Source organism: Musa acuminata, chromosome BXJ3-4 (assembly GCF_036884655.1).
Source record: "Musa acuminata AAA Group cultivar baxijiao chromosome BXJ3-4, Cavendish_Baxijiao_AAA, whole genome shotgun sequence".
Lineage (NCBI taxonomy): Eukaryota > Viridiplantae > Streptophyta > Magnoliopsida > Zingiberales > Musaceae > Musa > Musa acuminata.
The window spans coordinates 5721695-5774559 of record NC_088352.1 but is presented as its reverse complement, the minus strand read 5'-3'; the positions used below and the strand labels follow the sequence as shown (position 1 = coordinate 5774559).

The 52865-nt window shown below is 40.8% G+C and overlaps 5 protein-coding genes and 2 long non-coding RNA genes across 8 annotated transcripts; 3 read left to right on the top strand and 4 right to left on the bottom strand.

The window, feature by feature from the left end:
* Nucleotides 1–4313: 4313 nt before the first annotated feature.
* LOC135635132 (monoterpene synthase 7, chloroplastic-like) lies at nt 4314–12150 on the bottom strand. Its single transcript, XM_065146004.1, has 6 exons — nt 11891–12150; nt 11273–11648; nt 10958–11176; nt 10730–10868; nt 10355–10644; nt 4314–4553 (listed from the first exon to the last, which is right to left on the bottom strand). The coding sequence occupies exons 1-6, from the start codon at nt 12135–12137 to the stop codon at nt 4364–4366; spliced, it is 1461 nt and encodes a 486-aa protein (XP_065002076.1). The 5' UTR covers nt 12138–12150; the 3' UTR covers nt 4314–4363.
* A 1744-nt stretch (nt 12151–13894) lies between these two features.
* Nucleotides 13895–23778, bottom strand: LOC135635990 (protein NETWORKED 1A-like). The gene is made up of 7 exons (XM_065147482.1): nt 23546–23778; nt 22743–22935; nt 22613–22666; nt 22250–22521; nt 17948–21345; nt 15621–17801; nt 13895–15242 (listed from the first exon to the last, which is right to left on the bottom strand). Exons 4-7 carry the CDS (start codon nt 22362–22364, stop codon nt 14151–14153), a joined length of 6786 nt encoding a protein of 2261 aa, XP_065003554.1. The 5' UTR covers nt 22365–22521; nt 22613–22666; nt 22743–22935; nt 23546–23778; the 3' UTR covers nt 13895–14150.
* Nucleotides 23779–25686: 1908 nt separating this feature from the next.
* On the top strand, nt 25687–26738 carry LOC135634664 (non-specific lipid transfer protein GPI-anchored 5-like). Its single transcript, XM_065145131.1, has 3 exons — nt 25687–26093; nt 26182–26229; nt 26310–26738. The coding sequence occupies exons 1-3, from the start codon at nt 25763–25765 to the stop codon at nt 26441–26443; spliced, it is 513 nt and encodes a 170-aa protein (XP_065001203.1). The 5' UTR covers nt 25687–25762; the 3' UTR covers nt 26444–26738.
* Nucleotides 26739–29585: 2847 nt separating this feature from the next.
* On the top strand, nt 29586–33388 carry LOC135636237 (putative receptor-like protein kinase At3g47110). Its single transcript, XM_065147873.1, has 3 exons — nt 29586–30899; nt 31281–32741; nt 32863–33388. The coding sequence occupies exons 1-3, from the start codon at nt 29630–29632 to the stop codon at nt 33249–33251; spliced, it is 3120 nt and encodes a 1039-aa protein (XP_065003945.1). The 5' UTR covers nt 29586–29629; the 3' UTR covers nt 33252–33388.
* A 2534-nt stretch (nt 33389–35922) lies between these two features.
* LOC103980873 (receptor kinase-like protein Xa21) lies at nt 35923–39147 on the top strand. The gene is made up of 2 exons (XM_009397398.3): nt 35923–37257; nt 38135–39147. Exons 1-2 carry the CDS (start codon nt 35982–35984, stop codon nt 39025–39027), a joined length of 2169 nt encoding a protein of 722 aa, XP_009395673.2. The 5' UTR covers nt 35923–35981; the 3' UTR covers nt 39028–39147.
* A 1714-nt stretch (nt 39148–40861) lies between these two features.
* On the bottom strand, nt 40862–43877 carry LOC135636279 (uncharacterized). Its single transcript, XR_010495855.1, has 2 exons — nt 43749–43877; nt 40862–43499 (listed from the first exon to the last, which is right to left on the bottom strand). It is a non-coding gene; the product is annotated as an uncharacterized LOC135636279 (long non-coding RNA).
* A 2512-nt stretch (nt 43878–46389) lies between these two features.
* LOC135634980 (uncharacterized) lies at nt 46390–50384 on the bottom strand. 2 transcript variants are annotated; one of them, XR_010495516.1, is made up of 3 exons: nt 50223–50384; nt 48882–49010; nt 46390–46472 (listed from the first exon to the last, which is right to left on the bottom strand). It is a non-coding gene; the product is annotated as an uncharacterized LOC135634980 (long non-coding RNA). The 2 variants fall into 2 exon arrangements; XR_010495517.1 differs by having other exon boundaries at nt 46390–49010.
* Nucleotides 50385–52865: the final 2481 nt, after the last annotated feature.

Sequence of the window (52865 nt, the reverse complement as noted above, 5' to 3'; positions counted from 1 at the left end):
CGTTCAAGGTGTCGTCACTTTCATTCCCACAAAAGACATCAGTGTGATAAACATACACCAGCTATCGTGAATCATTAATGTGGCCTTTCATGTCCATATTATGATGATGGGTTCACATCAGAGCTACGGCACAAATGCCTAATAGATTTCCTTCACTAGAATAAGCGAGTCTGACCAAAAAGGCCAATACGTACGTTCTCAATGTGAAAATGAAGGATCAAATCTGACAATATTAAAGGATAAAAGATAAAGAAAGTCCACCTGTATGATCACCAACATGTGAAGCTTAAGCTATTGTACTACAATCTATTATTAATCTCACATTCATAAAATGGTTTTGGAAATAATATAGGGCGAATTTAAAAAAAAAACTCTAAGTTTCATAATTTCCCAAATAGTACCCCAAGTTTGAAAAAAAAAAGTCACCAAGCATCCTTTGTTTTTAAATGACCACCTTGCCCTAATCGACCACCGCCCTCCACCCAACCCGTTGTCGTTGTTAGGATCGAGAGCACTAAGAGGGGGGGGTGAATTAGTGCAGCGGATATCTTTCAGCGATTTAAAAATGAAAGCTGCGTTCGTCCGATAAAAACGATTTCGATGTAAAAGCCAATTCTAGGATTGCTTAAGATTAAGCGCAGTTTACGTCTAAGCACAGTTTACGTCTAAACACAGTCTGCGTCTAAATGCAGTTTGCGTCTAAACGCAGTTTTGCGTCTAAACACAGTTTTACGTCTAAACGCAGTTTTGCGTCTAAACTCAGTTTACGTCCAAACGCAGTTTTACGTCTAAACGCAGTTTGCGTCTAAAAGTAGTTTACGTCTAAAACACAGTTTTATGTCTAAACACAGTTTGCGCAGTTTACGTCTAAACACAGTTTTGCGTCTAAACTCAGTTTATGTCTAAACGCAGTTTTACGTCTAAACGCAGTTTGCGTCTAAACGCAGTTTTACATCTAAACGTAGTTTTACGCTTAAAAGAAGTTTACGTCTAAAACACAGTTTTATGTTTAAACACAGTTTGCGCAGTTTACGTTTAACCGCAGTTTTACGTCTAAACGCAGTTTTACGTCTAAATGTAGTTTGCGTCTAAAACAGTTTCAAAGGGATCTAAACTTAGAAACTAGTTCGTAAAAACGCAGAAGACAGTTTTGCAGAATCAAAACGCAAAAGTAAGCTGATCGTACGAAAAACACAGATTTACGTCTGAATGCAAATTCGAAAAGATCAGCACTTAGAACTTGTTCGTAAAGGCACAGAGAGTAGTAGTTATGTAGGAGGTTTGCAGTAATGATAAGGTACTCGAAATAAACGCAAACCAGAGATTTAGAGTGGTTCGGTCAGTCTTGACCTACTCCACTTTTGACTTCCTCCTCCAACGAGGTCACCGACGTCAACTAGCTGCCTTCCTTCAATGGGCGAAGGCCAACTGTCCTTTTACAGTTTCACTCCTTTTGACGGGCTCGGGAGACAACCCTTACAGATCCTTTCTCTCCTCTCTTTACAACTCAAGACTTGAAGAACATAAAGAGGAGAACTTTTGGACTTTACACAAATTTGAGCTCTTAGAATCACAGAAAAGATCAGGAATTCATTGTGGATCTGTATCTTTTCTGTGCTGAATGGGTGGGGTATTTATAGGCCCTAACCCAGTTCAAATTTGGAGCTCAAAACGATCAAATCCCGGAATTCCGGGATCAGGCGGTTGCACCTCTTGACTGGAGAGGTTGCACCGCCTGGCAGAGCTCGAAGACTGAGCTCAGGCGGTTGCACCTCTCTGCCAGAGCTCGAAGACTGAGCTCGGTGGTTGCACCGCCTGGCAGAGCTCGAAGACTGAGCTCGGTGGTTGCACCGCCTGGCAGAGCTCAAAATCTGAGCTCGGTGGTTGCACCTCTCTGTCAGGGGTGGCTGCACCTCTCTGCCAGAGCTCGAAGACCGAGCTCAGGCGGTGCATCTCCTGACCAGAGAGGTTGCACCTCTCTGCCAGAGCTCGAAGACCGAGCTCAGGTGGTTGCACCTCTTGACTGGAGAGGTTGCACCACCTGGCAGAGCTCGAAACTTGAGCTCTAGCGGTGCTACCTCTTGACAGAGGAGGTTGCACCGCCCAGCTTCGTTGGGAGATCCTCTCCTGGGCGGTTCCACCTCCTGGCTGGGGCGGTTGCACATCTTTCACTATTTCAGTTCACTTGATTTGGCTCCAAACTTGGCCCAAACCAGTCCGAACTTGAGCCTAATTGGCCCCTACTTGGGTTATAGAATTAACACCTAATCCTAACCCTAATTAACGTGCTAACTATGATTTTAAAGACATTTTCTAAGCTATTACAAAGTCCGCAAGTCAAGACTTCTTCTGGTGAGCTTCCGGCAAACTTCCGGCGGTCTTCCGATGAACTCTCGGAAACCATTCTGCGGACTCCCGGCAAGCTCCTAGACTTCACGATTTGATCTTAGTGAGTTCCAACGAGCTTCTTCGGTAAGCTCCGATCTTTCTCGGCGAGCTCCGCGAACTTCCAACGAACCTTCCGGCGAGCTTCCGAAAAACCCTTCGGCAAGCTCCCAACTCATTCTCGGCTAGTTCCGGTAGCATTCCCGACGAACCTTCGGACTTCCGTCGAACTCTCGAACTCGCAACAAATCCTTCGCGCTTGACTCCGACACTTTGTTTCGCTTTATGTCTTCATCGTTATCATAGTTAATCATGCACAATAAAATAAAACTTCGATCGAGACAATTAATCCTAAGCAATTAACCAAGTTGTCCGACATGTCATTGGTCCCTCGACGCTTCGTCCGATTCTTCGGCGCATCGTCCTCTCCTGCAGCCTATTGCCTAATCGGCCAGTTGACTCCGCAACTCCGATATCCTTGGCACAATACCCGCTCTTCTTGGCCTGATGCCCGATTCCACGGCCCAAAGCCTTCTGTCGATACGTCGACCGATCCACCGGCCCGACGTCCAATCTTCTGACATGTTCCTTCGGCACAACATGATTTTCTTGCTTTAATTGTCTCAACCTTATCGAAGCTTCCTGTGTCACTCAACCCGCAGATTAAATCATAAACATATATCAAGTAGTTTCATCATCAAAATACGAGATTCAACAGTCGTATCATCACCCCACCGGTTGCCCTATCCATCGGACCAATCTAGTGATGGAGGCATAGTGGCTCTCACCACATCTTGTTGGACTAGTAACAGAACGACCCTTGCCACCCTCACGCAAGCAAGGGCGCAAGCAACTTTGCATTGCACATCCACAACCAACAATGACGATAAGGGTTGAGGGTCCAAGGGGTCTGACGTAGATCGCATAGCCTCCTCATGCCCCTTCTTTGCTGATGTGCTATGCTCATGCCCCCTTCCCGCCATCAACCACAGGCAAAGAAGCGAGGGCAACTTACCCTTGTGACTAACGATGTTTATAAAGGTGGGCGGGCAGTTGGAATGACTATGCACAACGCGAAGGGGGGCCACTAATAGGGCATAGGCGCTAACAGGGTTAGCATAGGTGGAGGTATGGTTAGGGCTATAATAATTGTTTTTCAAAATAATAAGAGTAAAATTATCTTTTTACGTTATTAGAAGTGCTTTGAGAGAAATTATGAAACTCTTATATTTTTTCTAAGAATTTATCTAATAATATATTGTTTTATTCTTAATTAGGCCATACCACGTGTGATTGTAGACGGTTGATTCATTAAATCAGCCTTTTTAGGTGTTTGTCCACAATAAAGTTGAGAGAAATTATACCATTAAGGGTCCAAGGGGTCCGACGAAAGTTGAGGGGGGGGGGGGGGGGCACAATTAGTGTGACCATGCACGATGCGGAGGGAGAGACCCGGTTATAGGGTATAGGTGCCAGCAAGGTTGGCATAGGTAGAGGCATGGCTAGGGCTATAATAAATTTTTTTTTAAATAATAAGAGTAAAATTATCTTTACACATTATTAGAGGTGCTTTGAGAGAAATTGTGAAACTTATATATTTTTTCTAAGAATTTATCGAATAATATATCATTTTATTCTTAATTAAGCCATGTTACGTGATTGTAGATAGATGATCCATTAAATCATCCTTTTTAGGTGCCCTGTCCATAGTAAAGTTGAGAGAAATTAAAAATTCAATCTCAGTAGCATAAAATAAAATATACTATAAGCTTTTTTTTCCTTTAATGGTTAATAAAGAAAGTTTTCTACTTTTAAAACGATGATACAGATCAATTATCACAACCAACAAACGAAAATTACACTATCAAATACCTTTTACAGAATAAACAGAGTGATTACACCTAAAGAAACTTGATCAAAGACTAGGACAAATCACGAGGAGAATTATAGCTTCACGATATTATCCTTAATTACATTGTTACAGAAGTATAGGTTCAATCAACAAAGACCCGATGCGATCCTCGATCACTCCATCGGGTTTGCCATATCCATCTCCATATTGGTACATGCAATGGGCCATTCGAGGAATATTGATGGCTATCATTTTTAGGTTTTCCTCGAAACGAGAAGTGAAACTTCGATCTCCGTTTATTGCTCTCCAATTCCCCCTAATTGTTAAAATAAAGAGATAAATGAGTTGTAGAAGAAGAAGTTGAATGTTATTGACATATCCTCCGTCTTTATATACAGGTTAGAAGGAGAAGTTTCCTCAACGGGTTAGAGGATTTCCTCAACAGTTAGGGAAATCTCATCTACTTATCATGCCCCCGCAAGATGGTGCTCCTATCAAGGAGGCCAATCTTGGACTGATGTAATGCAAACAGCTTACGAGCTATAGGCTTCGTAAGTGAGTCGGCCAATTGATCAGTTGTATGAACATGAGAAACACGGAGTTGACGGCGGACAACTTGATCACGTACAAAGTGGAAGTCAATAGCAATATGTTTCATGCGGGAGTGGAATACCGGATTAGCGCACAGATAGGTAGCTCCAATATTATCACAATATATTGTAGGAGTGGAATCGATGTTGAGTTCCTGGAGAAGATTCGTGATCCAATTGAGTTCTGTAGTGGTAGCGGCAATGGCACGGTATTCAGCTTCAGTTGTAGACCGGGCGACTGTCTTTTGCTTCTTAGAACTCCAACTGATTGGATGAGCACCAAGGAAGATAATATACCCCGATGTGGATGTTCTATCATCAAGGTTGCCCGCCCAATCAGCATCGGCAAATGCATGAAGACGAAGTGGAGAGTGTTTACGAAAAAAGAGTCCATGATTTAGAGTCCCTTTAAGATATCGTAGAAGTCTCTTGACCGCAGACCAGTGTAGAGTAGATGGTTGCTGCAGAAACTGTGATAATTTGTTCACAGCAAATGAGATGTCTGGACGCGTGAGAGCTAAGTATTGTAAAGAGCCAACAACTTGGCGGTATTGAGTGGGTTCCGTAGCAGGACTTCCATCTGATAATTTGAGAGAACCGCTAGTAGAGATGGGGGTTGTAACTGCATTTGCATCCTGCATGTTTGTCTTTAATAATAAATCTTGAATGTACTTGCGTTGTGATAAAAGGAGACCGGAAGATGTGAAGGTAGCTTCGACGCCCAAAAAGTAGCTCAAGGGTCCGAGATCCTTAAGCGAGAATCGAGCTGCCAGCTGTTTGACGAACGCTTGGATGCTGGCGGGATTGTTTCCTGTGACAATAATATCATCCACATATACCAGAATATACATTGTGTTTCCATGATGATGTCGCAGAAACAACGAAGTGTCAGATTTGGAGTTAAGAAAGCCGACAGAAGTCAAAAATGAGCTAAGTTGAGTGTACCAAGCTCTCGGAGCCTGACGAAGTCCATAAATGGCTTTCCGAAGTTTGCAAACATGCTGTGGATACTGAGGATGAGTAAAACCGGGGGGTTGTTGCATAAAAACATCTTCAGATAGAGATCCCTGTAGAAAGGCATTATTAACATCCAATTGTCGTAATTGCCAGCCTTTAGTGGTAGCCAGACTCAAGATAAGCCGGATTGTAGTGGGTTTAACAACAGGACTAAACGTCTTAGTGAAATCAACTCCAGGTCGTTGATGGAACCCTTTGGCGACCAGGCGTGCCTTATATCGAGCAACTGAGCCATCTGGGTTCCGCTTAATTCTAAAGACCCACTTACACCCGATGATGTTTTGTGAAGGATGAAAAGGAATTAGATCCCATGTTGAATTATGGAGGAGGGCATTATATTCCTCGCTCATGGCAATACGCCAATGCGGAGATTTTTAGGCTTGAGTGAAGGTGGTGGGTTCAATGTTGGGGGATGAGGAATTCATGACAGCTTGTAGGTTAAGTACTTGACGAGGTTTAAAAATACCATGCTTAGAGCGAGTGGTCATAGGATGATTGGAGATGACAGGATTAGGAGGTAATGTTGGGTGAGGATCAGTGGCACAAGCCGAGTCAAGTGGAGACACGTCAGGGGCACTTGGGCGAGAAGGAGGTAAAGAGGATGGTTGTGTTTCGGAACATATTGCCCCATCAATTGGAGAAGAGTGGAGTGGAGTAGGAACAGAGGAAACAGACAAGTGTTGAACTGGAGTGATATAGTGCGGATCAGGAGGGGAGGAAGTAGACGAAGACATGGGAGGCTCGTCCGATTGATCCGAAGGTATACTCCAGTGAGATAGTGAAGTGGTCCGTATGGCAGGATATGGAAGGGTTTGGAAAGGAAAGTTAGACTCAACAAAGATAACGTGACGTGATACAAAGATTTTGTGAGTGTGGAGATTATAGCAGCGGAAAGCATTATGGTCAAGTGAGTAACCAATAAAGATGCAAGGAGAAGATCAGGATGTTAACTTATGAGAGGCATAGGGACGTAACCAAGGATAACATAAACAACCGAACACGCGGAGTTTACGAAGGTTAGGGGGTTTGTGGAACAGTGTGTCAAAGGGGGACTGGTGTTGTAGAACTGGTGTAGGCATCCGATTAATTAGGTAGACAGCAGTTTGAAAGGCTGCTGTCCAGAAAGTTGAAGGCATGGAAGCCTGATGTAAAAGTGTGAGTCCAGTTTCTACTATATGCCGATGTTTGCGTTCGGCAGAACCAACTAGTTGAGGAGTATGTGGAGGAGACTGAGGTGTTGAATGCCACAAGCTGAGAGATGAGACGCCAGGGCTTGATATTCACCGCCACCATCAGAGTAGACTGTTTTAATGGTAGACTGAAAATAGTTTTCGACCAACTTCTGGAAAGTGGAAAAAACGCGAGAAACGTCAGATTTATGAGAAAGAGGATATATCCATGTGTACTTGGAGAAGTGATCTACAAAAATAACATAAAATCGAAACTTATCAAAAGATAAGATTGGAGCAGGACCCCAAACATCAGTATATATAATTTCAAAAGGTTTAGAGGAGGAAATTGAAGATGAACCAAAAGGCTGCCGATGACTCTTATTACTAAGACAAGCATCACAATGCATCATAGAATTAGGGGACTTAAAAAGAGGAAGAGAGTGACAAGATAATAATTTCTGCTGAATAAAGGGTGAGGGATGGCCAAGCCGACGATGCCACACATCAACTGGAACCGCAACAGAAGAATGAACAGTGGGCTGGGTCATTCGAGAGGCTGACGGCCATTCATAAATGTTGTCTTTATTCGGGCCTTGGACCAATGATGCCCCCGTGCTCAAATCCTTAACAAGAAATGAATCAGGAAAGAATTCAATGGAAGTATTGTTATGTTTGCAAAATTGAGAAACAGAAATGAGGTTGCGTTTAATATGAGGGGCGCATAAAACATCATCGAGAGTAAATGTATTAGAGTCAGAATTAAGCGTTGTGGAACCAGTATGAGTTATAGAAAGTCCTTTACCATCACCGATGATGATATCTTTGCCGCCATAGGGATTGTGAAGAGACAAATTCTGAAGATCAGCGGTGATGTGATGAGAGGCACCAGAGTCGACAATCCAGTTAGACTGGCTAGGTGTCGGAATAGTTAGGAGATTTTCCTGTGGCCAGTGTGACAGAGTAGGGAGGCGGAGACGAGACCGGCAAACTTTAGCGGAATGGCCGACTTTGTCACACAGTTGGCAAACGACCCGTCTCTGATGGCTCGGTAGGGCAGGACGCCAAGACGGATGATGGCTGGAGTCGCCACTTTGCGAGAAGGGATGACTAGGAGGATAGGAGGGGTGTTGCATGGAACTCACAGAATCAAGAGGCGTAGTAGCCAAACCTTGGGTGATGTTCGGTGAGTACCGAGTGTTCTTCTGTTTAGACTTGTGACTGACTTGAGCTGTGACAGTTGATCCAGGCAGTTTGTCTGCACGCTTCAAAGACATCTCGTAGTCAGTCAACTTATCATAGAGATCTTCAAAAGAGATTGGCGAGTAGCGTGCCCGAATTGCAACAGCCAATTCTTTGTAGTCGGTGTCGAGACCATTGAGGGTATGAATGACAACCTCTTCATCACATAGGAAATGACCTATCAAGGCCAAGTCATCGATGATAACCTTGATAAGTTGTAAATAATCAGAGATAGTACTTCCCTCTTGTTTTGTCTCCATAAGCTTGGATAGAAGACTGAGCTTGCGAGTACGCGAATGATTTGCTAGGGTGGTTTGCAGTTTAGACCATGCATCGGCAGCTGTCACATATGAAGATATCAAGGGAGCAACGGATCCAGCAACTGAAGCTTGAATGGCTTGGAGAATGAGACGATCTTGACGTAGCCACAGTTTGTGAGCTGGATTGGGTACTGGATTAGGATCACCGGGGATGTTGAGCATGGCCGGAGGACAACTGAAAGAACCATCAACGTAACCTAACAAATCATATCCAAATAAAAGATTAGAGAATTGAGCTCGCCAGGACGCATAGTTGCCACCCTTTGATAACTTAAAGGGGATTAGCGTGGCAGCATTGATGGAGATAAGCCCTGTAGAAGAACAAGAAGTGGGAGTCCCTACAGGAACTGAAACATCAGAAGAAGTGAATGAAGACATTTTCCTTCTTTTTTTTTTCTTTTTTTTTTTTTTTTTTAGAAGAAGGCAGCGAACCTTGTGTGATACTCAGGTCACACAAGGTGGAGAATGAGGGAGGGGGCTGCTGCTATAGATTGCTTGCTGTAGCAGATTGAGCAATCTACAACAGTGCCAAAAGCTGCCGGCAGCTGCTGTGGATTGCTGCTTGCTGCTGCAGATTGTAGGGACTGCAGTTCGCCGGGAGATGGCTGCAAAAACTGCAGCGGTACTCAAGACTGCAGTTCGCTGCTGTGGATTGCTGCTTGCTGCAGCAGATTGTAGAGGCTGCAGTTCGCCGGAAGATGGCTGCGAAAACTACAGCGGTACTCAAGACTGCGGTTCGCCGGAAAATGATCGCAAAAATCTGCAGCAGTACTCAAGGAAACTGCAGTGAGAGAAATCTGTAGCAATTAGGTGTATAGAGAAAAGCGGCAATGAAAGCTGCTGCGATAGAGGAAGGAAGATGCAGCGGTTGCGGCTGCTGCTGGCCGGGAAGTGGCTGCGACAGCGAAGGAGGAAGACGCGAGAAAGACACCGTCGTTCGCCGTTCGTTGCTATTGAGGAGGAAGACACCGCCGTTGAGGAGGCGCCGTTGTGTAGAGGGAAACGGCAGCGAAAGCTGCTGCGGTAGAGGAAGATGCAGCAGTTGCGACAGCTACTGGCCGGAGAAGTGCAGGAGGCGGCTGATGTCTTCTCTGGTGCTGCCCAACGTGGGGCTGAAGGACCACGTTGTCCTTCCGGCGAAGAAGAAGGAAGAGGAAGGTGCAGCAGTTGCGACTGCTACTGGCTGGGAAGCGAGGAAGACACCGTTGTTCGCCATTCACTGCTATTGAGGAGAGAATGTTTTCCTCCTTGCGTGACGGCGACGGAGAGTGTCTGCTGTAGGCAGCAAATAGGAGAGGGAGCAAGGCCGGCGAAGAAAAGCAAGACCGGTTAGCACTGGCTCTGAATCCGTGTCTTGGTGCTTCTTCAATGACTCCGCTTGAGGCAGCGTGCTACTGTGGCCGCTTGGCTAACACATGGCGATGCTGCTGTCGCCAAGAGGAGCTGGCTCTGATACCATGTTAAAATAAAGAGATAAATTAGTTGTAGAAGAAGAAGTTGAATGTTATTGACATATCCTCCGTCTTTATATACAGGTTAGAAGGAGAAGTTTCCTCAACGGGTTAGAGGATTTCCCTCAACAGAGTAGAGAGATTTCCTCAACAGTTAGGGAAATCTCATCTACTTATCACTAATCAATATGCTCACGAGCCGCATACTCCGATAAACCGCTCTCATGCATGTAGCACTGGATAGATTTGGGCACATCGCCTCTTTCAAGCTCGTCCTGCACAAAAACAACCGATGGAGAGAGGAGAAACTGTGTGAACTCTTTATTGCCATGATTCCATGAACGAATGATAATTATGGTGCATTTCAAATACCTTGGAAGTACCCAAATCATCACAAAGTCGAAGGATCATGGATGACCGTCTTGCAATCTCAGGACAGCTGTGGAAGTCTTCCAAGGTCTCTTGACTTACATCGTCACTGGTGCAATAAGCAAGAGTCAATATCAGGAGACCCGATATCGATACTAGTGCGTTCTCCAAGTACTCTTCAAGATTGGGTGTGTAGCCTTGGTGGTACCACCTTGCTTCTACCATGTATGCCTTGCATAGATCTGCCCACTGAATCCAACGGTAGCACTGCTTATAAAGTGGAACTGCATGATTGACGATACACAAAAGAGGGGGGATGGGATCGATATGTTACTGCTTTTTTTAGGTGTGGAATTATATCCAGACCCTTCTCTTTCATAACATTGTACGCGGTGTCATTTGTAGTGTTGAAGAGGGCTAGAAAACATATCTTCATGTACTCTGGCAATTTGTCCATTGTATTAACATCCCATCTGCAACATCCATCAGAGTAGATGTTATCAGGAATCAAAGATTGTTGAAATAACACCTCCTACATGCATGACGTGGAGGAGTTGTTTACCTTTCGACGGCATCCGTGAAAAGCTCGAGCTCATCGATGGTGCCGTAAACATCATACACATCATCTATTGTTGTTATCAGGCAGTTCCCTTTTGTCTGCGCCTCCCTGAATCTTGCAAACTGTGGCTCAAAAGCCCAGCCAACCGTCCAGAAATAGTTCTCCATCAACCTGTCCCTGGAAAATGGAAGCCTCTGCGCCAGGCCAAGATTGCTCCACCATCTGATAGATAGCCATAAGTTTGTGCTGAAGTTTGCTGGTTCATAAACGAGGGCAGAATGCACAAGACATGATTCAAGTAAAGCAAGCTCAAAATACCTCGACACTTCTCTGAGTTCCCTCTGATATATGATCTGAACCCTGTTGAAGTCCAACTTAGCCAATTCAAGCAGGACAGGGTTCATCTTCGCTTCCCTTTGGGATGCTTCTATGAACCACCTGGTCTGTAACCTCGGCATCCTCCAGTTCAATGGAAGCTCCAAGGCATGGGCTACGTGCTCCCTGAGATGAGGCTCAAGTGATCCCTCCATGAGGCTCTTGAGCTGTTTAGTCGTAAAGTTTATAGCTTCTTCCAGCACGTGCTCTCCTTCCTGTGCAAGATGGGAAGCCTCGTACAAGCTCACCAATCCTTCGGTCTGGTGGCGAAGGCTGGCTTTCAAGTTGCCCTTCTCATCTATAAATCGGTTGAAGACACCTTTAGAACATCCACAAAATTTGTGCATGTCAGATTGTGACACCATGGTAGAGCAGAATAAACACAAAATTCCAATAGTATGTAAAGCTATTAGCGTGGCATAATTGTATGACTAATTGGACATATTTCTAGTTGTCTCAGTTTTATGAAAGTAATTGTTCTAGCAATATATGAGGTACATCAGCGACAATGTTGTATCAGTCGCCAAGAAAGGAGTAAAGCAGGATATACAGCTTAATCACCTTCAGAAACAGCAAACCCATGTTCTCTGAGAAGCCTGAACATAAGAGCCGTGGCATGAAGATTATCCTTCAGCAACATGTTCACCTTTTCCACGGAACCGTATATAGTCCCTAAAGCATCCTTAATATCCTCCTTAAAGTGATACGCCACCCCAAGCTGCCGCAGGTGATCGATCAGTTGAAGCTGCTCCTCAATTCCCTTCTTCGTGTAGATCAGCTGTTTCACGTCCTCTGTCAGTTTGTCCATCCTTCTTGCGTTATCCTCCTCCACCTGATGAAAGCTAGTCAGTAACCAATGCGAACTATAGATAAAACTCAACCTTACATATTGCATGCACGCCGACCTTGGTGTCAGTTGTTAGCGATTGTATGTATTCGTCACTCCACGAGCTCGGCTGGTAATCAGCCGATCGCCGAGGAGGAGGAGGAGTCCGCGCAGTACACCGGATTGGCAGTAGGAGGCATCGACGGGGTGAAGACTTGGAGGGGGCAGTCCGCGGATAGGCACCGATCAAGCTGCAGCAGAAGGACGGAGCAGAAGAGCAGAAAGCCATTTGGCTCGGTGGATAACACTCAGTAGAGGATCGGAGAATCTGATGGGCTTTGTAATGGCGGTGTTGTCGTTGGATTTATAGTGCCAGAGGCGGTGAAAACAGGATGGATTCAGTAACGAGGCTCTCGTGTCTCTCGACGGACGTCCGACCTCCCTAAAACGAGAGTCACAAGCAGAATGCTAACTTCGACGCTTAATTCAACCGTATAGTATCGCTTTGAGTCCAAATAATCTTCAAAGGCATGAACCAAAGTCGAACAAAAAGGGATTTGTAATCTTTATTAATGCGTTCGGGAGCTATTAAAATTCAGCTGCGAGTCGGATTAATAAGTGACAACAATTTGGTTCTGTTAGATACAATTGAATTTATATGTTACGACTAAAATTAATTTATATTGTTTGGGGTCCGATTTGACAGAATCCGTTGGGTCGAAAACAGAAAAGAAGACAAATAAATGCAAAAGCGACCCATGCTATTACTGCATAAGAGAACATTTATGCCACGTTATCAGCGTACCACTTCACAGTTATTATGTGCATGTTGAGAGCTTTTGTTTCCCAACACGATGTGGACATTGCATGTGGCAGTGTAAATGTAAACATCTATGTCTATTGGATCCATCACATCATATTAATAATTAACATCGAATTGGTCATGAGTATCAAATTGACTAAAGAAGTATCGGTATTGTGTGCTGTACATTTAACGACTCAAGTCCTTCATCTACAAGGAGTGACACAGATAGTGAATCTCTCCATCCTATAACCATTTAACCTCTCCAAAGTAAAGACCAATCAACATCACAGTATACATGACATCAAAGATGGTCAAATCCGGCATTCTCAAAAGAGAAAAAGAAAGTCCACTCGTATGATCATCAACGTGCGCAGCTTATGCAATTGTAATACAACGGTCTATTAATCTCGCATTCAGAAAAGACAGAGTCCACTTGTATGATCATCAATATGTAAACCCTATGCTATTGCACTTCATTTTATTCGCACAATAATAGTGTGGACAACAAAAATAATAATTTAGATAATAGTGTGTGCTTGTGCGCTGTGAAACTCATGGGAAGGTTTGTTTAGGCGTAAATGAAACTCGCATTAAGCTACTGTTATATTTTATTTTTGTGACATCTTCATTTGATTAAATTCGAAGATGAGTAAAAATTAAAATTGATTTATAAGAATATGATACATATATCAGTATTAACTTTGGCTTAATCAATTTGAACCACGCTAAATGCAGCCGCCAACAGTTCGACTGAGTACCTAATTGAATATTATACTCCTTTCGTTTCCTAACTCGTACCCACAACAGAATCGGATATTAAGCAGGTTAAATTAATCTGCACTTAATTTATAATGCATCGTGCCTATCACATTAAACAGGTCAAATGGATTATGACTTCCAATGACAATGCAAACATGTTTATATATATATATTTCATTGTATATCCTAATTTGTAGCTACAAACTGCAGTGACTAAACCTGAATCTGACATAATACCACCATGATACAAATCTTGGTAAATGTTGCTCATCGAGAGTAGATTATACCTGCAATTTACAGTCCCTCTTATCTCTCTAGTGTACCAACTTGATCAAAAACCCAACTATTTTCAGCTACCAAAAGAAGATGCTGCAAGACAATTTAGCCTATTACAAAAACAAAAACAAAAAAAATCAGTGATCCCCCTTTGTTTACGGCCTCATGCATCCACAGAAGAGATTCTTCTTCATCTTTCTACCACAGTCTCTCCTCCCATATATAATGTCCTTTAGAAGAATTCTTGATCTGTCTCCAACCCTAGTGTGCTTCCTCGCATGCTGTTCTTCAAGTTTCAGCAAGACATACTGGATTTTATGCAGTTCCAGCTCTAGCCTTTCTATCTTATCTGATTCCCTTCTTGCTTGTTCTGCAATTTGCCGTCTTCTTCTGCTGCCACCATCTCCAGAGTTTGTGTCCATACCATCTGAGGAATGGAGCTCTTCAGCCTTGTTGGTCAACTTGTTATTTGTATCAATTAGCTCAATGACAGCTCCTTCTGCATCATTTAACTGTGAATAAATTGTATTATATCCTTGACTTGCAGGAAGCCTCCCCATTTGAGAGCTTTCCATTTTCCTCTTCAAATCCTTCACATCCGTTTCGAGGTCCAATAACTTTCGCAAGTCAGTTTGAAGCCTTGGGAGGACCATTTTGGACAATTCTTGTTGGGATGCCAAAGCTCTATTGGGCATCTCTAACCTGTCAACACTCAACTCCTTCTCAACCACCAGCTCTGAAGAAGGATATTTGGAATTTTCTTCCTCTATAGACTCTATGCCATGTTCCATGGCAGCTGTTGATGCTTTCCATTTCTGGTTGCTGCAATCTCTTTCAGCAGCTTCCCATAATTGATCATCAATGTCGATCCTGCTTGGACCATCAGAACAAATAGTCCTATAGTGCAAATAACTTGACTCCTGCTCGAGTTTATTATCTTTCATCATTTGCCGATACTTCCCTCTGGAGATTTCATTAACATTTTGTCCCTCATCATCAACATCACACTGCCCTGCAAGTGCCTCATTATTTAACCCATCAACATCTTTACTTGAAGCCTCTAGGTTGGAATCAGCATCAAAGTTTTCCTGCACTCTGTAACTTCTGATATGTATTATCATCTTTTGAAGAGCTTCTACTTTAGTAATCAATTTCTCCAACTCTGGAACGCCTTTGACATCCAAGACTTTATGACCTTCACCAGATTGACAAGAACCATGATGCAGATAAGAAACCAAGGGCAACTCCTGGAGACAGAAAAGTCAGAGTGTCAGAAGTGAAAGTTGCAGATTCAATTAGCCAATAGTGTTAGCTTACCTCAGAAAGTAAAGCACAATTTTATCCTCAAAAGGCAAAAATAAAATTTCTGGTGATTTGAATCTTTTTTTTTTTTTGAATCATGCCCTGAAAGCACATTGATCCAAAATTTTAGGCATGTCTTTAATTTGATCCAGTGACACAGATTTTAAGACAGTTGAACTTTGCCTATATCTTAGTTACCTTTTGTCAACTTGTCACTTTGATAGTCTTCGAGTGAACTTAACTGATCTTCGAATATAGATTGAATTTTGAACTATGATCAAGATTGACAACATGTTCAGATTCAATAGTGCTAAGAAGTGTACCTCTTTCTCATAGTGGTTTGATTGTGTATGCTTTGACATTGTCATAATTAGTTTTTCTAGAGAGATAATACCATTCCACAAAGATGTTATGCATGCTGGATAAACATCCAGGACAGCCTTCAACCCATTATTTTCTCCCTCTAAATCATCATTCTTTTTCTTCAGAGTATCCACATAATCCTTTGTTAAAGGTGCCTCCATATCTAGTGTCTCCTTTTGCAATATTAAACTAACTTCCCCTGCTAATAGCAGCTCATGAACTTTTTCTTCATATAATGCAGCATAGGCTGTGGAGAGTTGAACATCACTTAACAATGCTGTGATTTCCCCTTCGCAGCGCTCATTTTCAGCTACTTCTTTCTGAAGGTCTGAGATCAAATCCTCCTCACTGTTCACAAGCAACTTGACTTCTTCACACATTTGATTGATTTCCTCTTGAAGCACCATATTTGCTTCATAAAGGTATCTGATCTCAATGTTCCTCTGTGCAAGTGCTTCTGATAAAGTCGAAATATTCTGCTCCAAATCTTCTTTGACCAGCTTACTCATTTCATTTTCAGCTATTTCTTTCTGAAGTTCTGAAATCAAATCTTCCTCACTGTTCACAAGCAACTTAACTTCTGCACACATTTGATTAATTTCCTCTTGCAGCACCTCATTTGCTTCATTAAGATATCTGATCTTATCATTCCTGTGGTCAAGCACTTCTGATAAAGTTGAAATCTTCTGCTCCAACTCTTCTTTGACCAGTTTATTCACTTCATCATCCAGCTGAAGTCCCTTGAGGATTCTACATAATTCTGAGTTCTTTTGTTGACTTGACTGGAACTTCTGATTTGTTTCTGATAGCTGTGTCTGTTTCTGTATCAGTAGAGTCTCTATACACTGACTTTGAAGATTTAGTTCATCTAGGACTTTTGTAGTTGTAATTAAATCGAACTCTGAAAGCAGTAAATGATTTCTAAAGTCTTCTTCTAGACAAGTAATGGACTCGCCAAGATGCATTTTCTCTTCCTCGAGAACCCTTATCTTCCAATTTAGTCTGTTATTCTCTGCATCAAGACCTTTATTAATAACATGAAGAGAATCCAGATTATAACTGAGAGACCTCAACTCCAACAATCTTTCTGCACTAAGGCTCTTAAAGAAGACAAAAATATGATCCAGTTCTATTGCCTCTGCAAGGACATCAATATGTTCCTCTTCCAACATGCGATGCTTTTGTTTTAAACTGTAAGATTCTTCCATGAGAATCATCTTTTCTTCAATCAAATTTAAAATTTCACATTTAGACATCTGGAGAGCATCTTGCAGATCTGTCAACTGCCCATGGACAGCCTTTATTTCAGTCTCCAGTACTACCTCCCTTTGGTTGTTTGCTTCCACATCCTTCACTAGTTTTTCATTCAAGCTTAAGATTTTGTGCTTCTGTTTTCCTAATGCTAATAATTCTTCGGTTTTGATGTCAAGCTCCCTTTCAAGAGAACATTTCTCCAATCTTAGACTGATGAGATCCTGTATTATATGCCTCAGAAGCGTGGCAAACACTGATATCTCTATTTGCAGTTGTTGATTATCACTCTCGGCTTCTGAGGTAAAATTCAACAGCTTTTTAATTTCAGTCAAGATAATATTAAATTCATCCTGGATTTCATCCAAGTTACCAAAGTCCTTGTAAAAAATAAGTGTGTTCCAGAGTAAATGAATTCCATTATTTAAATTCTCCTTTTGCTCCGACAATAACAGTATGTTGTTGATATGCATGAGCTTTTCCTGTTCAAGTTCTGAAATAATTGTCTCGGCACTATTACAATTCTGTATGTGCTTCTGACATTCTATGGAAAGATCCAAGTTCCTTCCATTTACATCAAACAAACTTCTTTGCAAGATAAAATTTCCCATCAGAGCACCAATCAGATTATTTTCTTTTGCTTCAAGCTCCTCCTCTTTAAGCTGGTTTTCCTGTCGCAGGAGAAAGATCTGGTTCTCTAATGTGGCTATCCTACTCTTGTATGATTGAATATGGGTTTCATGCTCTTCTTTTTCTAGCTTCAGATGATCTTGTAGATCCTTGACCTGATGGGTTAAAAAATCTCTTTCTCTTGTTAGTTTCAAGTTCTTATCCTTCAAGTCAGTGAACATACTCTCCAGGTTTATCAGATTCAGGGTGATTCTTTCTACCTAGCATGCAAACATGAAAATCAATGTAATCTGAGAATGGAAAAATATCTTGGTAAAAATGGAAAATTGCTATCATGTGACAAGAAATAATAGTTATTGCTTAAAAAGAGATAATATACGAGAGAGGGAGAGGGAGAAAGAGTGACCTGAAAAACAAGAGTGTCCTCAACAAAATGACCAGAGTTCTGAGCACGCAGGGACTGATAGGAGTCTTCGAAGTCTTTTAACTCTGACTTCAGAAAAACAGCTTCATTTCTTACCTCAGATAGGGAGTTCTCCGAGAAGGAATTCTTGTAGGAAAGCTTCTCTACAATCTGAGAAAGAATCTCTAACTTAGATAGAAGATTGTTCCTCTCGGCAAAAAGACCAGAGTTATGGTTGCTGAGTGATTGACAAGATTCGTCTAAGTCTTTCAACTTTGACCTCAAAGACCCAACTTCACTGCTTACAGCAGTTAGGGAGTCCTCCAAGAATGAGTTTTTGCCATAAAGCTTCTCTACATTCTGAGTAAGAACCTCCACCTGAGAAAGAAGAGTGTTCCTTTCAACAAGAAGACCAGAGTGCTGATTGCGAAGAGACTGACAAGATTCTTCAGAGTCTTTCAACTTTGACCTCAGACACCCAACTAGAGTGCTTATATTAGATAGAGAGTTTTCCAGGTTAGAATATTTGTCTGAAATCTTATTTACATTCTGAGTAAGAATCTCTAATTGAGATAGAAGATTCTCCCTTTCAGCAAGAAAAACAGACTTCAGATTACCAAGTGAATGTGTGGATTCTTCAGAGACTTTTAACTTTGACCTCAGACACTCAACTTCACTGCTTGCATTAATTAATGAGTTCTCCAAGAAGGAATTTTTCTCCGAAAGCTTCTCCATATCCTGGGTAAGGATCGCTGCCTGAGACAGAAGAGTGCCTCTTTCAGAAATAAGGCAGAAGTTCTGATCACACAGTGAACTACAGGAACTTTCAAGGTTTATTAACTTTGACCTCAAACATCCAACTTCATTGTTTGCATCAGATAGGGAGTTCTCCAGGACGGAACTTTTCTGTGAAAGCTTCTCCATGTTCTGAGTAAGAAACTGTACCTGACAGACAAGAGCTGTCTTTTCAGCAAGAAGTCCAGAGTTCTGACCACTTATAGACAGACAGAATTCTTCAGAATCCTTCAAGTTTGACCTTAAACACTCAACTTCATTGCTCATCTCAGATAGAGACTTCTCCAAGAAGGACTTCTTGTCTAAGAGTGTCTCCACATTCTGAATAAGAATCTCTACCTTAGAAAGCAAGGTGTTCCTTTCAGCAAAGATATCAGACTTTTGCTCAATGAGAGACTGACAGGATTCTTCAGATTCCTTCAACTTTGACCTCAAATTCCCAGCTTCATTGTTCATATCAGACAGGGACTTCTCCAAGAAGGAATTCTTGTCTGAGAGCTTTTCCCCATTCAGAGTTAGAATTTCTACCTGAGAAAGAAGAGAATTTCTCTCAGCTAGAAGACCAGAGTTCTGATCACTGAGAGACTGACAGGATTCTTCAAAGTCCTTCAATTTTGACCTCAGATACCCAACTTCGCTGCTTACATCAGATAGTGAGTTCTCCAAAATCAAACTTTTCTCTGAATGCTTCTCCACATTCTGAGTAAGGCTCTCTACCTGAGAGAGAAGACTGTTCCTTTCAGCAAGAAGAGCAAAATGCTGATCGCTGAGCGACTGATAGGATTCTTCAAAATTTTTCAACTTTGGCCTCAAACACCCAAGTTCAGTGCTTAAGCAAAAAAGAGAGTTCTCCAAGAGGGTTTTTTCTCTGGAAAGGGTATCCACATCCTTTGAAAGAATTTCTACCTTAGAGATGAGCACATTCTTCTCAGCAATATTGGTCGAAATTTTTCTGTTGAGAGATTCGTGCAATTCCTTCAGTGCTAAAATCTTTTCTCTTACAACTCCTAACTCTATGTGCACATCAGATAGTGAACTTTCCAATGCTGTATTCTTTTTTAAAATATCGTCCCTATCTCTCAGCTTCTCCACAAAATCAGCTTCATACTTCTTGCAGATAGCTTTCAAGTCAGAATTATCATTTTGCAAATCTTTTATGGCTGTTTCAAGGGACTCAGCATGTATCCTGGCAGCTACCTTTTCCTCCATAAGTTCTTGGTGTTTCACTTCCAAGTCATTCCTAATTTCTTTAATATGGCACAGCTCTTGAATAAAGATTTCCTTTTCGCCAACAAGGAACCCAACTTCATCTTCAAGGATCCTTTTTTTCTCAGCCAACAAATTGATCTTGTCTTGGAGCATTTTGTTCATCAAGCTAGAGTGAAGATTTTGTTCATTTAAGCTGTCATTTTCATCATTAAGCTTGCATATCTTTTCCTGGAGATCTATACTATACAGCTCCATATCCCTTAACTCATTGATACCTCTTTGAATTTCTTGACTCAAACGATTTACCTCTTCCTGAGATTGAGTGTGCAGCTTTTTCTCCAAGAGGACAACCATCTCAGCCAGCATACATTTCTGGTGTTTGTCTTCAATTGTATTGTGGAATTTTTCTAATGCCTGCTGATTCTGAATAAGTTTGTACTCCTGCATATCTGCTTTCTTTCTTAGCATCTCTAGTACCATTGATAGAGATTGGTTAAGTTCTTCACAACTCTGCAGGTTCTTCACTTTGCTCAGCATTTCATCATTGAGTTTATTCAATTCATTTTGTGTGGCAGAGAGACAAGATTCAAGAACCGAGGTTCTTTCAGGAGATACTTGGTATTGAATGTTATCTGCATCCTTCTCAGAGCTCATTTTAGAGAGAGTACGATTCAAGCCTTGATGCTCATTTTCTGTATTATTAGAACGATCAGATTCTGCCATTATCAGAATCTTCAGATTATGGTTCCCGGCTGATAACTGGGAAATGTCTTGTTGGTGACCTTTTGCTACATAGCTTGAATCTTGTTTCTCCATAAGTTTAGTGTTTTCTACAGGCCAAAATTTTGAGTTATTGTCAACACTTTCTCCCTCTTCCTCCTGAAAATTTAGTCCTTTTCTTGCTCTCCCATCAGATGTCGTGCGTGCTGCCCCATCCCCAATTGCAAACATCTCATTCAATTGCTTCAAACCCTTGTTTCTTGAAGATAAACTACTTTGTTCAGAATATAACCCATTTCTTCTAAGTACATGTGAATCTAATGACAAGCACAATGCATCCTTCTGTAACTCATTAGGATCAAATAACGCACAAAGGGCCGGTGGCACTTCAGGTGTGTGAGGTTCTGCCTCATTTCCAGAAGAACCATAAGGTGATCCATCTGACATCACCAACGGGAATTGGCTAGGGAATGCCTCTGCCATTGTTCGATGAGCCTGATGAAGTGCTCCTGTTGCATGATCATATCTCTCTGCTAATGCACGGTATGCTCGGTAAAGCTCCTCCACCAATTTCATGAGCTCTGGACGCTTCTTGTAGTACATCTCTGCTCTCCTTGCAAAGGAATCAGCATCTTCTTCTAACATCTTGATTATTGTGTTGACCTTCATGTCTGTATCTGATTACAGAGTGCCCCTTTAGGAAAAGTGATTCCAAACTATTTTACAGTAAGATCACATTTTACAGATAATGTAACTTTAACCTACAAATGAAATAATGATCAAGTTATAGACAAAAACCAATGCAATATGTTATTGATGACACTTGTCTTTAGCTGATCACTCTGATGTATTTCTATCCATCATGTTGCTCCTATCCACAACGATGAAGCTCGTATATATACAATTGCTGCTTAGAAATCAAATTCCAGATTACAGGCTTTGGATTTAGAAGTTACAAAATAATTAGTAAAGTGACTAAGTATATTGATTAATAATATACTGAATGCATTAAGTTCATTAAGTTGTCAAGTAGGATGGCTTCGCTTCATATAAGGTAAGGATCTGGTCAAATTTGGTCAACCTGCTGACTTGTCCAAAGAAGATGACCTAAACCTTTTCATTGTGCAGGTGTATGCACATCAAGGGGAAAGTTCCACATCAGACAACACAATGCTCTCTCCAATCTAGGAGACACAAAAGGTTCCAACATGCTGCTACTTCCTTTATCGTTTACCTATGAAAGTGAAGGAATCACCAGTAATTTGTTCAGTGGGATCCTCCTGCAAACCTCAAGTCAATTTTAGATGTGGCAAAAAGCTTGAGGTGTACAGAGCACAAGGAGCTAGATCTTTTTACTTATGGAGAAAGTCCCATTCAAATCCAGTGAAATATGATGTTTGAATCAAATGAGTGAGATGAAAATTGTGAAAATATGAGGAAAGTTAAAAGAGGATACTAACCAATCAGCAAGAGAATTCAAACTAATTGCTAAACAAATAATCTTTCTTATCAATAAAGTGAAGTATCAAGTGTGAAGCTCAATTTTTCAAAATGATGATGAAGACTAAAAATAATAAGAACCTGCAAGATTCTCCTGAAGCCATTTTGAATTCTTTGGGCTGATATGGCTGTCCCACCACCATGAATAAAGTCGTCTTGATTCAGCATGCAACCTGTCCGCCATGAACTCAAGCATACAAAGTAATATGCTCCTTTTAATCTTGAAAAGCGTAATTGCTATATCTCTGGTGATGATCTATGCCAGAACAAATGAGGAACAAAACCACTGAAACCTACTCTGTTTGACACAAAATCTTTCAGCTAGAAAATTAATTTGCAATATTGCAATTTACCTAGGCAATGCACAAGTGCAAGTGTCAGAAAATAGTGGGCTTCCGGAAACTTGGAAGTAAATTTTGAATTCATGACGAGCAAAAACGTCACCTTCTAAATAAATCTGAGCTATAAGCAAACCAGGAAGTTTCTGATGCCTTCACTCTGTTAGGAATCACGGCATCAGTAACAGTAAAAATCAGCACGAAAATAATATTTCTTGAGAGAAGGATTCACTGACATTGCTAACAGCAAAAAGGGGGTTTCCACCATCTCCACTCAAAGAATCTCTAGTTCATAGAAACGAATTATGCAACCAAAATTGTCAACCGTGCTCAAATTTGCACCATCTAGAAAACGAGAAATGGTTGTTTTGCATTAGCTCGATCAGAAGAGGAGACAATGTCGACTAAGACGTGGTAGAGAGATGGAGCCTGCTAAGAAAAAAAACGGTTTACTGCAGAACAAAAACCAATGCCAGGAACAAAAGAAAAAGGCACTGTCTTAAACTGTCTTTTCTCACAAAATCATTAAAAAGGACAAATTGTCTCTTGCAGAAGCCATAACGGGGATAAATCACATGAAGTCTGGCATGCAAAATCAAACAAGTAGGAATAGCATAGAAGGCCTTAAGAAAGAACACGAGAATATGGTTTTCTTGTAAATGGCTTTCGTCACAAAATGCTACTTGTTAGAAGATGATATACCACAGCTCCAAGAAAAGGAGTAAAGGTTTCTCTGTTCTACATGGATTTTTAATGAGTTTGATCTTGTGCAAGAGAAAAGGCAGCTGATTGACTTTCTTGATATCAGAGTGTTAAAGAAAACCAAGAAAAAGATTCTGCATAAGGTTAAGACCTCGCAGTGTCGGGATCGAACGGCTTCCGAGCTTGTACAACAGATCGTCGTGAGCATTAATATCCCATAGCAGGAACCCAAAACTCCAAAACCATGAAACCGAGCTCACCACGCAGATCACGAGAAATACATCATAATGCGAGAGGGAAAAAGAAAAATCCAATCTTGCGGGAGAAGAAGCCATACCAAAGAGCAAATCCGAAGCGGGCACAAACAAGCAGCTGCAATGATGGAAGCCAGCTATTCTTCTCAGCCACTCTCAGCGGTCAGCCCACCCTCCTTCCCACCGATCCCATCTTTTTGGTACTGCCAAGACAAAAGGCGAAGTCTGCCGTGCGCACAAGAAAAGCAGGACGCCAGAGCACGAAGGACGAGACGGAACGGGGAGAGCCGTCGTTTAAATCTCGGTACAACGCCATTGCGATTTGGGAGTAACAGCCGATGAGTTATATGGAAAGAAAACGGCGTCGTGTAAGCCTTGGAGGAAGGGGAGCGGATCCAATTAGTCTGCTATGATTTGGCCGAGGATGTGTGCTTCCGTTCTTCCCGTTGTAGTTTGCGCGCTGCCGCTGTTCGCATGTCTGAGGGAAGCCAGCGTGCAGGATTTCCTCCGGGTGCCACTGACGGAAGCGATTCTAATAGGACGTGGGAGGTGGGCCGTCGTGAAGAGACGGAACCCTGGATTGTGGCTGCGATGGGACAGGGAGTCAGTGACTTCCCGGGTCCCTCTGTTGCTAAGGGCCGATAAGTATCGAAGTTTGGAAGTGAGAGAGTTCCTTAATACATCGTCCGACCATCGATTAGCCATAAGATTGTGCAAAGAATTATTTGGACAATGGTTACGGAGCAATGATCTTATCGAGTCAGTATGTTAATTCCACGCAACAGATCTTATAGAATCGAGATGAATTAATCATTATCGGTACTACGTCATCAATCTTATGGAATCAGGTTCTGTTTGACATGCTGACCGAATGGGTGTCACGTATGAGTGATTATCTATATGTTATGCCTCGTATCAGATGCTTAGATCATATCCGATGTGGAATTAGTTGGATATTCACCTTAATACTTGCCTATATATATATATATATATATATTGAGTATCATACTAATATAAGCTTACAAGAAATGTATACTGTTGAGCTCCTTATAATTAATTATCTTTAGAATTTCAGTTCTCATATTTTTAAAAGTTACATTGAGATTTTTTTACTTATAAAAATAAAATATTCAATTTCATTTCTCCTCATATCATCCATTATACTAACGAAAATATTATAGAATTTATTACTAAGCATGAGCTGATTCTATCTCATTTTAATTTAGAAGAAATTAGATTAAATATTTTATTTTTATAAGTTTATAGATCATAATATAATTTTTTAAAATATAAGGATCGAAATACTAAATATAATTAAGTATAAAATATATAATTTATAATTAATTTGATTTAGTTTAATAATATTCGAGTGACCATAAATTGATAAATTAGCAAGTCAAAGTCAATTCAACAAACCTTCGAGGGCTAATACCAAAATTTAGAGAAGGGAGAAATTAGGGAGCAACATTATTTAGATGACGTAACTTTTAGTTGGCACAGCAAGATTAATTAGATAGGAGTAAGTATAGCACTTACTCTAAGAAAAGTCAAGTCTGATAAATTAATAGGTCGTTCTACTGATCACACTTAATATTTTAGATGCTTCAAATATTTTTTGCAAATCATATTCAGAACATTTAACTTAAACAGATTCATCAATCACTATTACTGACAACATAGTGAGCGAAAGACTTAGGTCAGCTTAACCTAATTAGATAACATTCGTATACTTTTCTAATATATTTGTGGGCGTGTATCCTTCAGTTTAATTTCATAGTTTATGGAAGTAATATGTTACATTTCAAGTTTCTAGAAATAATAAACCAAATTCACAGGCAATCAGAATATTACTGCTATTAAAGGGGTTCTTTTTCATTACATGTGTTGGTATGTTATATTCTACTTAGTTTTTTTGGTAAGTCATATTCTACTTAGTTAAAGGTATATATATATATATATATATATATAAAGCCGGTTTGCTGTAGCTTCTCCCTCAGTCGCACGCATGTAGTAAAGCAGACGCTAAATCATTCACAAAATGACATTTTGAAAGAGTTTGTAGCAGGTTGAGTTAGGTTGATCACTCCGTAATGTAGTCATCAAACATGACTCTTCCTCCTGCGGATCCAAGCAATTATATGAAGGTTGGTTGAAGAGTAGGAAGAGTTGGTCACCTACACCAATCATACTCCAATCTCCCTTCTTCACTAGATAAAACCCTGAACTCTTCAATCTTCCAGGCAAAGCGTTCACTCCACCTTCTCTCTTCAATCATCCGGGCAAGTTAAGGTCGTCATAGAATGGCTGATACCAGAAGCATTCAAGCAATCCTAGTTGCGGCAATGGCAGCCGTGCTATTGGCAGGTGCAAGCGCCCAGTCCAGCTCGTGCTCGTCGGCCATCATGAGCTTGTCGCCGTGTTTGGACTACATCACAGGCAACGCTTCCACCCCCTCCAGTTCATGCTGTTCGCAGCTCTCCTCCGTGGTGCAATCAGAGCCGCAATGCATTTGCACCCTCATCAGTTCTGGAGCTTCATCGGCTTCCTCGCTCGGAATCACCGTGAACCAGACTCAGGCGCTCGCTCTTCCCAGTGCCTGCAAGGTTCAAATCCCCCTCAGCCAGTGCAATGGTAAGCATCATGCTCCATTACTCCTCGTCTTGCAATTTTCAATGAAGTTACCTAATGTCGTTTATGGCATGGCATGAACCGAGAGCAGTAAGTGGACCGAGTGCATCCCCAGCAAGACCATCCACATCACCTTCAGGTATGAGAGTGATCTTTGCCATGCATCTCCCTTTCAAGTTTCAGTACAAGGGTGCCAGTTTCAAAGTGCTTTATGTGCAGGTGTTGGATCAAAAAGTAACCCTGCAACAAGCACAGACTCATCAGATGGAGCCTCTGCAGGAGTACCTCTTGCGCTTCTGCTCTCTCTGGTCGCGATCGGGGCATATCCTTTCACATCTCTCGTCAGCGTCTAAGGCTGCAGCTTTTTGGTATATGTATTTGCTTATCGGATGGTTTATGAGTGGGCTTGTATTCTTTTTCTTCTGGCGTTCAATAATGTTTGTCTCCGCTGAGGCTATTCGGAGATGTAGCCGTGAATCAAATTGCTTACGTGACACCTATGACAGAACATGCATCTTTATAATATTTGTTTCTATCCAGTTATATTATTGTTTTACAAAGCATATGGTATGCTTATCATAAGGAATATATTGTATTTGAATATTAGCACAAAAATAAGGAGTCTGACGAGGATAGTAATTAAAATAAGACTCGACTGACGTCAGATGACGCCTCACGTCTCGATCGACGTGACAGTACTTGGTCAAACGAACTAGAACGTCGGCCGAGGTGCATTAACACCTACGCAGGCTCGATTCTTCACGCGACGCCAGCACCAACGTCAGACGTTATCAGCATGTTCCCTGCAAGCGGGCACATCGGGAAACAGTAAGCTTCCCTATAAATACCCTCGCACTCTGAAAGGAGAGGAAAAAAGAGGATACACAAAAAGATTTCTTCATCTAAAACCCCCTTCACATCATCTGACTTGATCGTCGGAAGGGTCGAGCCGAGCATCCCGACCCGGCCTTTGTGCAAGTGCGAAGTCGAAGGTCCCCACCGGGCGCACAGGCAAGGAGTTTTCGCCCGGAGGAAACGACGACCCCATCCCGATCGGACCACCGCGAGCGACCCCGAGGCCACGGCTCAAGGTTGTTTACCACAACAGAGTCGTTAAGACCAATTACATCTAAAAAAAAAGATTCAATGGTCCTAACAAAATTTGTCAACCAATTGAGACATTTATTTTTTTTTCTAAAAATATATGACTATTTGTAATTAGAAAAAGAGTCAGAGCAAAATATTCCTAACTAAATTTAGAAGTTTGCAAGGAGATTTTTTTTCCTTTCCTGTTCAAAATACGAATAAGATTCTCCTCATAAGCCTCCATTTACTAATACAATATCTAATAATACAATTTGCTCCTACATCTTGTGATGGTTGATGGTGAGATCCATCAATTTAAACCATCCGTATATCGAGACGCATCACTCTGAGATAGTTGCCATTGCAACCATGATACATAATTTCATAGTTATGGTGATTATTAATATCATCTTCCAACCAACAAGCATTTATGTGTTTGAACAAGATGCGTAAGGTTAATATACAATACATTATTGCTTCTTCATATATGGAATTAATGCAAACTATCTCCACATGTTGAAAAACTTGGTTTAACAAGATATATATATTAAATTAGTACATAGGTGGTACGTACATTTGGATTTAAGTATAATAAAATCTACATGAAATGGAGTTTATCTAACAAGTTCAAATTAGGCTATTTATATTTTTAGTTATTTTTTTTTAAAGTTAAGCAGAAAAATAAGTATTCAGGTTGGGTTCGAAGACATGTTTTGAGTTTGTGTGAGAAATTATGGACATCTCCTTCCTAACTAAGTGCCTAGGGAAGGGTGTATAATAATATATCTACATAATGTATCTCTTTCTCCGTTATAGTTTAATATTAGGTCTTTTATAACAATTTAAGTTTTGAATTATTTGTCATCCTATAAAAAAATTATCATCGTGTCAAAATAGACCGTTTGTTTAAAATTTGTATCTTGACTTCTTTTGAAGCTTAATTAATATTAACATTTTTTGTCTTTAATTTCGACTTTAACAATGTACTTATTCAATTTCACATATCAAATCTAATCAAAATATTAGAATTTTACACATTACTTTTTTTTCTCAATAATTTAAGCTTTTGGGTCTTATGTTCTCATTATGACGATGAATAATGTCCCTTCATAAAGAATTATATGATCAAATTAATTTAAACATTTTTGACCCAAATTGTTAAGTAAAAAGACCATTTTACTTTTGCAACTTAAAATTTTTTTTCACCCATGCTAGGCCACTTAGCCCATCGACCCTTGTTATGATGGGCTACTACTCTTGCATAGAAATGCAAGTGGCCAGGGGAGGGAAGAAGGTTGCCAACATTGCCAACTCGCATATAAAGGCTAAGGTAATGAGAGGAAACGTAAGTAGTCATAGAAGAGGAAGGGACAGTTAGTATTACTAGCTTGTGAGTAAAGACATACACAAATCAAGGGGTAATCGACATTGTCTACCAACTGACATGTGGAGGTACAAGCGAACACCGAGTAGGATGTGATAATTAAATTATTTTTCAAGTTACAAATGGAGACATAGATGGTTAGGAGAGGGGAGGAGGGTAGCTAGAGACTCGATGAATGCGGCTACCAAACGCAAGGATGGAAGGGAGTGGTGGGTGGGGGCAAAGGCATGGCCAAGCATGGGGCAAAAGGAGCTCGTTAAGCGTGGGAGGATGTGCGACGGAGGACTGTGAGTGATTGTTACGAGCAAAATAATATATATATATATATATATATGAGAAAATTAATATCGAGGATGTTTTATGTCGACGGTTTAGTTGTATAAAATGAGGTATGCGAAAGTGGTGCCCGAACCATAATTTTTTATACGGTGACAATACCATATTACCAAGGACATTTTCACAACGTTGGCCTACCCTTATCTAACGTGACATCGAGTCGCTAAGTTGGATCGAGTCTTTTATTTTCATTTTTCTTAACAATAGTATCTGATGTCACTGGTAATTTTTAACGTTGACCTGACTATCTAGTCAACAGTCTTCTAATAGTATCTGATGTCATTGCTTAGTATGGGGTGAATTCATTTTTTTTTAATAAAACTTTTATTATTTCTAACGGTGCATTCTTTTTTATTTTATGTTTTTAAAAAATAAGATTACTTTGTCCACTGCATTATCCTATCGCCACCGCATCACGATGCTCTACCGTCCCTCTTCACTGTAATCGTAGTCATTTCCATAGGAGGGGGCCACCAGAGATGAGAGAAAGGAGGCGATGATGGGGGATGACAAGACTTCATGAGATGAAATAAAGGAAAAAAACGTCACTGTGTGAAAAATAATAATTTTTCTAAAAAATCTGCCCAAGAGTGTTCCACGAGTCAATGTCAAGAGGAGTTGTGACTGCAATGGAGTCGTATAAGTACATATATCACACCTCTTTCGAACAGCATTCAACGAATCTATTCGTAGCTTCACTTGCTTTCTCCGTGGAGGCTCAAACTTCCATTAAATGTCTTTCTTTTTCGATCCCTTCATAATTTTTGGATCACCTTCGTGGTTGTTAACTTTAACATCCGCGCTCATCGTCGCATTCCTTTTGTCGGAGCCAGCTGCTTCTGCCGCCGGTATAACCAGTGACACCTCCGACCTATCCGCTCTCCTCTCCATCAGGGCTCATTTAAACCCTTTCACTTCCTTGTCCTCATGGGACAGTCACAACTCCAGCACCCCCTTCTGCCAGTGGCCGGGTGTGACATGCGGTAGTAGCAACAACCCCGGAAGGGTGACCGCACTAAACCTAGCCAATCTGGGCCTCACAGGCTCCGTATCTTCCGACATAGGCAACCTGACCTTCCTCCGGAGCCTCAACCTCTCCTTCAACAACCTGCAGGGCCAGCTTCCGCCGGAGCTCGGCCGTTTGTCACACTTAGAGTTGCTCGTTCTGAGCCAAAACGCTCTTGAAGGCAGAATTCCTGTCACCCTCGCCAACTGCTCGAACCTGTGGCGTATAAGCCTAGGTTCCAACAGACTCGCCGGGGAAATCCCGGCAGAGTTTGGTGCGCTTCCCAAGCTCCAAATCCTTAGCCTCCATGACAACGACCTCAGCGGGAGAATCCCTGCCTCCCTGGGGAACCTCTCGTCGATAACTCACATCGATCTCGTGGGAAACAGACTGGCAGGCACCATACCACCGAGTCTAGGAAAACTCCAAAGCTTAGTGCACATCTCTGTCACCAGGAACTCATTGACAGGGGCGATCCCCGTCTCCATTTTTAACATGTCGTCCCTCTGCTACTTGTACGTAGGGTATAACCAACTCTCTGGAACACTGCCACCTGATATGGGCAACACGCTTGTCAGTCTCGAAGTACTTCAAGCATTTGGTAACATTCTTGAAGGTCCACTTCCTATCTCACTGCCAAATGCTTCTATGCTTAGACAAATCGTTCTGCCATATAACAGATTTAGTGGACCTCTGCCGCCGGATATAGGCAAACTAAGATACCTATCTTCGCTGAATCTGCGTGCCAACGAATTAGAAGCTAGGAAAGCTGAGTACTGGGAGTTCTTCACTTCCTTAGCCAACTGCAGCAATCTGAAAACCCTGGACCTGGAATATAACAAGCTGGAGGGGCCATTGCCAAGCACGATAGTCAATCTATCGACACAACTTACATGGCTTGGTTTGGGAGGAAACGAGGTACATGGAAGTATTCCCGAGGGGATAGGGCGCTTCATCCACCTCGAAAGACTTCACTTGGATCAGATGGCTCTCACAGGTACTGTTTCGAACGCGCAGTAGTCCTGAGACCAGTGGAACTCCGATTCATGAAGAAGTTGGCTCATGATAGATTTACGTGGTTAGATTCATGAAGATACCTGCATAAAATTTTTGTATATTAAATTTATGATGATATCCCTAAAAGAATTATTATGGATTTTGTATATCTGACCTTGCAGAACTGTATCATCACAATTCTTGATTCTTTATATCATCCGTGTCAAAATTTCATGGGTCTGAGTCAATAGTTAACAAACACTAATTTGATTCAACAGCTTAAGTTTAAGTTAAATATAATATATATAATTAGACTCTCTTTATCCTTAACGTTATGAAACTATACTTTCTCTTTGCATCTCGCATGCATGCATCTTCCCAGGTCACGTCCCTGCAGCCGTTGGCAAGTTACGGAATCTGCACGTCTTGTCCTTGGACGATAATCAACTATCGGGAGTTCTTCCATCCGCTGTTGGCAACCTTACCCAGCTCGAAAACCTCTACTTGAACGGCAATGGCTTGCAGGGAGAGATTCCCAAGAGCTTCGGAAACCTGCGACAGTTGACTGTGTGTGATTTATCATTCAACAAGCTCGAGGGCCGCATTCCTGAAGAACTTACAGAGCTGACCTCTTTGACTCGATACCTCAACTTGTCACGGAACTTGTTCACGGGGCCTCTGCCAGCAGGAGTTGGCAGCTTGAAGAATCTTGAAGCCTTGGATATATCAAAGAACAGACTATCTGGGGAAATTCCAAGCACCATTGGAGAATGCCAAGTCTTGCAGTACCTCTACCTGCAAGGAAACCACCTTGAAGGAGCAATTCCAGACTCGCTCGGTAGTCTCACCGGCATCCAAGTGATAGATCTCTCCGGCAACAACTTATCAGGACACATCCCGCTGTCCTTCGAGCGACTCGAACACGTCAGGTTCCTTAATCTTTCATTCAACGACCTCCAAGGCCAAGTGCCAAATAAAGGGGTTTTCAGGAACGCCAATGTTTACTCGGTCACAGGAAACAATAAGCTGTGTGGAGGAATCCAAGCGTTGCATTTGCAGCCATGTCCCCGTCACGTTCCGGGGAAGAAGGACGGGTCTCCTGCAGTTAGGTCACTCGTATCAATTGTGATTACGGTGACACTATTTGTATTGTTTCTAGCTGCTGCTTCATACCTGCTCCACAGGCAAAGAACAAGGAAGTGCATGCCTGTAGTACCATCTAAAAGACAGTATCCAATTGCTTCTTACAGCGAGATATACAGAGCAACTGATGGATTCTCCCCATCCAATATCATAGGCCGGGGAAGCTTTGGTCAAGTGTACAGGGGAACCATGAGCTACGATTCGATCGACGTTGCTGTTAAGGTGTTCGACACTGTACAAGTCGGGGCCTTTCAGAGCTTTAAAGCAGAATGTGAAACTTTAGGAGCAATCAGACATCGAAATGTCAACAAGATCTTAACAGTCTGCTCTGGCGCAGATCACAAGGGCGATGCCTTCTTGGCTATCGTTACTGCGTACATGCCCAATGGGAGTTTAAATGACTGGTTGCATCCCGGAGCAGACATGAATGGTGATGCATCGAGCGCCTTAACTCTCCTCAAGAGACTGAACATAGCAATCGATGTGGCTTCTGCTTTGGACTATCTGCATCACTATAGCGGGACAACCATTGTTCATTGTGATCTGAAGCCAAGCAATGTGCTTCTTGACAATGATATGGTTGCTCATTTGTGTGACTTTGGATCTGCAGAGTTGCTGAAAGAGACGACCTCCGGTGATCTTGCTAAGGAGATAAGTCGCATCTCTCGGTTAAAAGGATCCATTGGATATGTCGCTCCAGGTCATTTACTCCATCTCATACTCTTTTTCTCTAACTCATTCGTTGTTCGTAAACTCCTTGGGTAGCATTTTTTTGTCAGCGGCATCAAAATTCTTGTCTTTGGTTGTACTTATGATTGTAGAGTACGGCTTGGGCGGGACGGTCTCCACTAAAGGGGATGTCTACAGTTATGGAGTACTTCTGCTGGAGATGTTCAGCGGAAGAAGACCCACAGATTCCCATTTTAAGGATGGAGAAAACCTTCATCGTTACGTGAAAATGGCTTATCCAGCACAAATATTTGATATAGTCGACCCATCGTTGCTGTTGCATGAACAAGATGGAAAGGCTAGCGTGGATAAGGGGATCCATAAATGTCTGCTTTCGGTGATCAAAGTTGGCCTCTCATGCTCAAACGAATCGGCGACTGCCAGAATGGAGATGGAAGACGTGATCAAAACGTTGCATGTTGCGAGGAGGATACTTGTTGAAGGAACCCTAGCGGAGAATAGGAGAGGAGCCGACATGTAAATATTTGGTGACAGTAGCTAACGTGTAAATATGTGCAGTGTAAATAACGTGTAAATATGTGGAAAGACTATCCATGCATAAATGATATCGAATCACGGTTTGATTAATTAATATAGATAAATTCAAACATATATGTATTTCCAGATAAATGTAATTATCGATATGATATTTAAAAAAAAACATAATTTGGTATATCAATGATTATCAAGCAATGAGCTCTTACTCTATCCCACAAAAAATGGTGCACAAGCAAGGAAATCTATCTGAAGACGTGTGAGTGAAGGTAGACTGCGGATAACCCCAATACGTCTTTCTTCTATGAAAACAAGAGGAGCATCTAAGCAATGACTCTGCTTAGAGCATTGATTATTACACCTCGTTGAATACACTTACATTACTTATCGTTAGAGTTCTAACATGACATAAATGCTCTTTTAAAAATTAAGATTCGTCGCATATATCCATTCAAAATGAAACTTAATATCTATGGTTGGTATTAATTAATTTGAATCGAAAAAACTATAATATATCTTCAACGATTATTAATGTCAAAATGATGCCTCAGCTGCGGTTAAATTACAGTTAATTGATTAAATATAAATGTTCAACTTCTATAAGTATACATATATAGGGATGAATATCGAATCACTTAGTTATATTTGATAGATGTATCTGTCAAAAACTTTATCATCTGAATTAATCATCATCTTTTATAATTTTAACTTTAACATAAAAACAATTACGTACCTTTCACATACCTAACCCATTAGCGTAAAAGTCACGCTAACCAAAAATAATTTAAATACTAATCTGATGGGAAGATACCAAACCCTACTGCTAAAGAAAAGACCGAGGGTTTAAAACTTCAAATGACAGATTATTATAAGACCTTGAGCAAAAAATCCTGCAAGAGGATAACATGATTGAAATATATATATAAACACACATGAAAATAAACGGCCGCCTGAGGTCAATATAATTAATATGAATAATGTTGTCGGTCAATGTCGTGTTCGTCACCGTCTCACGGACCGCGTGAGGTCGCGCCAACGTCACCCACCGGTGGGCTCCATAAGTGATGTCCGTGAAAGCGCTACGCCAACTTCCGAGGGACGTAATTGAAATATATTCAACCCTAAACCCGCTTTGCTTAATGTCCGGTCGCTACTTTGGTCGTCCGTCTTCGGTTTTTAATTTGTAATAATTTGTAAGAGATAGTGATGTCTGGCGTCACTTTTAATGACTTGGTTACAATAATAATAATAATAATAAGACTATCACTAAATAAAGAATCGTTGTATCTTAGATATAAACATATTAGACGTCATTATCCACGAGTAGTTGGGTGTTGATTAGTTGCACCGAATCCATCTAGACGTACAAGTGGTAATTTGAGATGTATTTCCGGAGAAAACTAGGGAAGTCCTCTTACTTGTAAAACAAGTTGTTGGCTTGCGCCGGCAGACTACGGATAACCCCAAATACGTCATTTCATTGTAAAGAACTCGGGGTCCAATTACCACTAAAAAAATATCTGCAAAAAGAAAAGATCGTTGCTTTGTTGTTGGCTTCTGACATGGTCAAGCTGTCTAATAGTTAAGCAAGGGCGAATTTAGCAGTACGTGTAGACTATAAATGGGATGAGTAAGCTTGATCGTGATGGACATCCTGTCCTATATAGTGATTTTGAGATTTTTTTTTTAAATGATACTCGTAATCTTTTGTTGAAGAAATGAACATCTTCTATTGTAAAATTATGATGATGTGAAATGGGCTAAAGATTTTTAAGTAAATATTGTTAGTGTAAACAACCTTGAGCCGCGGCCTCGGGGCCGACGCGGCTCGGTTCGGGTTCGGGTGACGGGGAATCTTCCTGGGATGGCCTTTGAGTCCGCCGAGGTGGTCTGGTGAGGTGGTCCGATCGGGACGGGGTTGCTTTTTCCTCTGGGATGAAACTCCTCGCTTGTGCGTCCGGTGAGGACCTTCGGCTTCGCACCTACACACAGGTCGGGTTGAGAAACTCGGCCCGACCCCTCCAACGATCGAGTTAGACGATGTGAAGGGGGTTTGTTTAGATGAGTTGTCTCTCCCCCTCTTGTTCAAAATGCGAGGGTATTTATAAGGGAGCTTATTGTTTCCTAATGTGCCCGCTTGCAGGGGTAGGCTGGTAGCGTCTGACACTGATGTTGGCGTGGCGTGAAGAATCGAGCCTGAGCAGGCGTTAATGAGCCTCGGCCGACGTTCTGATCCGTTTGACCATATGTTATCGCGTCGATCGAGGTGTGTGGCATCATCTGACGTCAGCCGAGTCTTATCATAATTATTACCCTCATCAGTTTGATACCTAATAACTCGTGTTACGTACAACCTAAGGTTTTATGACAAAGCATCAATATTTTCCGAGAGTTCTTTTTTTAATAGAAAATTTTACATGTCCAAGTAATGCATATTCTCAAGATATATTCGTTCAAAAAACTTAATTAACTACCTCTGTGGTTGATATCAGTTAATATGAGTTAGAAAAAAATATAAAATGTAAAAGTGTCAAAAGTATAACATAGTTTCAAAATTATTGATGTCAAATTGATTTCTCAATTACATTCAAATGTGATGTGCCGATGACGTGCTGACAGCGTCAATCGTCGCACCAGAAATTATATGGCCCGGGCATGCAACTCCATAATCCCGCCGCCTTCGTAAATTGAATTGTCTCTGGACGCCTAACTTTCGATGATGATGTTCCTCTTTCTCCATTCGTTACGAACCAATGAATCAACCTTGCGGGTGTTAACCTCCTCCGCGCTCATTCTTTCATTCCTTTTCTCGGAGCGGCCAGCTGCTTCCGCCACCGGTATGACTAGCGACACCGACGACCTACCCGCACTCCTCTCTATCAAGGCTCATTTGCACCCTTCCGCTTCCTTGTCCTCATGGGACAGCCACAACTCCAGCACTGCATTCTGCCAGTGGCCGGGGGTGACATGTGGTAACAGCCAAAACCCCGGAAGGGTGACTTCCCTGGACTTGGCCAATCTTGGCCTCACGGGCTCCATATCTCCCGACATCGGCAACCTGACCTTCCTCAGGAGCCTCAACCTCTCTCTCAACAGCCTACAAGGCCAGCTGCCGCCGGAGCTTGGCCGTTTGTCCCACCTCGAGTCTCTCCTTCTGAGACGAAACGCTCTCGAAGGCAGAATTCCTGGCACCCTCGCCAACTGCTCCAGCCTGTGGCGGATAAGTCTAGGTTCCAACAGGCTCGCCGGTGAAATCCCGGCAGAGCTTGGTGCACTCCCCAAGCTCCAAATCCTTAGCCTCCATTACAACGACATCGGCGGGAGAATCCCTGCTTCCCTTGGGAACCTCTCGTCGATGACTCACATCGATCTCGTCGGAAACAGAGTGACGGGCACCATACCCCCGAGTCTAGGAAGACTCCAAAGCTTAGTGCATATCTCTGTCACCGGGAACTCACTGACAGGGGCGATCCCCGCCAACATTTTTAACATGTCGTCCCTCTGCTACTTGTACGTAGGGTATAACCAGCTCTCTGGAACACTGCCACCTGACATGGGCAACACGCTTGTCAATCTCCAAGTACTTCAAGCATTTGGTAACACTCTCGAAGGTCCGCTTCCTATCTCACTGCCAAATGCTTCCAGGCTTACAGAAATCGTTCTGCCATATAACAGACTTAGTGGCCCTCTGCCTCGGGATATAGGCAGACTAAGATATCTCTCTTCGTTGAGTCTTCGTGACAATAGATTGGAAGCAAAGAAAGCAGAGGACTGGGAGTTCCTCGCTTCCTTAGCCAACTGCAGCAATCTCCGAACTCTGGATCTGGGATGCAACAAGCTGGCGGGGACTCTGCCCGCAGCTATATCCAATCTATCGACACAATTGAGATGGCTTGGGTTGGGAGGAAATGAGATCCATGGAAGTATTCCTGCAGGGATAGGGCGTTTCACCCACCTCCACAGGCTTCACTTGGATCAGATGGCCCTCGCAGGTACTGCTTAAACGCGTCGTTGTATTCCTAAGATTGGTCGAGCTACAATTTATGAATTAATTCGTTTGAAATAAATATAAATTCCTCAGCATTTGCTGGTATTAGTCAGTCATATTCTTCAAGTTTATTTTGCAGCGAAGATGTTCAACGTATTTAGTTGTGGTAGATATTAAGTGAACTGTGTTGTGGTGAACAACCTTGAACCGTCGCCTCGGAGCAGACGCGGCTCGGTTCGGGTCCAGATGACGAGGATCGTCCTGGGGTTCCTCGAGGCTACTGAGGTGGTTGCTTGCGGTGGTCCGATCGGGACGGGATCGTCGTTTCTTCCGGGCAAGAGCTCCTCGCTTGCACGTCCGATGGGGACCTTTGGCTTCGCACCTGCACAAAGGTCAGGTCGGGTTGCTCGGCCCGACCCCTCCGACGATCAAGTTAGTTAGTGTGAAGGGGGGGTTCAGATGGAGAAGTCTTTTTGTGTCTCTCCCTCTCTCTCTTTCGTTCGGAATGGGAGGGTATTTATAGTAAGAGTTACCGTTGCATGATGTGCCTGTCCGCGGGGAGTAGGATCGTACTTCTGGTAGCGTATAACATCGCCGTTGGCGTGACGTGAGGGATCGAGCTTGAGCAGGGTGTTAATGTGCCTCGGTTGACGTTTCGGTCTATGTTGACCTGGCACTGTGAGGCGTTATGTGGGATGACTGACGTCGTGTGAGTCTTATTGCAGTTATTATCTTGATTGAGCTAAACACTGCCATTTTCTATAAGAGTATTTAGTTTTTAGAACAGCATGTGATTCTGGTAGACACTAAAATTCTTGGTTGTTTTATCTATAGTCATGCTTCGTATCACCCGCCAAGCTCTTATTTATCATTCTTCACAGGTGACATTCCTGCAGCCATCGGCAAGCTTCAGAATCTGCACATCTTGTCCCTGAACGGTAATCGATTGTCGGGAGTTCTTCCGTCCACTGTTGGCAACCTTACCCAGCTGGAAAGACTATACTTGAACGATAACAGCTTGCAGGGAGAGATTCCCAAGAGCTTTCACAACCTGCAACGGTTGACAGTGTGTGATTTGTCATTCAACGAGCTTGAGGGCAGCATTCCTAAAGAACTAGCGGAGCTTTCCTCCTTGACTCGATACCTCAACTTGTCGCATAACTTGTTGACAGGGCCTTTACCATCAGAATTTGGAAGCTTGAAGAATCTTCAAGTGTTGGATATATCAGATAACAGACTATCTGGAGAAATTCCAAGCACCTTAGGAGAATGTCAAGTCTTGCAGTACCTCTACCTGCAAAGGAACCACCTTCAAGGAACAATTCCAGACTCTCTAAGTAGTCTAGGCGGCATACAAGTGTTGGATCTCTCCTGCAATTACTTATCAGGACCCATCCCACTGACCTTCGAGCGACTCCAACACATGAAGTTTCTTAATCTTTCGTTAAACGATCTCCAAGGCCAAGTGCCAGACCAAGGGGGTTTCAAGAACGCCAATTTGTACTCAGTCGCTGGGAATGAAAAGCTGTGTGGAGGAATCCAAGAGTTACATTTGCAGCCATGTTCCAGACTTGTTCTGGGAAAGAAGTGTGGGTTTCCTGCAGTTAGATCACTCATCTCATTTGTGTTTATTGTGTCACTACTTGTCCTGTCTCTAGGTAAAGCTTCTTCTTACCTGGTCCGCAAGCAAAGAACGAGGATCTACATGGCTGCAGGTCCATCTAAAAGACAGACATCCATCTTAGAAGTGAGACCAGGAGGAAGAAGTATGTAACTTTATTGATCTAATTCTGGGTACATGTAAAATATATGACGATCATATCAAGGGATATAGATCCCTTTTATGTAGTAGCTTTTAACACGCCACTACAAACTTAAGATGATTTAGTGGAAATCAGCTCAAGTTTTGAATGTAAGTAGTTAAATCGCGGTGAGGATATGGGAAGACGAGGACCAGATCGATCAGGTTATCTATCACAGGATCAGAGACCATAAGGAGTGGCAGCGTTTGTGGTACGCAGCGACGGAGGATTTGGATCTCAACTGTGCTCAACGATGGAGGATCCAAATCTCGACTATGCTTAGCGATGAAGAATCTAGATCTCAGTTGTGCTCCAACGGAGACGGAGGGTTGTGCTCAACGACGAAGGATTCAGATCTCGGCTATACTCAACAAGGAGGATCCAGATCTCAGCTATGCTCAACTAGGAGGAAGAGTTGAGTGGGACCCAGCCAAGAGATATGAGAAGGAAGTCCGCCCGAGTGGGACTCATCCAAGTGTCAACGTCGACGAACTCGATGAGCAGATGGGAAGATGAAAAGCGACGACAAACCCGTTGGACTCGAACCAGAGCTGCTACCACTCACAATGGAGGAGGAAAAACGGTGGGGCCACGAGGAGCAGACAAACTCGACGACGATGAACTCACCATGGATGAGTAGAGGAGTCTACTTGAGGCACCCGAAACGGATGGTGGAGGATGGTGGCGGGCGGGAAGAACAAGCGGGTAGGAAACAGAGAGCTTCCCGCTGCCACTCGCAGTAGAGGAGCAGGAAAAGCGATGGAGCCAAGGCGAGTATAACCAGGAGGTACTTGAACTAGAGCTTGGTGGCGGGCAAGGCTGCAGTAGCTATGCTCAGTGACGAAGGATCCAGATCTCAGTTGTGCTTGACTGGGAGGAAGAGTTGAGTGGGACCCAGTCACGAGATCCGAGAAGGAAGTTCATTTGAGTGCGACCCAATGAAGGGTTGAGGGCTAATTACATATTAGCCTCTATAATCCGGTCTCTATTCTTTCAGAGGTAAATGTCTCATTTTCGTAAGTATATGAATCCAAATATAATTTTTAAAAGTATAAAGACTATAATGCTAAATGTAGCTAATTACATAAGATACTATGTAATTAGCCTCGTCAACAAATTCTACTAATTTGATGCAAAGATATGACAAGGAGCCTTAGGCAGAGAAGACATTATACATATATGCAAACTAGGTCCCACCAGTACAAGCGGTAATAGAAGCCTATGAACATTGCGATGGGGGAAGGCGAGGAGTTTTGTGGTAGTGGTGGAGTCGATAAAAGGATTTGGCTACGGCGAAGACATCCTACTTCGTACACTAAGACGACATACGAGGGCGACGACAACCTTTTGAGGTTGATCGTCGTCCGGAGAAACCTCCGAAAAGTGGATTTGTTCACGTGAGATTAGATTTCTATCGAAAAGCGGAGTAGGTCGCCACAAGTTAGAAGTGTCGCAGCTTAAGGAAGACCACGCATTAGGAAGATCAGGGCAACTTCGACCCAGAGGAAATGGGAGGAAGATGGCTGATGAAGAGCGCCACATGAGTAGAACAAAAACTCTGATTCCATGTTAAAAGTGAAATGGAGGAAGAAGTCTGTAACTTTTTTTTTAATTCTAATTCTGAACACTTCATGACTGTCTTTCTACGATGAAAGAGAATCGAATCAATCTCATAAATTAAGAAATCCAGGGATCATATCACTCTTATTTAGTAAGAATCGAAAATATATGACGATCAAATCAAAGGATATAAGATTCTATTTATATAGTAACTTTAACAATCCACTTCTCACTGCAACATATTAAGAGCAACTGATGGAACCTGCTCATCTAATATTATTGGCTAGGGAAGTTTTGGTCAAGCACGCAGAGGAACCATGGGCAATGATCCGAACCATGTTGCTGTTAAGGTATTCAAAACTGAACAACTCGGGGGAATTCAAAGTCTGAAAGCAGAATGTGAAACTCGAGGAAGAATGACATCAAAGTGTCACTGAGATCTTAACCAACTTGCTCTAGCATAAATCAGAAATGATGGTGCCTTCTTGCCTGGTGACACTGAGTACATGCCTAATGGGAGTGTAAATGACTGGTTGCACCCCGCAGCAGAAATGAATAGTGTTGCATCTGGCAATTTAATCCTCCTCCAAAAACTGAACATGGCAATCGTTGGGCTTCCACTTTGGACTATCTTCATCACTTTAGCGGGACACAGCAATGTTCTTGACAACAAAATGATTGCTAATTTGTGTGGCATTGGATCTGCAGAGTTCCCATAAGAGACTGCTTATGGTGATTTTCCTAAGGAGACAAGTCGCATCTTCAGATTAAAAGGTTCAATTGGATATGTCACTCCGCGTGATTTACTCCATCTCATGCTCTTTTCCTAAACTCATTTGTTGTTCATAAACTATTACATTACAGTGACCTTTTAATTGATCTTCACTAGCCTTTGTCTCCATTTATAACCATACAGGAGCACAAAGATGAAACAGAGAGGAGAAGAGGAAAAAAAAAACAAGTTAAGAGAAATAGAAAAAAATAATTTAGAAAAGTGAAAATATTTAGAACAACAGCCTAATTACTAGCTTTCAAAATATTCATTACCAATTTTGAACTAAAATTTCCGTCTCCAAAAAAGCAGGGGTACATCATACAACTGCATTTTCAAGAAGTAATTCAGTTAAGAGACATTTGTCTGATATCTTGTGACAAGCTGAAATCACTTCATACTTGGTGAGGTAGCTATTCATAAACCACCTAAGACCGTGTATGGTCAAATGTCAATAACATTATACAAAACTCCCTAAAATTCATTGGCTGGACTGGTGAAGCAATTTTAGTCATCACGTGAAGCAGACTAACAGATTCAAAATCTCTTACTTTGCAAGTACCTTTTTTCTGACACCAATGTGATGAAAGCATAATTTAGAATTTCCCGACCTACTTTTCCTCTAAAGATCCATGAGAACCATGTGTTAGTCATTCTTTGTAATGCTCCAACATTCTGTGTAAAAAAGGAATCTAGAAACGTCAAATCTGGTAGCTCAGACCCCATCCTTATGTCTGTTTAACATTGCAGTTGTAACCTTATTAATCAAAAGTTCTTATCAAAAACATTCAAGAAATCTTGGCAGCCCTTTTAATTCTTCATGCCCTGAAATTTACTTCTCAACAATTCTAAAGTGCGACACTTATCCTTCATGATCATGCGCAGGACATTAAATTATCAAAAGAAATAAAAGAGATAAGAAGCTGGTAGATCTCCTCCTTGTCTCATGCCACGTTTGTTTATTCAATTCCCAGTACACCATTCAAATTGGTCAAAAAATTCCTCATAAATTAATTTTATCAAGAATCCATAGCCCGATCTCCTGTAGCAAGCTGAAATCACCTTATATGCATTGACAACTTGTTATTCAGAAACCACATACACTATGGGGCCAATGACTTAATTCAGAACTTCCTAAGGACCAATGGCTGGAATCTTGAAGCTATTTTAATCATCCCATGAATGCTTTGAAACAATTTTCATCATCACATGAAGCAGACTAATAGGTAAATTCTAACTCTACAAGCACCTTCTTTTTCTGGCACCAACATAATGAAAGCATAATTTAGATTATCCAAACCTACTTTTCTCCAAAAATGTCTGAGGACCACTAGTGAATTATCCTTTATTATGCCCCAGCATTGTGTTACAAAATGAATTTAGAACCATCAAGCTTACCAGCCCAAGGGCCATCTTTCAGTCTCTTACATATTGCAGTTGCCACATCGTTAATTGAAAGCTCTCATCTAAAACGTTTAAGATATCTCTGCAAGAGTTATCATTAAACAGAGTGGACAAATCTAAATGTTAGAAAGCCAAAAACATTCAATAAATGCTTCTTATCTAATTCTGCTACATTATTTACGCTTGTTACATTTATGGTAGCATGGTCGTATTTTCGAGTTGATGTAACCACATCTTAACCAAGAAACTCTAGATTTTGGACACCAATGTAACTCTTTTATCTCTTGATATTCTTTCCATTTGCATCTTGTAAAACTTTTCCTCGTCAACCTTAGCCTCTATCAAGTTTCTATCTTTTTTCCAACAAATCCAGCTCAGTAATTCTATTCTCCAACATGTCCCTCTTACTCCTAATACAGAAATCCAGTTCCAACACAGAACTCAGATCCATATCTGAACCGGATCATTTGTGCCCCGGATTTGGCTCAGGCAAGATTATTTGTATGCCATGTCCGAGCAGGAAAAGAGCACAAAGCCACAGTAAAAGAAGTGATATTTAGCGCACATACCTTTGCTTTTGAATCTCATTGCCAATGCCTTCCCTTAATTAGCAGCTCCGAAGAAAAAACTTTCACCTCTTCGAGCGTTCCCTCTCCTCACCGGCATTTCCCAATCCCGACTCATCCAAAGTGCACAGAAGCGATTTCCCTAATGAAGGTAAATTCAAGGAATACAAAGCAAGAGGGGAAAGGATTAATCAATCACATAAAGCAAAGATTTTTTAGAAAAACTGTGAAACTTGAGTAGGCAGATTTGCAGCAAATCTGAGCCGAATAACACCAAATCGGATCCATTCATGATGAAAACCATAACTTTGGCAATTCCATAGTGGGAGAATCAATATATAACGAGAAACCTCAAATTAACAATGTACGAAAGCGTGAAAGATCTCAGTACCTCTTCTGACCGATCTACCCAAGACAAAAGACCAACCAGGCACAGATCTGATCCTCACTATCCTCAAAATCCAACAATCAATAGGCGAAACGAAAACCCTAAATCGGCGCAAAGCTCCGGAAGGTTCCGAACGGGTAGCGGCCCACGAAATCAGAATTTCCGGCCCACCAAATCGTTATTTGTCCTTTTTGGCGCGAATCAAGCCTAACTGGCCACGTAGAGGACAGATGTCATAATGACAGTGATTGTTGAATTATTTATTTCATACACAAAGTTGGAAAAGTACAGCTAAAAAAATTAATTTTTTATGTTTTCCTAATCATTGAACTGCTGCTTTCATTAAACACCACGATCCGATGGTACAAGTGATGGCAATCATTGATGAATTATTTATCAGGCCATATTATTAAAACTTATGCTTTATTCTAAGTTTAATTCTGTACATTAACTGAAGATACTAACTAACTTAGCTCGTAAAGGTTTTGACATAAAATTTTAGATTGAAATTTTATCTTTATCATTTACTCTTGGTAAATATATATATATATATATATATATATAAATATAAAATTTAATTAATATAATAAACAAGTGTGTTACGTTTGTCATCGTCTTCTAATATTTATATGGCCTTAAAATTGATTTGAAGGGCATAAATAAACATGATATTGGCGAGTTTTTACCTACTTCGTTCCTCACATAGAAAAGCATGTGAATCATTAACTCGAACGTATAACAGTTTACACACATGAATCAATTTATGATCTTTGAATAAATTATCATATGCAGCAGCGAAAACCAAAACTTTTAATGATCCTAGTTGATTGGGAAGAAGAAAACTTTAAATTTCCAATCTTATCCTGTACAGAATTTTTTGATTCACAGTTGATACCTTCTTGGCCATCGTTTCTGTGTACATCCCTAACCCCGGAGAAGACATGAACGGGGTAGCATCTCGCAAGTTAAGCCTCCATCAAAGGTCAAAGATAGCAGGACAACAATTGTTCATTTGTTGTTGACAATGAGCCTCGATCAATGGTCAAAGATAGCAATTCATGTGGCTTCTTCCGCTGTACACTGTAGCAGGCCAACCAATTGTTCATTTGTTGTTGGCGATGAGCCTCCTTCAAAGGTCAAAGATAGCAGCAATTCGTGTGGCTTCCGCTTTGGACTGTAGCAGGATAACAATTGTTCATTTGTTGTTGACAATGAGCCCCCATCAAAGGTCAAAGATAGCACGTCATGTGGCTTCCGCTTTGGACTGTAGCAGGCCAACCAATTGTTCATTTGTTGTTTCAAGCAATTTTCATCATTCCATGAAGCAACTAATTAATAGGTTCAAAATTTCTTACTTTTGCGAGCACAATTTATATTATGCATACCTGCTTTTCACCACAAGAAGAAAAAGAAAAAGTAATAATCTGTTTAACATTGAAGTCGTAACCCCATAAATCGAAAGTTCTCACCTAAAACCTTCAAGAAATCTGTGCAGCTGTGTCCATTGTGCAGAGAGGACAAATCCAAATCATAGGAAGCCTCGGATGTGCCGAAAGCATCAGACCCTTATCATTGGAATTCTGCTCAATCATTTATGATTCTTCCATTTACAAGAAGAGCATGGGTGTTCTTTTGGTTTAGCGTAACCAGATTTGACCAAGAAATTCTAGATTTTTGAGCCAAATGCCGTCTCTTAATATTCTTTCTAATTTCACCTTGCAAAACTTTTCGACACTAACCTCGAGTTTCTGAACATGATGACTCTCTCGCCTCTATCATCCAACTTTTCGTTTGCAATCCTGCGTCTTAAAGTAGCACGGAGCGTTGGTGACTCACACTCGTGTTGGTACGTCCAATTGTCATCTTGACGTCATTTATTTAATACTTATATAACCGAAGTTGCCATCTAGAATTACTATAAAGGGAGGATCCATTCCCTTGTGGCCCGTCCTCGCCTTCCCAGAAGAAATGACGCAAACGGCCCCCCGTCTGGTGATCCTCTTCCTTATGCTCTCACTCGCCATCGCCGCCGCTGTTCACTCTCGTAAGTATCTATCTTAACCTAACTTCTTCTTTGACTAGGCCTTGGATGTAACTAGGTTATCAATTTATGATGTGTAAACCTAAAATCTGGGTGATCAAGAGAATCGAGTGGTTTTCGAGCATTTGGACCTATCTACAGTTTATCCTTGCGATCGTCTTTCTGGGCTTGATTATGAGCGCGCCTACACAAACATTTTAATCCTTTATTTAGATTTTGCAAGGTCGAATCGTTAAAGAAACTCGGCGAGGGGGGCGGGGGGTGGGGGTGGGTATAAGAGGAAAAGAGGGATGGATGAATGGGGCATATGTCCAACCAATTCATCAGGTCTGAGAGGCTGTTAGAAAGACGAGTGGGATGGAAAAAAAGAAAGAAAAAAGAGATTATATATTATAATAGGTCAGATACAAATTCAATCCAAAAGCTCAAGTTTCTGGATTATGTACCAAACCTAGTAGTAGTATATGTAATCTAACTATCTTAATCTTTAGCGATGTGAGATTATCCTTTTTAGTCCACATCTTTTCGTCTTATGCACATGAACATTTTTAACATATAGGTGAAGAAGATGCTAAAGATAAATACAAAAGAAGAATGATAGTGAAGAAAGTTGAAAAAGAGAATACAAAAAACTGCTATTATTCAAAAGAAAGAATGTATAACAAATCTAATGTTCATCGTTGTCCCTGCAAAAAAATAAAACTTGATTATTATTAACGAAATGATGATTTTGCATAATTGCCTGATGATATGCAGCATGTTTTGTAGATGCGTCAACAATGGTAAAGTCGAAAGGAAGATATCTCATGGAAGGTGACAGCCGCATGTCTACTTTTATCGAAAAAGTCATTATTTACTTTAAAGCATTCTACCATAGTGGAAATGGTTATGATTTTTTTACTTCAAAGGTGGAATAATATTAAAGAAGATACTTACACAGTCATAGCCTTTTGATGTCTTCAGCAGATCAATGTGCTGATTGTGGTGATGGTTCTTTCCCAGAAGCCTCACCAGGTAACAACAATGCAAAGATCTCACCTAGTTCCTTCTGTATTTTTTTTTTTTTGTTGCTTTTTTCCATCAGTTTTCAAGATAAGACAATTCAGCAGTTTGAGATGCCACTTGGGGCATCAAACCAGTAGCTAATTTAGATTATATTCATTGCATGACAATCACTTTAACTGTAATCACACCTCACTTGGGAACTACACAACCCTCCACATCTCATTTTTCTCCTTGTTCTCATAACATATGTACCAATTGTTCACTTTTTGAAATAGCAACTCCTTGTTTTTTGTTTCTCTCTCTTTTTTTTTTCACCGTGCGAGATAGAATTGATCTGGGAAACTATCTTGTTCCAATCAAATTAAAGAACCCATAACCTAGGTGATAGCATCGCTTACGATTAGTAATTTTTTTATTCCTTAAACTTTTGGATACACCACCTAAGAAAGCTTGAGATGTCTAGTAGCAGGCTCTATAGATTGGGGTTCTAAAGTTAAGACCCTAATGAGAATTCATTTATTTCATGAAAAATCATCTTATTCATATTCCCTAGACACTCTTTGGTTATTCATTTTGATACCTTTTCTCTCAAGACAATCTTACATATGTTACTATCTTTGAACAGCTAAAGCTTGAAGGGTATCTTGATTTACTTGATCTTCACTGGCACCAAAATTGTACATTCTTGAGAGCTCAAAAGATTATGACTTTGATCGAAAGAACTCTTCTTCACATCTGTCTTTTTCTATACTTCTATCATTGTCAATGTTCCAAGGGAAAAAAAATGCTTATCAACTAATAATACTATGCAAATAAGCATCTTCAAAGAGATTTGGAAAGGATCAAAATTATTTCTTCGACCATTACATGAGAATAGATTACGATGAACTGAGTTGAGAAAAAAAAAAATCTCAGTTCAGACCTGGAAACCTAATTGAGAAGCCCACTAGACTTGAAGTCATCATTTTCACTTGATATGCTAGGAGCTTTGAGATTATGTTAGCTAATGAGTGACTTAGAATATAGTGGTCACAACTCATTAGGATGAGCAACTCCCTCTTTTGGCACTAAGGCCTTGAATGAATGGCTGATCCAAGCTAAAAGATCTTGCAAAGAAACCTATTAAAAACCAAAGGTCAAATATAATCATGTGTGAAGCCATGAATTTTGTCTGCCAAGAATGAGCCTTTGAAGCTACCAAGAAGCTCAGGTTGTTAATTGTATATATTGTTTATTCAACACTGATTAAACCAATTAGGATATGATCTTTGTCCTCATTTGAGCCCCACAATAAAGTTCAGATTCAATTGGTGTTTCTGTCCCAACACCAGGAAGAGTGTTCCATTTTATTAGATATGGGAGTAGCGCTTGTTCCAAAGAAACTCAGGTCATCTAGCTTACAAAATGTTAATGGTCTGAATTCTTCTTTGACACACTAATATGAACAATCTAGCATCAATCTCTTTGCGTCTTCGACTGTAAGCTTGTTTAAGATCAAGACTCCTATATATATTGATTTCCTTAAGCAATACAAAAAGCCGTTGGACTTTGCAATGTTTGCTCTATTGGCACTAGACAAGAGCCACTTCCGATAGCATCTGTTCAAATTTCCAATTATTCTCCGAGAAAAGTTTAGTGTTTTAAATTATTGCAAACCAATCCCTACATCCATTAGCTCAGCTCCAACCAAAGCAAGTGCCTAATTTGAATTAGTTGAAGGGCCATATATGTTTGTTTCAATGAAGTACCTGTCAGATGTTTGACTGCTTAAAAGTACCGAGACACAGAAAGTACCTTTTGGATGCCATAGTACACTTCCAAATTGGAGTTACTTCATCTTGTTACCATGATCTCTCCTCTTGTTTCCATCTATTAGTTCTAATTTGAGAACAGTAGTACTTGTTCACCAATTGGTTGTGATGTGCTGCACATCTTGCTATAGTCCTAGTTTTTTGCAAAAGTTCTGCTATATGATTGTTAAGATCTAGCTTTTTCAGTTTATCAAGGACACACTTCTATCAAATATAAATTCAATTCTAGATAAAGTTTAATCATGTTTTTCTATGCTAGGATATAAAAACTCTACTTACCAGCAAGTATTTCATAAATTAGCTAAATGTTGGGTGTTCTGCAGCAAAAGTCCCTGACAAATCTCCAGTAGATCCGCCAAAACCACTGCATGCGCCTGGACCAGGAGCTCCATAAGTGAAGGATTCTCTCTGTCAAGGGTAGATAATAATTCCTTGTTAGTTTAGGTTTTTTGCGCGTCATGAAACAATGAATTCCCATGTAAAATTTAATAAATTAATAACAAATTAATATCTTGAAGACGTCGATTCAGAGAGGATAACAGGAGTAATGATCTTTCCTAGAAAATCAAGAAACTAGAAAAAGGACATGGAGTGGAATGTGAGGGAAAAAAAAGAAGAAGATTATTGTGCCCTGTTGGCCCAATGAATCAAATTTTCATTTATTTCAACAAGCAGGTGGAATAAATTTTGATAGCAAGACTAGGGCTAAACCAATAACACAAGACTTTTGGATCAAATTGGAAATGCCAATGACCTAGGATGGTAAATAATAGAAAATGAAATGATCATGTCAGAGATCGATCGATCGATCGGTGAGTATGTTTAAAAAAAAAAAAAGGGTCATTGTCCAAATTGAAACTATTCATGTATAACATTTTGTAGATAATTACCCCTGTTAGTATTATTGACATTGTTTTTCTAATGATAATGCAGATCTATTTTGATGATCGAGCAGAGCAGATCCGTATTTTCAATAGACTTTTAATTTGATTGGCACTTTTGTCACTTATTACTCAAGTGTGGATGGCGTGTTTCTTTTATTAATACTGTTGTTTCTCTTTAGCATGGAGATTTGAATATGGATATGTATTTTTCATGAATATGGCTGCACACAGGAATTCTGGATAATCTTTTGACTGCATGATTACATGTTTGTTTCTTTAAATAGACGTTGCATATTTGCTACATATATTAGGTCTGTGAGCCAAAACATTTTGGACTGGTCAGTCCATAAAATAGATTTGATGGATATCCACATATTCAAACTGAAAAATATGAGACATTTTATTCTAGTTTTAGCAGAAAATTTGGGAAACAAAAGCACTTTTTTAAAGTACTTACTGTTACGAAAGTGATGTGCTTCACACATTCAGGAGAGAGAGAGAGAGAGAGAGAGAGAGAGAGAGAGAGAGGTCGAAACGGGAACTAAGGCTTGGTTAGGATTGTTTGAAGAGGAACATATTGTGTTCACTCTTAGAACTGAGACACCCTATGTTTCTGAATCTCGGATCGGTGCCTGAGGGAGCTCGTCGTCAAAGTTGGTGGTTGAAGACGCACGATGTCATGCTGGAGCAGATTAAAGGCATATTGAAAGGTTTCATGTGAGGCATTTGCACGAACCTGAAAACGAACGATGGTATGACGCTAATACTTCGGCTCGTTTCTGCTACTATCGATGCCGCTCTTCTTCCTGAGACAAAACTTGCAACGCAAAGTCACAGATTGTTAGATATGGATCTTCCGGTTTGCCGCTCCTTTTTGCTTTTCCCGAAGAATACTGACCTAATGATACTGTGTCTTCCTAAAAGGCAAGATCCACCTTTCTCGGGGAACTCGTCTGCATCAACGTGCGAGAACATGGTATTTATAATATTATATATTGATTTATACTATGTAAATAATATTCAACACCATCAGTCTGTCAATCGGTCGCTATCATCTCTCTCTGTTTCACCACCAATTTGACTCCATTCGCCATGTGACTCGAAATGTTTGTCTTCGAATTATTGCTATAGAGTAGTTATAACATTACGACTAGGTTGCCAACGAGGTAGCATGTGTATGTGAAACACAAAAAATAACTTAAACCCAAACTGAATATATATATATATATATATATATATATATATATTGAATTTCATATTTTGATTATAAAATTAATTGATAAGTTTATGATCTAATCTGTATTTTGAGTAACGTAAGTCTAACTTCGATAAAAGAAAGACAAATCAATTAAAGCAGGAGGAATCTGGTCAGAGCGAAACATGTTAGAAGATTTGATGTCGAGTCGAAGGATCGGTTGATGTATCGACAGAATGCTTCATGCCATGAGTTCGGACATCGAGCCAGATGAATCGGACATTCCACCAAAGAGATCGGATATTATGGAGGTCAACATATCAATTGGGCAATACACCACAAGAGAGGACGATGCGCCAAATTGACCGAACGAAGCGCCGAATAAACCAATGACATGCTGAACAACATAAGATTCATGCTTGTAATCATGTGTCTAGATCGAGTTAGTTAAGTCTAATTGAGTTTGTTTTAGGTGTAACCATACCAACTTGATTAGGAATTAATTGGGCCTGAATTAGGGTTGAATCGGACATGTTGTTTGGCTCATTCAATGTCTTGTAGTGGGGTCTAGCAATAGTATCACCCAGACACAATCTTCAAGACTATGTCAAGCGATGGTACCATCAGACAGAGTGGTGGTACCATCCAGTGTTAGTACTGCAGGCGATGGTACCACCTAGCATAGGAGGTGGTACCACTAGGACCCGGAAAATCTTAGATGAGATCTTTTTTGGCTCTATTTTTTAAACCATATGAGGTCTATAAATACCGATGTAATTTCTGCTTAGTAGAGCACGAAATTGAGTTGAAAAAGGGGGAAATAATATTTGTGAAAAAAAGTGTAAATCTCTCTTAGTATAGAGTCACCTCTTCTTAGTATTTAGAAATTTTTCTAAAAGCAGTGATGCCTAAGTGTAAAAAAGAGAAGTGAGAAGTGATACCAATATATATATATATATATATATATATATATATATATATATATATATATATATATATATATATATAACTCAGCTCATATAACTAAGGTATAATTCAATTTATATGATTAAGCATGATCTAACTTGTAAGCCAAGTGTAGCCTCATTCAATATGGTAAGACTCAGCCCAACTCATAAAACTGGGCTCGTTCAATTATACAACTAGCACTAAAGACATCGTCACCCCTCTATCTAGTCCATTATATCTCAGCCTAACTTATTACCTCGAATTATCATATATGACGCACATGACCCATCTAAGACTCAGGTGAGTTGATTCAATCTAAGCTAGCACTATGCAATAATTCTAATTTTTTTCTTTCTTTATTAGTTTAAGCTCATTAGTTGACTGAATTAAACAGGTTTGATCCAACCCACGAGCCAAGCATGACCCTACAAAACTAGGCCCACCCTGCTATGTGATCGGCTTTAAATATGTTATCATTCCTCTATCTAGTTCATTATATCTTAACCAACCTATTATCTCGAACAAACATGTGCACGTGACCCATCCAAGGTTTAAGTGGATCGGTTCGATCTGGAATAGTACTATATGACATAGTTTAATTTTATCTTCCTCTATTAGTTTAAGCTTGTTAGTCGACTAAATCAGATAAATTTGATTGGTTCAAGTTAGTTTAAAGTGATTCTAGACTAACTTAATCAGTTTAAGTCCACTTAACCTAATTAAAATTAATTAAATCTAAATTAAACCAGTCTATAGTAATTCTAGATCATTCTATAAGGATTTGAGATTGGTTCGGTTATGTCCTAATTGAATTGAGTTTGATTTAAATCAATTAGACTATTCTAATTAGGGTTCTAGTTAATTGAGGACTATTGAGATATTAATGTTTTGTCTTTATTATTTGATGATCTTTAAAGTTTTATTTGAATGTGACATTAGAAAAATATTCATAATTATTTATTATTTTTTTATTAAGTTGATAATATTAATGTGATTGTCATTATGTAATATATATGACTATGTTGAGTGGTCCACATTGAAAATACAACTTATGAAATGAGCTATGAGCTAGCAAATCATAGATGAAACATAGTCCTTCATAATATCTTACCATACTACTTCATAGATTCATAAATGAATGAATAATCATAGTTGACTATGTATTCATGCTGAGGGTAGATAGGACGATTCCCTTCAAGGATTAATAGACCATCAACATGATAGTTAGACGATTCC

Coding starts and splice junctions, on each gene's coding strand:
- LOC135635132 (XM_065146004.1), bottom strand. CDS start 12,137: ATGGACAAACTGACAGAGGACGTGAAACAGCTGATCTACACGAAGAAG. Junction 10,645..10,729: donor TTCCACACCTAAAAAAAGCA/GTAACATATCGA, acceptor CGTTGGATTCAG/TGGGCAGATCTATGCAAGGC. Junction 4,554..10,354: donor CATTCGTTCATGGAATCATG/GCAATAAAGAGT, acceptor TTTAACAATTAG/GGGGAATTGGAGAGCAATAA.
- LOC135635990 (XM_065147482.1), bottom strand. CDS start 22,364: ATGCTTGAGTTCATGGCGGACAGGTTGCATGCTGAATCAAGACGACTT. Junction 21,346..22,249: donor GCTTCAGGAGAATCTTGCAG/GTTCTTATTATT, acceptor CTCTGTAATCAG/ATACAGACATGAAGGTCAAC. Junction 17,802..17,947: donor AGGACACTCTTGTTTTTCAG/GTCACTCTTTCT, acceptor TTTGCATGCTAG/GTAGAAAGAATCACCCTGAA.
- LOC135634664 (XM_065145131.1), top strand. CDS start 25,763: ATGGCTGATACCAGAAGCATTCAAGCAATCCTAGTTGCGGCAATGGCA. Junction 26,094..26,181: donor CCCCCTCAGCCAGTGCAATG/GTAAGCATCATG, acceptor AACCGAGAGCAG/TAAGTGGACCGAGTGCATCC. Junction 26,230..26,309: donor ACCATCCACATCACCTTCAG/GTATGAGAGTGA, acceptor CTTTATGTGCAG/GTGTTGGATCAAAAAGTAAC.
- LOC135636237 (XM_065147873.1), top strand. CDS start 29,630: ATGTCTTTCTTTTTCGATCCCTTCATAATTTTTGGATCACCTTCGTGG. Junction 30,900..31,280: donor GGATCAGATGGCTCTCACAG/GTACTGTTTCGA, acceptor GCATCTTCCCAG/GTCACGTCCCTGCAGCCGTT. Junction 32,742..32,862: donor CATTGGATATGTCGCTCCAG/GTCATTTACTCC, acceptor TTATGATTGTAG/AGTACGGCTTGGGCGGGACG.
- LOC103980873 (XM_009397398.3), top strand. CDS start 35,982: ATGATGATGTTCCTCTTTCTCCATTCGTTACGAACCAATGAATCAACC. Junction 37,258..38,134: donor GGATCAGATGGCCCTCGCAG/GTACTGCTTAAA, acceptor CATTCTTCACAG/GTGACATTCCTGCAGCCATC.